We start from the raw sequence: 70,994 nt of genomic DNA on the forward strand, positions 1-70,994 counted from the left end.
CATCTATACACACATCTGTTAAAACCTGAACTAGCATCACGTGCTGGCTGCTGTCGGTGATGTAATCACTGCTGGGACTGCATTGCGAACGGCAGACTGCGTGATCATGCGCAATATTATCCACACCCCTACTGCGTCTGTCGCAAGGACGTCTGGGATTGGAACTGTTTTGCGAGGATCTGAATCACACACAGGCGGCCTAGAAATTAGTCATTTTCTACATTGCAGTTACTTACTGTGATTATTGATTAGCCCACGTTTTTGGAATGAATATTAATATTTTTAGGCATATTCTAAAGACGGAGAACTGTTCGTTTCCGTCATTCATGACTGCGTACAGGACGCACGGACGTTTTGTTTCACAATTGGGAAGCTAATTTAGTTAGCCAACCGTGGCTACATCTAATTCCTAAGGCATTATTGTGGGCGGCTCGCTAAGCAGGCAATGTGGCTAGCCTACGTGTGGACTCGAAGAACATCTGCCATCTGAATACCACAAACGGAAAACGTCCAGGGGGGAACAAAATCGGGACTGTCTTAACATTTTAGAGAAGGCGATCGGAAATCGCGAGTGCGGTCGGATTTTCTTATTCCTTTTATGTGTTTACCAGCTAGCTGACCTAGCTATCCACTAATGCACAAACATGGACGATAGTACGGAGCAAGTAGAATCGGACGATGCCGTTATCATCGTGGAAAATGAGGCAGAGAGCATGCCAGTTCAAGAGAAGAGTGCAAAACCCCAAAATACACCCAATTTGCTGGACACTTGCGCCGTATGTAGTTTGAATTTCAACAGCCGCGAGCCTAAACTGCTGCCATGTCTCCATTCTTTTTGCAAGAAGTGTCTGCCGTCACCGTCCAGGAGTTTGGTCCTGCACGATCAAACCGGGACCCCGCAACTTCAGGGTGACAACGCCAGTAAGCCACGTGAGTTGCATTTGTTTATATTCTGTCAAGATGTCAAGTCGAAAGACTTAACTGTTTGGAATTTTTTTGTTGTGGTAAAATATTATTTATGGTATGGAGTTAAGAAAGGTCGATGCGCATGACAGGTTATTTCAATTGCCAATTTTAAGTTTCTGGAGCGTAGCCTACCTGCTTATAATGGGAGCAAAAGAGGAAGAAGAAAATATGATGTTAAAGTAGTGGAGTGGCGTTTTTTTGTGGGGTAAAGTCAAATCATGAAGTGATCACGGTAAAATCAAATAAATCGGTTATTATTGCCTATACTCGGCTCCCCTCCAATGTGAGCTACCGGGAAATCGCCCACGAATGCTCACAGCTGACCCATATGGGAAAACGGAAAGAAAGTCCCAATTGCTGAAAAGATTCAAGTCTAAATATCGCACCGAGTCTACATACGTAAAGTGATACTACATGCACGTGAGATGCGATTGCTGTAGCCAGATGGTAGGCTACACAAATTCAGTTTTGTAGTCCAAATTCAAGGCTTTGTTTCTGACAATGGCCCAGTATGGTACACCTCCCCGTCAGCACGATTTACAGCTGTCAGGTACTGTCCTGGAAACATCTTGCTGTGGGGGAGCTTATCAACACCATAGACTTACGGTGAATCGTAAGGGGAAAACAGTACGTAGAACTCTTTTGAAAATCCACAGTGCTGGGAGAGAACAGAATAACTCCAAATCCTAGACACAGCCGCACTGATCAGTGTCAATGAGCAACCCTGTCCTACTTTAATCTGTTAGAAATACATTTCACAACAATCCCCTAATGATCTTGTCACAGATAGAGCAACATGTCCCTGAAGATTTGGCAGAAATTACTCTTGTGCAGAGCTAGTATGGAATGACCTTGAAATGCCCAAAGAAATAGGCAAGTAGTTGCCAAAGTTGCTTTCATCAAGAATTGACTAATGGGACTGAATACTTGAGTAATGTGTAGAATTTGGCTACACTTTCTTGTTTAAGATTGCTTCACTTACAGCAGTCTTTGGCTTAATCACAAGGGAAAATGAAAGGGAAGAAAGCAAAATCAATGAATCATTAAATGAAATAATTTCGTTTTAAATTACATTTAGATTCATCTGCAATATTTAAGATCTACTATATTTTTCAGGGCACTGCAGTATGTGTTTATAGTCTGTATCACAGTGTGTGGAGAAGCATGTTATTGTGTGTGCACCAGGGAGATGGACAGTCGTTTTGTTTGGAGATGGTGTCTTTGTTCCTGGTCCCTGAGGACTGTTGAGATGTTTTAGGAGGCTGTTCTGCTGTGACTTAGTTTCTTCCCTGTGATTCTCTGCAGTCAACGTGATCCGGTGCCCGGTGTGCAGACAGGAGTGTATGGAGGTGGACGTGATGGACAACTTCTTTGTGAAGGACTCCATGGAGGTTCCCAGCAGCACCGTTGAGAAGACCAGCCAGGTCAGTGCCGCTGGAACACAAACATTGCGGTTCGCTGTAAAGACCCACACATGGAGAGACAGGGGTTCTCCAGTCCTGGTCCTGGGGAGCCACAGGGTTCTTGCTGGTTTTTGCTTTTACCTTAAAATCATGATGTGATTTAGACCCGGGAAACTGGGAGAGGTCTGTGTATCTGTGTGATCTGTGTAATTAACTGCTTTACTTGATGTGCTGAGTAGCAGGGGGGGAATCCCCTGATCCTGTGGCTCTCCAGAGTTGAGACAAAGATGACATTTAGCGCAAACAAACTGGTGTCTTTTATGTTTTGCTTTGAAAGGGCCTCATGGCTTTATTCATCTCCCCGCCACACCCATGGTAAGGCAGGACTGTTTTCAGGAGGCGTGGCCTCAGCCCTGTGAGGTGCTTCTGTAAAGCTTCAGTGATTACAGGGCACGTGCGAGGGGTGACGCCCGATTGCTTGATTCCCCCACCCTTCCCCCCCCCCCCTCTCAGCAGCTGTGCACGAGCTGCGAGGACAACACGGAGGCGTCGGGCTTTTGCGTGGAGTGCGTGGAGTTCCTGTGCGTCACCTGCATCGAAGCCCACCAGAGGGTGAAGTTCACCAAGGACCACATCATCCGGCAGAAGGAGGAGGTTTCTCCAGGTGAGGCCCTCTGACAGGGTAGCGTAACGGTTAGGGCCCTGGGCTTGTGCCGCGCTGGGTGTAGGCCCCTGTGGTTGTACCCATGTCTGCTGTTGTGCGAGCAAGGTGCTTAACCTGAATTTCCAGCTGTATAAACAAATTGTATATAAAAAAGTCATTTGGATAGGTTATTTTGGGTACAGATGTCTTCTGAATGAAAATGTAATTTGAATGCTCAATAAAAGGATGCTGGATGGAAATTTTATTTGATGCCTTTGAAGGTGAACATGACTGGGAAACCTGGCTCTCTGGATTCATGTCTCTCTTAACCTTGCAGGGAATATGCTGTGTGTGTTTTGTCTTGTGTGTGTTGTGTGAGTATGTGTATGTGTTGTGTCCATGTGTTGCATTGTGTGCATGCGTGAATTTGTGTGCACAAAGCTGACTATCGTCTGCCTGTTTTCCAGACGCGATGAGCGTTTCTAGCCAGAAGCCCGTGTTCTGCGACATTCACAAGCAGGAGCCCCTGAAGCTGTTCTGCGAAACCTGTGACCGTTTGACCTGCAGGGACTGTCAGCTCCTCAAGCATAAAGACCACAAGTACGGCTAATCAACTGCTAATCCAAAGCTGAATTTAAACAGTGAGCCTACTGGTCACCCTAAGTGAAATTGTGAATGAGGACAGAATCAGAGTGCTTGTTCCTGGGGGTGCAAAGCACAGGTACTGAATCCCGACTTCTCTCATTAGTGTTTTTCTGTTCTTCCTCCAGTTACCAGTTTTTAGAAGATGCCTATAAAAACCACAGAGAGCACATGGTCAACATGACACTTCAGCTGCAGGAGAAGAAGAAGGCCATTGAAGAAGTGTCCAATTCCATTAACAATGGGTGCGGTATCATGTTGCTTTTGGCTTAGTGCCATAGCAATGTACCAATCCAGTGGGTATTTGTGTTATTTAATATGATATTCAAAACATAAAATTTAATGATTATCTGTTTTTTTTACTACAATTTTCCCACAGACTCCTGCAGGTGGATGAAAACCGCAAGTCTGTACATAATGAAATCAAGAAGTCCATCTGTGCTTTAATTTTGGAGATTAACAGGAAAGGGAAGATCCTGGTCAATCAGCTGGAGGTGAGACTGACTTTGCACTTTGATCTTACGTGCTTGTGCTGAGTTCAGCAGGTTCTGGTAGTTGTGTTCTAGGTCACTCCAGATAAGAGCGTCTGCTATGTAAATACATAGAGAAAAGAAATTGTCCTATGTGAAGTCAATTCTACGGCCTAATTGGAAAGATGCTTGTTGTGGTTGATTTGTCCATTTGGTAAGATGTGCCGGCTTGGTGAGTTGCTACGGTTGAATGTTGTTTTGTTTTCAGTAAAATGCTCTTTGCAGCTTAATTGTTGGCTTGTTAAATTGCTTGTTGCAGTAGAATTGTTGGCATGGAAAGATGCTCATTGCAGTTAAATTGTTGGCATGGTAAGATGCTCATTGTGGTTGAATTGTCGGATTGGTAAACTGCTTGTGGTTGAATTGTTGGCTCAGTAATATGCTTATTGTGGTTGAATTGTCAGCTTGATAAGATGCTTGCTGCGGTTGAACTGTCGGCTCTGTAAGATATGTTGCAGATGAATTGTTGTCTTGATAAGATGCTCATTGTGGTTGAGTTGTCGGCTTGGAAAGATGCTTGTTGTAGTGTAACTGTTGGCTGTGAAAGATGCTCGTTGTGTTGGAGCTGTCTGCTCAGTAAGATGCTTGTTGTGTCCCCTCCCCCCCTTCCCCAGGGCCTGATGAAGGACCACGAGAGCGGCCTGAGGAAGCAGCAGGAGGACGTCAGCTCGCTCTCCCGTCACCTCAATCACGTCATCAACTTCACCAAGTGGGCGACGGCCAGCAGCAGCGGGACCGCCCTCCTGTACTCCAAACGGCTGGTGAGGCCTGGTCTCTCCCCAGCAGCGTGTCCCGAATGCTTCAGTGCTTTAGATCCCAATGAAATCTGGTAACACTCCTGCGGATGTCCGAGAAACTGTCAGTGGATCATACATTTGGCATTTGTCATGTGACTGAAGAATTTAGTTAAGATTAGGTGGAAAATAAATGTTAAAGAAATATTTTTCACCTAATTTTAACTGAAGTTAATTTGCAGAAATGTAACCTAGTTGCACCTAAAGGGTTAATAATTTCTGGTAATTATTTGACCCAGATTTGTCTTGGATCTGGTCTCTTCTATCACCAAACCCTCTCAAGGGCTTGTGAAAATGAGTTGAGTGTTTGGGTTTTTAGGATGCAGTTTATTTTTGTATTTTATGGTTACGGTTTGTTTTCTTTGCAGAATGATGTTTTATTCATGCCGCTTCTGTTCCAGATTCTGTTTCAGATTCAGAACCTCCTGAGGGCTCGCTGCAATCCCTCTTTCGTTCCCCAGAGCATGGTGCGTTTCCAGTGCCGCTCGGGATTCTGGGCCTCCAACGTCGATCTGGGTGAGAGCCTGACGCACTTCTGTATTACCCCCTGTAGTTGTGCTTCTGCACTTGATTTCTGAACTGTGCCCATTGTGTCCTGTAAGCTGCACAGGATGCATGTATCTGCCCTATTGTAATAATACTGAAGGGAATGTAAATTAGCACAGCAGATTTTATTGGCTGTGTTTTTGCGTTTTGCTGTGATGGCTGCTACCGGAAGATTGTTCACGGGTGTCCGTTTGTGTGGCCAGGCTCTCTGGTGGTGGAGAACGTGCCGGCCCGCCAACAGGTGGGGATCCAGAACTTTCCGTATCAGCTGAACCAGCCGTTGCAGAGACCGGGGGACCCCAGCATCGGAGGCGGAGGGGGTGGCGGCGGCTTTCCCCCGGGCCCCCCCCAGCAGCGCATGGGGTCTCACAGCACCCTGGCCCAGCTGCAGATGCAGGTGGAGAAGCTGGCCCACCAGCCCAACCGCCAGCCGCCCCCGCCCTCCTCCCACTGGGCCTGGTACCAGAACGTGCGTCTCCAGAGGCCGCCGCCCACCCGGCCCATCCAGGGGGGGTCCCCCTCGCAGAGCCTGTCGGGCCCCTCCCAGCAGGTCCGCCGGTTCATGGCCCCCCACCCCCACCCCAACCCCCAGAGCCCCAACGGAACCATGCAGAACCCCAACGGAACCATGCAGAACCCCAACGGAACCCTGCAGAACCTCGGATTCCCTCCTCAGGTGAACACTGTCCCAGGGTTGCCAGGGAAACTCTGAAAACCATCAATTTCTTTGCACCAGGCAGATTTTTTTAAAATGCATGTAAATTAAATTTTATATTATACATGTTGCATGTATCCTTAATATTGTCCATTGTAAGGTCACGTGCTCTTGTTGTGAAAAAACCTCCATTGAAAATTGCCCTTGATGGTGCCTCTGCAAGGTCAGTTTGGTATCAGAACAGTGGAAGCACAGTATGCTGATGGACAGGGGAATGTGACGGGCAATGTCCCGGGACAGCTATGACCCGAATCGACCCCATGGGTCTCAGAATGTCAGCATCAAAGGCCTTCATTTGTCACCTGCAAATCACCATCACGACAATTTTTTTTGAACATTGGTGAAAATATAAATAGACTTCTATCAGCAGTTTATTCCCCTGGTGTGCAATTAAAGTGTTTGCCTCAGTGTGCTCTGTTTCTGCATGGTCTCAGCTGTCGTCGGGTTGAATGATGTCATTGTTTTGACTTGTCCCCGCCCCTCTTCTCCAATTGTCTGTGCAGACTCTGAGGGGACTCGTTAGCAGTTCCAGTATTCCGCCGAAACCCTTGGACACCTTCCAGAACGCTTCGCGCTACTCCCACAATGCATCTCTCTCCAGCGCGGCTAGCCACAACCCCCAGCATTCCCTGCAGCAGGTGAGCGCTTGGCCCTCTGCGCTGATTCACGTGCTGCTGGAGCCGGTGTTTGCCGAACGGCCTGTCAACCGCTCGACCGTGCGCTCGGTCTGAATCTGCTGCAGGTTAAAGGACCACAGCAGGCGTCATAAAAACTCCTGCACATTAGTTAGCTATTGTTAGTTTGGGCTGATAGTTTTTAGTGAAAAACATAAAGTTAAAAACTTAAACTTAACCTTAGCTGGTGGGATATTTCTGGTGGATCTTGACCGGACAAACCTTAGCTTGGACAATGTCAAATTTGCGATTGGTTGCAGAATTCATTTTTCGTTGCGATTTTATTTCAGCTGAATTTGATGGAGTCGGCATACCTGAACAAGAGGAACGAAGCCAGTGCCTCGTTATCGATGCTGCGGCCCAACTTCCCTCAGACCCTGGCGCCATCTGTGGCAGAACGCAGCGGTAAGTCTTACAGTCCACAGCCGTGGAAGCATCCTAAAACCATGGAGTCACACCAAAAACCACAAAACAAAGGAGTCCTCTCTCTCTCTTTTTTCTTTTCCTGTCTCTCTCTCTCCCTTTCTTCAAGCCATGGGGTCCATCGCTCACTTGTTTGCTGAGTGTTCTAGGTTTGGGGGGTGTTTGGTTTAGTTGAACTTTTGCTTCTTGGCTTGCAGGTGTTCTTTTTTTCTGTTTCATTTTTGGACCTAAATATTCCAAAAAAGAGGCCTGCACACACACCTTGGTCAGTTTTTTTTCTGGAGTGGCAAAGTTGGTGATTTAGAAGACTAGGTGCGACAAGAACCCCAGGGTCTGGAGACTGTGGATGCTGTTTTGATGATGAATGGGATGCTAGCAGCTAGCCTTGGGGTGGAGCTACCATATTATGGGCTGATGGGGAAGATGGAGGGCTTCATCCATATATGATGTGTAGGGGGCGCTCTATGTACAGTGAATGGTGATGGCACTGTATTGCTTGCATTTTAGGCTGTTTCTTTCTTTCTTTTTTCTGTTTCTTATGTTTATTTGTGCGTGTTTAATGTCAGGTCAAATTTTTATTGTCTTCTGTGTATTTTCTCAATGTAGTTGTACAGAGGCAGGAGTGTGTTTAATATTTGAACAATCACTTTTTCACTCTCTTCCTCTTTCTCTCTCTAGCTCTTGGAAGGCAGAACTCTCCGATGTCCACAGCTTCTGCTTCAGAGGGAAGACCTGGGTAAGACAAAACCTGTCATTATTATTATTATTATTATTATTATTATAATCCAGACAGAATCCTAGTTCTCTTCAGACAGTAAGAGGAGTTGTTACATACAGATCATGCTATTGCATTTGTGGCACAGAAGCCACGTTTGATTGGTGGAGCCCAGGAGGGCATTCCAGAGATGAAAATTTGAATCCCTGCGACTTCTGCTCCATTTCTGCAATTTATGACCTCACTTCCTGTTTTTCAGGGCTGTTTCCTGGAAGGCCCCGGAGACACAGGGCAGCGGGGCTCTGACCTCGGGGCCGCCCAAACGGAGGCGCCGGTCCTCTCCGGGACCCATCATCGTCATCAAGGACGAACCCGAGGACGACGACGATGTGCGCTTTGTAAGAACCGTGTGTGCACGCGTGTGTGTCTGCGTGTGTTTGTTAGTGTGTGAGCTTGTGCATGTGTGTCGGATACAGTACAGATTGCTTGTGCCTGCGCAGGTGCAGTCCAGCGTCCGGGCCAGCCTCCCGGACAGCACTGGTGACCGTGCGCAGACGCAGACGCGAGCCCCCTCCCCCAGGGCGGAGCCGACAGCAGAGAGCGAGCCAATCCAAGAGGACGACCCGAACGAGGACTGGTGTGCCGTGTGCCAGAACGGAGGGGAGCTGCTCTGCTGTGACAAGTGTCCCAAAGTCTTCCACCTGACCTGCCACATCCCCACTCTGCTGGGCTCCCCCAGGTACGCGCCTCTCCTGCCTCAGCTATAACCCCCACACCTGCCCCGTGTACAGCCCCCTAACCTGGGCCAGGTACAGCCCCACACCTGCCCCAGCTACAGCCCCCTCACCTGCCCCTCATCTCCTCCTTGGTCGGTTCGCTCACATAAAACATCTTTCTTGGCTCTGTAATGGCCTGTATAAGAGAGTGAGTGGTTTCTCTGACTGTGCAGTACAGTAAGTGGTTTCTCTGTGTCTGTACAGTAAAGCAAGCCGTTTCTCTTTGCCTCCGTGGTAAAGTGAGTGATTGATCTGTGTCTGTACAGTACAGCGAGCCGCTCCTCTTTGTCTACGCAGTAAAGTGAGCGATTTATCTGTTTTTTTTTTTACAGCGGGGAGTGGTTTTGCTCATTCTGCCGGGATCTGTCCTCCCCTGAGATGGAGTACGACTGTGACTGCGGCCCAGAATCCAAAGCGGTGAAGGAGGAGCCCAATTCAGAAGGGTTTCCCCCCGTGGACAAGAGAGTAAGTGCTCTACGTTAGAGATTTATTCACAGCTTCACAATTTCAAACGCAGTCTGTCCCAAACCAGTGTATTAGCTTTACTAATTTCACAGACGGGGTTCTTAAAGTACAGTAAAGTCAGCCGGATGGGGGTGTGTCCCCAAACTGGAGCCAAACCAGATGTTACCTAGCTGGGACATGTTTAGTTGTGCTTTGTTTCTGACAAGTGGACCTCAGGAGAAATCTTGAGACTGCAGTGCAGTCAAAGTTGTTGCGCCTTTTGCAGTCAAATGACAAATTCTAGACTTTTTTTGCATCTTTCAGTGATGACCCAGTCAGAATCCATGTTATCCAGGGTCCAGATTTTGCAGACAACGTTTAATGTACGTGGGACTAAGATTAGTAAACTTCCATAATGGTTCACATGAATTGGGTTTAAACAAATGACAGGTCAGAGCTCTACTGTGAGACAAATTCAGCAGACTACTAGCTAATCTTTGATTTTCAGGTTTTCTTTGTTTTTTTTCTTTTTCTACACTAAAAGTGCAAGATGTTATTTGCGGAATGATTAGTCATGCATAGAGAACTGTATATAAATAAATAGTGACAGCAGTCTGCCTCTGCAGTGTAATGGAGATGCTTTGATGGCTTCAGTGTAGAGTGTGATGCAGACCTGCTGTTCTCCAGTGATGTCACATCTAGACAAGAACACTGGACTGAGCTGTCAGACGCTCTCGCTGTTCAGTGCCCTTCAAACCAGAACAGCCGTCTGGGAGTTAATGAACTGATGCTGAAAGCTGAGTCGGTTGCCATTTTTTACTTTTTTTTTTTTTTTTTTTTTTTTTTTTGAAAGGACCCTAATTTTCAGACTGTTTCTCTCCAAGGTCTTTTTCTCTAGTGGATGTGAGTGATGTTGTTCTGCCTCCTTACCACTTCCAGGGAAGAGCCCTTATATTATAGGGAATGTTTTTAAAAAGGTTGTAAAAGACTTTGCACCAGTACACTCTCTCAGGACTGGTGTCTCATGGTGATGACATCATATGCAGGGACTGTATTAAAGCTTTGCGTATTGTGTTGTTTCCTCTGCAGAAATGCGAAAGGCTGTTACTGCGCATTTACTGCAACGAGCTGAGCACAGACTTCCAGGAGCCAGTGTCCTCTTCTGTACGTGAGACTCCACCCTCCCATCACGCTCTGACCAATCAGGTGCACCATCCAGACCAGAGTCTCATACCTTGTTTAATATGTTGTTACCTTTTGGACCCCAGTAAAATTCCTGTGGGTTACTGACCATTTTAAAAGAAAAGAGTTCCTAAGTGTTTTTAAATGGCTTTAATTCACAATCTACATTTGTATTTGACCTCAGATCTGACAGAATTTTTAAGTGAAACAGTCATACAGCACAAGAGGAAAAAATTCATATTGTTACAGAAGTTGTATTTTCATAATACCAGGTTAAATGAAGGTAAACTTCTCTTGCCTCTTGCAGTGACGACACAGAAATTCAATGGCTGGTGAAGGCAAGGAGATTGTGTAGCCAATCAGATGTTGAGGTTGATAGTACAGCCAATCAGAAGGTGTAGGGGATGATTGTTGAATGTGAAGCCAGTTTACAATGACAGTGGTGCACTGTGCATTGCTGATTACTGGGTGTTTTAGAGGTCGTTCCTGTGCTTATCCAGGTAATGCCGGAGTATTACGAAGTGATTAAGACCCCGATGGACCTGTCGATGGTGAAGGGGAAGCTGGAGTCCAAGCAGAGCGCGGGGTACGCCAGCCTGGAGGAGTTCGTGGACGACGTGCGACTCATCTTCAGGAACTGCGCCGAGTTCAACGAGGTGAGGGCGCCTTCTGCTCGAGGACACAAGGAGGCGACGTGGAACCTGACCGCTCGGCCAGGGACGTGGGGGCTGTCTTTTTTTTTTTTACAGTTTCCCCCTTTCAGGGGGATTTCGGGAAGACTTCTAGAATTTTCTCTCATCAGAGTAATTTTCTGAACCAAAGAACTGGCCAGCAAGCACTCGCCTTCCCGGCCTAGTGGTAAAATTGCTTTAGTGTGATTTATGGGCTTTGCGCAGTTCTGTAGAGTCTCTACTCTTACTGCTCTGTGAGTTGAGATCAACTCCATTTCAGTCAAGCCCTTTTAGAAATTGAAATTCAAGTAATTGGAATAAACCCCTCATAGAATGCTATGGGAATTTTTTAAAATTCATATTTCAGTTAATTTCCAGAATTGAAATGGATTTGGTCCTTAGCCCCCCCCCCCCCAGTGTGCTGTAGATGATGTGGTAAGAGGTTAAATTTCTCCCCACAGGCAGAGACTGAGGTCGCAGCCGCGGGTAAGAACCTGGAGACGTATTTTGAGGAGCAGCTGAAGATCATGTTCCCCGATCGCACCATTCCTGAGGTGAAAGCCGAGGTGGTGGGGCCTGCATTTCCCCCAGCGCCCGGCGAGGAGGAAGCCACGCCCGCCAAGAGGCCCCGTATGTCCTCCCCCGAGTCCCAGGACACCCCCACCCCGGCAGAAATGCCCACTGAAGACACGCCCACTGAAGACACACCTGTGGGAAAGGAATCCACTGAAGACACGCCCACTGAAGACACACCTGTGGGAAAGGAATCCACTGAAGACACGCCCGCTGAAGATGCACCTGTGGGAAAGGAATCCACTGAAGACAAGCCCACTGAAGACACACCTGTGGAAATGGAATCCACTGAAGACAAGCCCACTGAAGACACACCTGTGGAAATGGAATCCACTGAAGACAAGCCCACTGAAGACACACCTGTGGAAATGGAATCCACTGAAGACACGCCCGCTGAAGACACACCTGCTGGAGACACGCCCCCTGTAGACACACCCCCCAAAGACACGCCCCCTGAAGATGCGCTCGCTGAAGATGCGCTCGCTGAAGACATACCTGCTGGAGACATGGCCACTGAAGACACGCCCCCTGTAGCCACACCCCCCAAAGACACGCCCCCTGAAGACACGCCCCCTGAAGACACACCCCCTGAAGACGCGTCCATCGAAGCTGTATCCGTTGGGGACACTACTGCTGTTGACGCACCTGCAGAAGATACATCCACAGAAGACAAGTCAACCGGGGACACGCCTGTTGGTGACACACCCTCTGAGGACACGCCCTCAGTAGAGGATAGCAAAGAGTAGTGAGAAAGTAGTGAGAATTCCTCTGCTTGCTGAATACCACACAAGAAAGTACTTCCCTTTTTAAATACGTAAATAAGTAGAACACAGTGGCACACAGCAGGACCTCTTGTCCTGGAATTCAGAAACAAAAAAACCAGCAAGAACCGATGCAGCGGCCAGCCGAGCCTGCGCCGAGGTCCGGCCGTGGAGTCATTTTGCACAGGGTAACCCGGAGCCTTCTGGGGGGCGTTCTCCTGGGTCACCGCCTCCGAAACCCAGGTCCACAAATCAGCTGCCTGCGGGCTTTGGTTGCCGTGGTGATAACGGCAGTTTTGGCCAATCCCATGGCGAAAAAATGCGACCGCAGTTGCACGTGTCCATGAGCTGTCCATAGGGGAACCAGTCAGGTGGCTGTCATTAACACAGTGACAGTACTGTACTGTATGTATGTATATGTATGAATAATTCATGTAAGAATATGCATTTGGTTGCAAAATGTGGTGGAGTTAAAACAACAAATGTTAACGGAGCTAATCATGATTTATGCGATTTTAGTAAATGGTATGAGATTATCTTCATCTTTTTTGTGAAAACCTGCATGAAGCCTTTTTGCCGACTTCCTGTTTCTCCAATCACGTGAAAGAGAAAATTACCGAGCGACCCCACCTGGAACACCTTCTGTTCCCGTCCTTTGTGTTTACCATTTCCTTTTAAGTGGACCTTTTGTGAGAGGAGAGCAGAAGAATTTGGTGTGGATTCCCATCTGTACAGTGTGTCTTTTTCGGCATGTCGGTGTCTGCAGAAAGTTCTGTGAACTCCAGTGTAAACGTCACACGCGTGTGTTAAGTCACTCTCATCTGCGTGTATTGGTCACTCTCTCTCTCCCACACGCGTGTATCCGTCTCTCCCACGCACACCCGCAGGAGCGTAGACTAGAATTTATTAGATATCCATTTTTACTTCCCCGTGTGGATTGTACAGTACTTTTTACCTTAGTTACGCTGAGATATGAAACCTCATGTGTGTTTAAAAAAAATGTTCTGCATGCAAGTCTACTTGCAGCTGTCTACAGGGTAAAAATAAACTAATTCTGAGATCCAAAATTGAGAAGTCATGATTACCTGACTTATATATTTTTTTGCTGTTGTTGAAATGAGTTCCCTCTATACATTTCTCCACTTTATATGGGAATTTCCCCCAAAAAAATTACATTCTGTTGAGCAGCACTGTGAAGCTGTCAGTTGAAAACCGTCTTTCAAACCCAGCTATCCAAAAATAATAATAATAGTTCTGATTTTTGGTTTTATTTTAATTTTTTGGTCCGATTCCCATTACATCTGCACATTTAGTCGTGGCCTTTTAGCAAATGCTGTTACCCAGAGTGACTTGTGGAAGTGGAAAGCACTGGGAGGGCGGTGCCAAGTCACCAGGGTCATGACCAGTAGCAGCAGCCGGTGCTAAATCCAACATAAAGTTAAGTGCCGTAGTTGGTGCATGATGGGAGTTGAGGACCCTTAAGTTTCTAATGTCTTTCCGAGGATAGACTTACATGGTAGTGTAAGTAGGGTACTGAACCCGTGATAAATGTTTCGAGCTCTGGACCTCCCCTGGAAAGCGTAAGTGGGAAAGAAATGTATGATGTGCAGGTTGGTAATGGGACGTTTCTCCTGGTGCTTCTGATTTTTAACAGGAGTGAAAGGGCAGCAGGGAAAGGGCACGTGTTTATGACCTGGAAGAAGGGGGTCGGTTTCGGGACCCCTTGAAGTGCCCCTTCCAGATCCCCCCCGCTGTTAGCGGCCCGCCACTGGGAGTCGCGGATGTGGTGGGCCGGGGTCGGGCTTCAAAGGGAAATTATGGACCCCCTCTTGAAGAATACTGTCATTTAAGGATGACCTGAGCAGCCTTGGCTTCCACCCCCCCCCCCCCCCCACCGAGCTCCCTGCCCCGTCCCCCCGCTGGCCCTCGTTAAAGCCGTAATGGGGGAGGTCACGGCGGAAGGGGGTCGCGGTTTTCGCCGGAGAGAGGGGTCCACAGACATTAAGTGCCCCTCAGATCTTTCTGGTTAATTGCGGTTAACTACTGCTGTGGACCTGTTTCTCATTAGGGTGGTTTTTAGGAGCTTTTAGGAGCCATATATGGTGAAGTCTTGCATGCCCCCCACCCCCACCCCCACCCCCACTCCCACTCTACAGATGGAAGATTGGATTGGCTGGTTGTGTCCCAGTCAGCCTGTCCCAGTTTACAGTTTAATGTGTGCTCTGTTCCCCTATTACACATCACAATGTGCCTGATGGAAGCCAACTGCCAGGTTACATCACACTGCTTATACCTAAAAGCAGTGTGATGTATACCTAACAATAAAAGAAAATTGATTTCTTACCCACAAGTCCGGCAGGATTAAAACGACAGTTTGGGATCAAAATGTACTCAATTTGTTACAGGCACTCCATCAGAGTTCATTTTGGGCTGTTTTCTGTCTAGAGTTAAAAACTACCCGATGAACATGTTTGAGCTCGTCCTCAAAAGAAGGTGTGCCACAATACAAACCTGCGCCCCAATATTATATCCGTACTCAGATTCCCTTTATTTGGTGGGAACTGAGAATCCAGAACCAGAGCCTCTGATCCGAACAACATTTTTTGAAATCATAATTTTCTTGGAAATAATATTGCTTTCATAATAATAATAATAATAATAATAATAAATGAATCTTGGTGAGCCTCCAGAAGATCTGTTGCTAAACTGGTTCCACTCGTGGCTCCTGTAGTGGCCTGGTGGTGATGGCATGTGGTTCCTGTTATAATGGTTTTTAGTCTTGGCGCAGTCCCTTGTGCCCAGATTCCCATCACAGATTAAAACTGCTGAAGGGGAAAAAAGCTTTAGCTATTGTAATTTTGCCTGATTTTGAGTTGTGTCCATATGTATGTTTGTGAGATTTTTTAGAAGGCAATAATCAATGTTGCTTTACAAACCCTTGGTTAAATATATTGCCTAAGCCTCTGTCGCACTTGGTAACCTGTAATTGGACCAATGAAATGCCCTCCTGATAAATTTTCAAATGCAGAAGGACCTTTAAAAATAGATGTGCAGCATTCTTCATATAGATTTTAAATAATGAGTAATTATAATCGACTTAAATGACAATATCTTCAAAATTACACATGTAGTGGGTACAAGGAAAGGTCAGTATAAGTTTTACAGATCATGCTCGCGCTTTGATATTGCATCCCATGTTGCGCAAGATGCTGTGATCCCAGGTTTTATTTGGAGTGTGTGGGGGAGTTTAGTAAAACATTTCTAGTAAATGTGGTGTAAGTACAAAGCTCGGATGTAAACAAGTAGGGGGAGGGAATATAACCTAGTCTGATAATTTCGGTCGGAAAAGGCGTCAATGTGAATCACTATTGTGCAAGAATTATAGGCCTAAGGAAGGAAATAAATTTAAGTGAGAATGTAAAGTGATGGTTCGTGGGATATCACAATAGGCGCGTTGTTTCCAGATATACTGGCTCTCTTCTTCCCTGCCTGGTTGGGTTGAATTCAGCAGACCTGCTCCGCTTGTCTCCTCTCATCGTCTACACTAGTTTGCGGTCGAGTCTTCTATGAAACGTTCCAGGGGTTGTATCGCACAGGCTGGAATGCTTTCTGCCCCGTTTGCTTACCCTACTGTTCAACGAAAGCCAGATGCTGTCTGCGAGACAGAGTCGAGAGAGTTCTACCAGGTTTGCAGTCTACCGGGAAATATTACAGAAGGCAGTCAAAATGAAAGATTGCTGGCATAACATTGGGTATGCGCGTTGCTTTTCAGTTTTACACACGTAAAATAACGCACATATAAGCCGCATATATTTTTTTCCATGACAACAAAACCACCCTAGAGCTGACATGGCCGTGACGGGTCACGTACACCAGCAATTGTAATTGTAACCGGACAGTATATAACGAATAAATCACTCATTTGACAGATTTTTTGTAAGTATAAGCTCTTAGTCTTATCTAGATGTGATATATTTAACATTGCATACATAATTTATGAAAATGGCAAATAGTTTTGCTGCAACGTATGCCCATCAGTATAATTTTGATCTCTGAAATTATTGCGCGTTATAATCTGGCGACGAAATGTACATATCAGAAAAGGGTACTTTGAAACGTTGTGGCAGCAAGTTTTATGCGCATTTAGGATTGCTCCCCGCCCGCCCCCCTGGAGCGCGCAGGGCAGGACAAAATAATTAGAGTCCCAGTGTGAGTCGGTCGTTCTGTCCTTGCTCTTTACCTTTTGCGTGGAAAAGAAGACGCAGCACTAGTGGACAGATATCCGAAAACAATTGACGAGTTTAAAAAAACACTTTCGGGATCGAACAAACTTTTCTTTTTTAATAAATCGCTCATTTTTCCTCTCAATGGGACCTTCTATCGTGATCATCTTTGCTTTATGCGGCTTTCTAAGTGGACAACGTAAGTACCCACAAAGCATGTATACTGCGCTGTTTTAAGTACTTAAAAAAGCTTTCATGTCTGATTCCGCTGCCCTAATTTTTTAAGTAAGTATTAATGGTTATGCTTTTTTAAAATTTATTATTATTTTTTTTAATTATACATTAAAGTAGGCAACTTTTTCAACCGTACCCTACCAACCTTCCTTTGCATTCGGGCACTTCATATGGTGTTAATCTGCAAAACGTATATTGCTTGTTGTCTAACCAACGCGATATGTTTATAGATTAGAGTTATATTCGGTAAATACATTTATAACGTCGTGCGGATGAACAAAACAACGGTCTCTGATTTGAATCGGGATTGATGGCTTTGATCCTAGTCAGAAGTGTTACAGATACTCTTAGAATGTAAGAGGATCCTTGCTGGCCGGCTGCTAACAAAGCAGCGTGCCACAACCCTGTATCTGTTTGTCTTTTCTTGAGTTTATCTACATGAGTCTGTGTGCGTGCCTATGTGCATACATATTTCGCACGTGCCTAGTTCTGCGCGTGCGTGTCTACTGCATGTTTAAAAAAAAAAAATCCCCCACATGAGCAGTGTACCAAAGTGCAAGCAATCGTTTAATTCTTTGCCTTGCTTTTCCTGGCACTGGGTCGGGGCAGTGTGTGCTTGCAGAGTTTACTGTGGGTGAAGTCTAGCCAGTCCGCACAGCTGGCCAGAGTATCTATTTGAGGAGTGGAGCAGGTTACGTGCAGAGAGGGCTTGTGTCTGACTCCACGTGCCTGTATACAGTGGCTACTGCTGCTCTCCTGAGTGCTGTTGAGGGGGTGATTTATCCCTACTGTAACATCAGGCCTCTCTCTGAGACTCAGAAAGGCATGTGCAGGCACTCACCAAGGCCAAAGGTCGGAAGGTAATGTTCTCACAGCAGTGTAGCAGAACTCATGTCTCAGATCGTATCGACCAACCAGGTGCTTACCTGTCTATTCTCACTGATCCTGAAATGTTTCACTTTTGCACCTCTTCTTAATATTCTGGGAGGGACCGTTTGACACCCCCGGAACAGGGGCTGGGCCGTTCCTCGGCATGCCTGGTTGATGTGGTGGAGTGTGCTGTAATGTGCCCTGCCCCTCTTTTTTTTCCTGCACCCTGTTTCTCTTCTACCTGGAGCTCGTTTCCCTCCATTACCCAGCCTGACCAGCGTTGGCAGTGCCTCCCACCTGCCACCATCCTGGCTCTGTTTCAGGGTCATTCTCAGTGAGCTTCGTGGTTTTGACCATTTTGAGAGTACACTTACTGCCTTTGACCCAGTTAGGTGACGGTCACAGTCAAAGGTGATGGCACATTAGCTTCTGTGACTCCTGAGGGAAAGGGTGCTGAGTTTTGTTCTGTTCTCCATACCACTGATGTGTGTTTAATAACCAGCTGGCAGGCTTCAAATAAATCCTCACCTGAGTAGAACAGCATATGACTCTCAAGGATCACTATTGTTTTTACCAATTAAAAAATGCAAGTAGAATTTTTATGTATGTGATGGTGGCCCTTGGGTTTATGAGTTCGGTGTGTGTTCCCTGCAGTTGTCTTTTGTGTCTGACGGAGCCGGGACTTTTCCCTGTTTTTAACGGCGAGAGGGTTTGTGTCGGGTCACGCGTCAGCGCCAGCGAGTTAGTCTGACAAAGCGTCTGGCAGCGTTCCCTGTTTCGTCTTTGAGGAATTCGGGGTGAGGTGGTGTCAGAGCTGTTGCGGCGTGTTTGCGGCGAGGAGCAGACGCCGGGCGTCTGCCAGTTCCTCGGTGTCGCGGGAAAGCGGAACGTCGCTCCAAGACTGAAGCAGGAAGCAGAGATTGTATACACACGTACCCTTTTTGTACGTCGCTTTGGATAAAAGCGTCTGCCAAATGAATGTAATGTAATGTAATGTAATACCCACCAGGTGCTCGGCTCATAACACTGAAGATTCTGTCTCCTTTCCGCTGAATCTAGAACATTCAAGCATTTAATGCATCTTCTGATAATGAGTTAAGGGACATGGCCAAGTACTGTATTGTTACAATGCTTATTATGTAATGTGATACAGCACCAGAACCCCCTGTAGTTAAGCAACAGAGAGGATGGAAGGAATGCAGGAGATGAGTACCTGGTGAGTCTAAAGAATTTGTGAGGGCATATCTATATACGGTTCCCATGGTGACATCCCACTGACAGAAAGGTGACAGATCCTTTCCTCACCCTCCTGCTGCTTTAATGTGATATAATTGGAGAGAGAGGGAGAGGGGGGTAGAGAAAGGGAGAGGGGGAGAGAGAAGGTGTTTGCTTGATAGTCATGCAGAGGAAAAAAACCTCCAGAAGGCAGGTTTTATGACCGACCATTTTACAAGTCAGTTTCTCAGCTCTCTCTGTGGTATTTTTTTTTTCTTTAAGAGAAAGGGATTGTATAGTCAGGAGCCAGTAGTACAGTACCTCTGATCAGAGAATGATTTAGTCCTGGGAGACCAGGTGAGTGGAATCTCTGGCCAATCACTGACATCAATCAATCAGTTACCTGTCAGGAAGAGAAAAAAAACTGCAGGACTACTGGCCTGGAGGGAGGCATTTGAGTAGCACTGATTTATTGGTTTGTTGTCAGCTGGTTCTGGCAGTTGAATTTGAGAGTGTTTAAGTGATGATGTCACATATTTTGAAAAATGTATGTGTTTGGGGGATAAAACCCTCCAGGATACAGTGCCTCATTTTCAAATGGGCCTTGTGAGCGAGCAGCAGGGCAGTATGAGACACAAAAATTACTCAAACTATATGTGGTGTAAATGACATGAAGGTCTGTGGTTCCAAAGAGAGGCCCCTGGCCTGGGGTTCTGTCAGTTCTGCTGTCTTATAAATCAGACCATTTACAGTGTCCTAACATGGTGTCCATTTTACCTGCTGCTTTTATTATATTTCTCTCTCATTCCCTCTCTCTCCCTCTTTTTATTTTTATTTTTTAAATCTTTATTCTAGTGTAATGAATTGACAATGGCATTCTAATAAAGGGGCATCAAAGTCAAAGTCTGTCTCTGTCTGTCTCTCTCTCTGCTGTATTTTTATGGGATTTTTATAGGATAGAAGGGTGTGTGCCATGTGTCCAAATCATGCTGTATCTTTCACAGAAGTGTCTGATCATGTCTGTCAGACGTAGATATACTAGGGCTGGGGCTTATTGGACCAGTGGAAGGCATGCCTGCCGGTAAACACGCAGAGCCCACTACCAGCCCGCTACCGCTACAGCGGTCAGCTAGCTGAGGCCAAGCAGTCAACCGGTCAAGGCAGGGGTGGGCGATTCCTGTCCTGGAGGACCAGTGTGTGTGCAGGTTTTTGTACCACAAATTGCCCAGGCTACATGAGCTAATTGGCTGCGTGCACCAACGCTGTTTCACTTGTAGGTTAGATCGCAGTAATATGTGTAATGTAGGGAGACAAGAACAGTCATTGGTTGTCATTCATGTGCAAGAGATGCAGGTAAAATGTCAGATGGTGAAAATGCTAGGGCTAATTAAGTAATTAAGGCCAGAAGTTGGCATGAAAACCAGAAACAGAGATAGCCCTCCTTGCCCACCCCTGCGTTAAGACAAGACAAAACATGGCATTTGATGAACGGTCCTGCTGGTAGCGGACTGGTGCACTCCCAGTAAGTTCTGGTGGACCAACAGTAGCACCAGTGGTGGTCTGATAGGTGCTCACTGGAGCCTTTCTGAACAGGGCCCCCAAATGAGAGGAAGTTGCTGCCACACCCTTTATTCTCTGTGCTCACAAACTCACACGCAATCTCCCTGTTCTCTCAAAAAATAAATAACTTGCGTCTTTAGTGTTTCAAGTGTATGCATAGCTTAGAGTTAATCTCTAAACTGGGCCAATGAGAGATGGTTCCGGCAGTTTCCAACATGGACAATTTTTTCCTTTCCAGTAAAATCAACCCAAATTCTTAAAACATTGCAACATTGTGTTCTTGCAAGTGCGTACATTTTTATTATTTTTACTTGATGGTAAATGTGATTAATTGAAGGGCAAGCTTGTGCAGAGAGGTGGGAAATGCCCTGTGTGAGTCATGATGTTCCGGACCACAGATCATCTGTGTGATAGACCTTGAGATCAGTTGGAAAAGCCCAGACCAACCCTGCGGTCCACAACCACCTCTGGCTCATAGCTCAGTAATCTCTCATCCTGAGCCTGTTTTTTTAACTCAGTGGAATCAGAAAGTCTTTGGAATAATGCAGGCTCCGACTGCCAGCCTATAGTCTTACAGTCATGGGACCTTGTAGTCTTTTCTTGGTAGATGTCTGGATTGAAAGATTAGCTTCTCTTAGGCAGGCCTGGCATTGCCTCACTGGTAGAAAACAGAGAGGAACTCTGTCAAATACAGTGTACATTGGTAACTACCAATGTAACAGTGCTGATGGTGATTGGTGCATTCATAGGGAGCCAGGGGCTATATCCAAAGATATCCACCAATCAGTGTTGGTGATGTTGTATTAGTGGTTACTAAGGAACTTCATGATTGGTGGAACTCTTCTATAATTTCTAACAGTAAGGGAATGTCACAACTGTCAGGGCCCTATGGCGTTATGCCTTTCTTGGAGAGGACATGGGCTGGAACCCAGGATGGTGATGCTGGTTGGCCAGTAAGGGGCAGCCTTGGTGTAGAAGAGGGTGTAAATGTGTTTTGGCAGGAGTTCTGACTCAGCACAGCCATTAAAAATCCCTTGTGAATGAGGTCACCCAGTGACATAGATGTGCTATCTGGCTGTCTCTGTCTGGTCAATTAATCAACACCCCCTTGTTTAGTTTGGTTAGATAAACCCTTGCCTCTCCTTCTGCTAATGTATGGGGGGCCTGCTGTGTGTCACCGAGGTGACTGGGGCTGTTTGGCGGTGACTGTGGTGAGTCTTCTCCTCACACTGAATCCCTTTTGGATAATCCAAGGGAGTTGATAGGAGCTCTGTCAATCCCGTTCAGTATCTTTAAACCGTCAACCATTAAAGAAGTGTGGCATACAGTATTGGATTCATTTAATAGATTGATTCCCTTTAGTTGAAATGTACACGGATTGTCTCAGTCTGTCACTTTGATCAGTGTCTGTTTGATTACTCTGGCTGATGATTCACTAGACTTTGATGTTTACTGGCTTTTAATCAATACCTGCTAGCAGGGTTGCCGTGCATAGTGCCCAGGCCTGGAACAAAATCATCCCCATGGGCCACCTCACCTGACCTCCTCTGCTTCGCACGGGAACGACAATTGTGAATGAATGAGTTAGTTGTTACACAATAGATAAAGGCTACATCCAGTGTTGATCTTTAACAGCCTGATAATACATTATAAAATAAATATTGATGCTATTTACACGCAGCGCAAATGATTTCTGAAGTTTTTACTGAGATATAATTTCGATCAAATATTCCACTTGTCAGTGGACGACAGGAGGGTCCTCCTGCCCCCCACCCCCTAAGTCCAGGCCTGAGACAACGTGCCCGGCTGTCCCCCTTTATCGGTGGCCCTGCCTGTGAGCATCCACAAAGCATGTTCCACAGGATTGATCTTTCACCAGACGACACCATTTTCCCTTAATACCGTATAGCAGACCTGACTCAAATACGTATTTGTTTTGGATTCAAATACTGTTCTGTGCTTTATTGATCTTGCCTGCTGTATATGAGCCTGCCAATATGACCAGAAGGCAGCGTTTGTACTTTTTGAGAGTATTTCATTGGTTTCAGTACACCAGACAAGATCAGTAAAGCGTAGAAAAGTATTTGAATCCAAAGCAAATACGTATTTGACCCAGGTCTGTACAGTAGTGATACTCGTCTGAGGAAATCAGGACAGTTAAACACTAGGTAACACACATTTGCAAGGTGAGACTTATTTTTTAAGTGTCCTTTTCCTACCTCTTTGAGAATTAAACAAGCACTCACACGTTCTTACAAAGTTTTTTGTACGGGCCAGTTGCTGTAATGATCTTTAATCCAATTACAGGGATCTGGGAAAATCACATGATTTCATTTTGGCAGCATACTTTCAACATTGGCAGCACTCTTTAAGGAGAATTCAGACTTTCAGCTGCTCTGATCCCTGAGTGCTAATAAACAGCTAGCACATGCACACCAGAGCATTAATAAACTGTTCTCATATGCACACCAGAACACTAATAAACTGCTCTCATATGCACACCAGAACACTAATAAACTGCTCTCACAGGCACATCAGTACACTAATATACCGCCCTCACTTGCACATTTTTTCTTTCCTTTGCATATTTCCCAGCTATGTTTGAGGCATGAAATCACTCCTATCATATTTATGTACATAATTATATGCAGATATTTATAATCACTCATGTCCTGGTTCCTTGGTTCTGTTTGAAAATTAAACGTGCAACGAAATATATGATGTAGATACAAACATAGTTGTTTTGAACCTGTGAACACTAATTGAGTTCTGTCCCTCAGCTGTCGCTAAGCAATTGAAAACCTTATACTAATACACACACTCTGATAGATGTGTGTGTTTCTGGAGTGATGTAGCAGTCTGAGAGATGTGTGTGATTGGTACCTTGCATGGCAGGCTTTCACCATTGGTGTGTGTGTGTGTGTGAATGGGTGAATGAGAGGCATCAATTGTAAAGCGCTTTAGATAAAAGCGCTATATAATTGCAGTCCATTTACCATTTGTGTGTTTCTGCAGTGATTTAGCAACCTTGTCTGATAGATGTATGTGTGTTTCTGCTGTGATCTAACAGTCCTAAAGAAATGCGTGTTTCTGCAGCGATTTACCAGTCTGATAGATGCGATTGTTTCTCTCTTTTAGCGATCGAGCCGATATCGGTGGAGGATTGCTGTAAGGATGGGAAAGATCGGGGGCTGCAGAGGCAAGACTGCACAGCCTTGCCCCTCATTTCAGAATCTACCACCTGCAGGTAAGAGCAGTCTCTCTCTCAGGCAGGTGGATAAGAGTGGTCTCTCTCTCAGAGCAGTCTCTCACTGGTCTCTCATTGGTTTCTCCCAGAATGGGGTTTTGAAATTGGGCTCGATAAATTCCTGGTGATACTGAGATCATAGAATTATTATGTATATACATTGTCCTACACAACTACATATGCATAATGTCGTTACTATGTAATTACTATTTAGACATGCATCGAAGTACTGATGTATGCATTTGCTGCTGGTAGTTGGTGTTGATTAACAATCTGGAAGTGATGTGGAGGGGCCAGTAGGGTGCACAATTCCCTCTGGGACAAATATAATCCAGTGCCTTGGCACAGTGGTGGGGTCACCACTGTCCTTTGGGTGAGATGTTAAACCATGGTCCGTGGCCCACTGTGGCTGTTAAAGGTTGCATGGTGCTTTTGAAAAGAACGAGTCTAGGCAGTCGACAGTTTCCAGCCCTAACCCTGTTATCTGATAAAAGGCGGCAGGTATCAGCGAGTCTGGAAGCAGCCAGCATCAGAGTGAATTTTGATAATGGTGGCTCTAGCGGGGTTTTTCTTGTTAAAGGTTCCTGATTACAGGGAGTGGAGCCCCTGCTGGGGAACAGTCTTACCCTGCAGTTGTAATTCCAGAAGCGGGTTTTTCATTTGCCTCGAAAGCAGCAGGTCCAACAGCAGTAGCAGCAGTAATGACAGTGGTGGTAATAGCAGGGGATGTGTTGCCTGGTGTAAGTGGTGAAGTGTTCATGTCGGAGACCAGTAAAATCCAGAATCCAACATTTTATTTACAAAACGGGAGGCGTGGGTTAGGTGAGAGGGCAAATCAATGAAAAGGAGGCATGAAATAAAGAATAACAGCAGCTCTGAAGGATTATATCAGAGTTACAGAAGAAAGACAAGGAAAGAAAAAAAAGCAGAATCCTGCCAAGTCAGGTTGTGGTGACTGTGTCTAGATCTAGATAAAAAGGGGGATGATTCAGAGAGGAGGAGTGAAGTCATCTTTTCCATTGATCTCTGAACTGACCAGGGGCAGTACAGTATTAACCCTGGTTGTCCCCTCTCTCTGAGTGGCCAACCCAGGATCAGTGCTGTATTAACCCTGGTTATCTCCTGTCTCTGATAGGATAGCCCAGGAGCAGTGTTATATCAACCCTGGTTGTCCCCTCTCTCTGAGTGGCCAACCCATGATCAGTGCTATGTTAACCCTGGCTATCTTCTCTCTCTCATTGGCCAACCCAGGATCAGTGCTGTATTAACCCTGGTTATCTCCGGTCTCTGATAGGATAGCCCAGGAGCAGTGTTGTGCAGCGGTTCTGGAGGACACTGCCTGCACTAACGGCATAAACGCGGCCAAGGACCAGGGCGCTTGCGAGAGCCTCTTGTCTGAAAGCACCTGCGAGACCAAAACAGCCAAGGTGAGATATACAGTCAAAGTGACCACAGTATGATGGACTGGTTATGCTGTCAAAATGAATTTAATTAAACAATTAAGGTGGTTGGAGTAGTTTACTGGTCAAGGTGAAGGTGAGCCGTCGAAGTGAGCAGTTTGGTCAGAGTATAGTGAAACAGTTAAGGTACTGTGCATTTCACATGCAAACAGTGGTGAGACTGTGAATACAGTCATTGTCCTCAGACAACACTATGCGATCAGTTCACATGTTGCCTACAGACTGGTCTGCAGAAGGCTGCCAAGCTCTGAAAATAATGTGGCAGCAGGCTGTTCGGCCTGTTCATTCAGTGTCTGGTTGGGATCACGTTTCATTTGTGTAAAACGTAGCTGTCACCAATCCCGGGGAGCAGTATACCTCGGGGCAGTACTGTCTGAAACAGGCTCTGTTAAAGCCCCAGCCAGGAAGCACAGATGATTTGAAGTGAATCCTTAATCGATCACTTGTGTGGTGTCAGCAGTGCTTTTTACAGCAAGTGCAAACGTTCAGCACGAGAGTTTGGTTGTATTTTGGAAATGAAAGACAGGATGTGATGCGGTTTTTGGTTCGTTTCACAGACATTTACGGTAATGGTGCAGTACAGGCAAGATGTTGCTTTATTGGCTCTGTTTTGTTACCCTGCTCCCATATTTTCCCTCAACCTGCCACCTGCCCCTCCCCCTTGTCTCTCCTCTCATGTCTCCTCCCATTGGTCCCTCTCCTGTCCATGTCCTCACACTGGCCACTCGTTCTGAACCTGGTCCCTTCCATGGCCCCTCCCCCATGTCTTGCTTCCTCCTGGCCCCTCCCCTTCCCTGCCACTGACCCCTCCCTTCCTCCCCTGACCACCCTCCCTGGGCCCCTCCCCCTCCCTCTGGCCACTCCCCTGTCTCCTCCCATTCGGGCTGCAGAGTTGCTGTGACTGTTGCCTGCTGGGTAAAGCCGCGCAGGAGCAGGGCCTGGGCTGTGACGTCAGCCTGACCGTTGGGTACCAGTGTGGGCTGGTGTTCCGTGCCTGCTGCGTGGATGGCAACCCAGAGTCAGAGGCCACGGCCAATACAACTGCAGGTACAGGTAACACACGCATACTGTACACCCATACACACATACACACACACATACACACACACAAACACATGTACATGAATACACGTGGGTTTGCACACATACACACACACACGCATGCACACGCATGCACACGCACACACACACGCACACACACACACACACGCGCACACACACACACACACACACATGCACACACATACACGCATGCACACACACACATTTTCACAGACCCTGAGCTGTGGATATTGTACAGTTTACACACAGGGCTTCTGTATGGATCGATTTACTCTTTTTAACAAAGAATACATAAATGATTTAGACTTCACTTATTGCAAATTTGCATAAAGGTTATTAGAAGGAAGTGCTCCTTTTATGTCAACACACCGGTGCAGGACTCTTCTCTTCTTCTCTTACCGTTTACGTGCAATAAAGGCACTGTGTCACTACCCTCTGGTGGTTATAAAATGTAATGAGCAGTTTGTCCTCAGTACACTGCAGTTTTCATTCATTTGTAATAAAACAAGTTCATTTGCATTTGTAGTAATCCATTTTTTAACTGCATAGCCGAGATGTAACTCTGCAGAAGTGAGTTTTCGTGAGATCATAACTACAGAAAAACAAGACAAATCAAATACACAGCCTGATGCTGACACTGCAGCTCACTGCATGCTTTGATGTGATGCCTTCAGACAATACTTCTCACTATTCATTACCTCATCATCCTGCTTTAACGTGTATTCTTCTACAGTCAATCAAGGTCACAATTAAGGCAGACTTCAGCATTAGCCTATGATTATATGTACTATATGTACATATAAGCTATTACTAAGTGTGATATGATAGTGCAGATTAATGGTGAGTGAAGTTATGCCGAAGGGCGCTATGTACATATTTATTACAACCATTATTACTCTGTTTTATTCACAGTCCCAGCCAAAGGGAACCTGAATCCCAATGAAGGGGATGACCCTCTCCTCTCTGACCAGTGCAAAGGTCTGGAGACCCACATGGATATCTGTCCACTGTGATGTCATTCGTCAATCACATCTGTTTATGTCTGCGACAGGCAGCTTTGAGTGCTATTCTGGGATGCGTTTTTCTTAAGAAATAGCATATGTCTGCAGTGTGGCGAACAGTCTTCTGCGATTGGCGGCTTATTCGACTGGGGTTCTGTGATTGGCAGCTTATTTGACTGCATTTGCTGTAATTGGCTGGTTATTTCACTGCGTGTTCTGTGATTGGCAGGAGCTGAAACGTGCCAGCAAAGGTGTACGGGTAATGGCACTTGCAGTTGCTTCAAAGGGTACAGAATGAAACTGGACCAGAAGAACTGTGAGGGTGAGCGAGGCTTCCTGTTTGATAAAACGGGCCGCGTTTGACATCCTCACGGTGTGTTGGGTAGTGAGCGCTCTCTGTTACTGCCTCTCTCTCAGACATTAACGAGTGCCTGCTGGGGTCCCATCACTGTCGGGTCGGCGAGCGCTGTATCAACACCTTGGGCTCGTACCGCTGCCAGCGTGAGGTCAGCTGCGGGACCGGCTACGAGCTCACTGACTCCAACAACTGCAAAGGTAGGTCACAGCGCCCCCTGGGGGGACGGAGGCTGTCATTACTCAAGTAGCTGAGTCACTTTGGTGGTTTGTTTCTGTCAGCAATGATGCATTTCTCAAGGCCGTTCAGAATGCACATGCTGTAGACTGTGCACTTATGTGTATAATTCCATCTTTATTTAAACAGTTTTTACTGTTGAAATAAAATAACCTCTTTCACAAGAGAGAGCTGAGCCTATATTCATGAAGCGTTTCAGAGTAATAGTGCTGATCTCAGATCAGTTTTGCTTTTTAGCCCATAATAGATAAGGAAAGAATATGGAGAGTGGAAACCTGATCCTAGATCACCACTTCCGCCCTGAGATGCTTCATGAATTGGAGGTCCAGATGTGTAGCGCCAGATATAATGTGTTTGCCCGCTGAAGCTGTACCTTCACAAAGTGACGAAAATTTCTGTCCCGCGTTGGCAAGACATCGACGAGTGCGAGACGGGAACCCATAACTGCGTGGCGGAGTTTGAGTGCCAGAACACGCTGGGCTCGTTCCGGTGTCACCCGCGGGTGAAGTGTGGGGACGGATTCATCCAGGACGCTCTGGGCAGCTGCATCGGTGAGACATCATCGGCTGCCACCCTGACACAGACTCCTGGTCAACACCGTAACGCAGCCTTCTGGTCAACACTCACCCCCAAATCAGTCAGTCGTGCAGTGCATGAAAATGGTCTCATATATGCATTCTATCTCCCTCTCTGTTCTTCTCTGCCCATCTCTCCTCTGTCTCCTGTCTCTCTTCTGAATTCTGTCGGTCTCTCTCTGTTTCTCATCTGTCTCCTGTCTGTCTCCTCTCTTTCTCAATGATGTGTTCACTCTGCGTCCTGTCCCTTTGCCCTCTGCCTCCCGTCTCCCCTCCCAGACATAAACGAGTGTCTGAGCGACTCGGGGCCCTGTGCGTCGGGCCAGGTGTGCCTCAACACCGTGGGCTCCTACACCTGTCAGCGCAACACCATCAACTGCGGCAGGGGGTACCACCTGAACGAGGAGGCCATGCGCTGCACGGGTACGACCTTTGACCCCGTCTGCGGAATACAAGGAGGGTGTCGGGGGCGGGGGCGGGGGCGGGCGGGGGGGGGGGGGGGGGTACGCAGGGGAAGAAGTCAAACTAATAGAGCTCAGCACAGCGCCCCAAAGATCTGAGTGTACCTTTTATACATCATTTGGCAGGTGCTTTCATCCAAAGTGACTCACAAGGTCTTTGAACAGAAGACGAATATAAATATTTGTACATGTTTGAAACAATTGAACTCTTAAAATGCTGTTAGTAATTTTACATTTCCTGCGGAATCCCTGAGAATTTTCAAGGGACCATGTTACTAATCAAGACGCATAAGCAGTCATATGAAAGAAGAGTTTTTTGTTAAATTTTTGGGTGAAAAATTACATAGATGCTGATTCTTTTAAAAATTCACAATAATAATACATTTTTTGGTGGTGGTTTAAGAGTTAAAGTGTAGGTAACCCTATTAAAGTAAAATATTTGACCCAGGTCTGGTGGACATGGCCCTTTCAGTAACCTCCCTTTGATCCGCCAATCTTCCCACCCAGATGTGAACGAGTGCTCGGGGTCCGACACGCCCTGTGAGGGTCACACCTGCATTAACCTGGTGGGGACTTTCCGCTGTGACTGCAAGTCGGGGTTCAACTTCAACAGCCTGACCCGCACCTGCGAAGGTGAGCTGGGACCCCCATGCACACTGTCCCACATAGGCAGGGAAACATCCACAGTGAGGACCTTACTTACACACTGTCCCACGTGGACAGAGGAACATCCACAGTGAGGACCTTACTTACACACTGTCCCACATGGACAGGGAAACATCCACAGTGAGCACCTTACTTACACACTGTCCCACATGGACAGGGGAACGTCCACAGTGAGGACCTTACTTACACACTGTCCCACATGGACAGGGAAACATCCACAGTGAGCACTTTACTTACACACTGTCCCACATGGACAGGGGAACATTCACAGTGAGGACCTTATTTACACACTGTCCCACTGAGCAGGTGAACATCCACAGTGAGGACCTTACTTACACACTGCTCCACATGGACAGGGGAACATCCACAGTGAGGACCTTACTTACACACTGCTCCACATGGACAGGGAAACATCCACAGTGAGGACCTTACTTACACACTGTCCCACAATGACAGGGAAACATCCACAGTGAGGACCTTACTTACACACTGTCCCACTGAGTAGGTAAACATCCACAGTGAGGACCTTACTTACACACTGAGCAGGGAACTCCAAAACAGAGATGTGCTTTCCTGAAGAAGGCCAAAGGATCTTTTTATTTAAAACTTAATTTAAGAAAAGATTCTTAACTTTTGCTATTTTATGGAATCCAGAGATACACGTTAAAGCTGTGTACGATTTCCAGCAGCCTGTACTGTTTGGATCCTGAAGCCAATCTTTTATGTTCCTGTCTCTTAGATATAAATGAGTGCAGGCATTTTCCTGGACGGCTCTGTGCACATAAATGTGAAAATGTACAGGGGTCCTACGAATGCAGCTGCATGGTGGGATTCCAACTGGCAGCCGATGGCAGGAACTGTAACGGTGAGAGCGCCGATCCCCACAAACGTGTGTTTGAGTGTATGCGTGTGTGTGTATCTACAGTATAATGTGTGTGGTTGTGTGGTTGTGTGTGCAACTGTAGTGTGTATGGTTGTCTAATTGTGTGTGTAACCACAGTTAATGTGTTTGTGTAATTGTATGTGTGACTGTAGTGTGTGGTCGTATAACTGTGTGTGTAACTAGTGTCTGTGAGTGTGTAACTGTAGTGTATGTTTTGTGTAATTGTGTGCGTAACTGTAGTGTATGGTTGTGTAACTGTAGTGTGTGTCCTTGCACAGATCTCAACGAGTGTGAGAGTAACCCCTGCAGCCAGGAGTGCGCTAACGTGTACGGCTCCTACCAGTGCTACTGTCGCCGTGGCTACCAGCTTAGTGACATCGACGGGATCACCTGTGAAGGTGAGGGAACACCGGTAACAATGTTTTAAACTATGCAGTGGCGTCACACCAAGGCCACCTCCACAGGGAACACACACCTACTTTACATTATAACTGTTTTTCGGTTATAATTTAAATTACAATATGCTGATTTTAGTGTTTCGTTCTGTCTGCAGTGATCTGCATCTCCTTTCTTTTTCTTTTTTTTTTTATCCCTGCTCACCCACACATTTTGCCCTTCCTCCTTCCTCCTCTTCCTCAGACATCGACGAGTGCGCCCTGCCCACCGGCGGGCACATCTGCGCGTACCGCTGCGATAACACCCCCGGAAGCTTCCAGTGCACCTGCCCCTCCCCCGGCTACACTCTCGCCTCCAACGGGCGTAGCTGCCAGGGTAAGTCCGCACCCCGAAATCACGGAACCCCTGGAACAGATAAAGAGTTCACTTGCAGGTAGAACTAAAACCTCTCTTACAGCTGAGACCAGCTGAGATCATGTGTTGTTGCTGTGAGTAAAGAACTTCAAACTCAAATTCTCCTGATGTGCCCATAACACACCTGGTTCATATACTGTATTTGGAACGTCTTTACACACCACCAACGTTCCTGCAGATTAAAAGGAATTTGAAAAGAGACATCTGTTTTGATGTTCAGAGCAGTTAATAACATGTTTTGTTGAAAATTCTCTGGGATCTACAGGAGTTTTTTTTTTGTACCATTTAAAGTGTTAAAGAGTTTCCAATGTGTACTTCAAGCCAGGTCTGGTACATAAAAACTCAGAGGTTAACCCCATGATCTCCAGAGAGTTGATATTGCAGCCCATAGGTAAATATCCTGTGATGACCAAATGCTCCATCAAATGCCTTTTCCCTTGTTAGATTATATCTTTTCATTTGTTCAGCAGATACCCTGTAACACAGACCGCAGTTTGAATATCGAGACGTTGTAACAGTGCCACAGGAATGCAGCGTAAGGGCGTAACACGCGGACTCTCTCGCCCCTCTCTCTCTCTCTCTCGCGGCGCAGACATCGACGAGTGTGTGACGGGTTCGCACGGCTGCTCCGACGCGGAGACCTGCTTCAACGTGCAGGGGGGGTTCCGCTGCCTGTCCTTCGAGTGCCCGCCCAACTACCGCCGCGCCGGGGAAACGTGAGTACCCGCCGTTCAGCGCTGCGCGCACTGGCGCCCCCTATCTGCAGCCACTCTGAAATGCATTGCCCCCTGCCTATCCCAGCTCACCAGACCTGGGTCAAGTTATTATTTAAAATACCTTCAACCCTTCAGACACCAGTAACAACACTGACAGTTTACCGAAGTTATTTTCAGAAATATTAAAACCTTGAGCCAAAATGGTGGTTCACAACATTCTGCCGTGCTCCAGATTCCTTACCTCTGGTAGCACTGGCATCTTGTGTCTGATGATGGAGGAAAGTACTTGGAGCATCATGGACTTGACCTCTGAAATCACAAGGGGGAATTTTTCTACAATCTGGACAGGGTGTCATATAGCTTTAAGCTGTCACAGATACTGTACAAAGGGAAGCTACATTCTCTCTCTAGCCCCAGAAGAAAGAGGAATTAAACGATTCTGCGATGGTGTTTGACTGAGAGTCTCCTGGGAAGCTGCATTTTTGGGTATTTTTGTCAGTTTAGTCATTGGGATATTCCTGGTGGCAAAGTTACACATGATGATGGTGTTGATGATGATGATGATGATGATGATGATGACGACGATGATTATGATGATGATGATGAATGCTGCAGTCGTATCAGTCAAAAAGACCTGGGTTCAGTCAACATGTGTGCTTAAATTTGGCAGTGTTATTTTCTATCTGAAAGCACAAAAATGTTTCCAAACTGTTACTGAAGATAAATGCACACTTGCAAATAGCTGGAAGCCTGCACAGTGAAAGTTACATTTTAATTATGTCAATCAACACATAAAGGCCACAGTCTACATGGTTCTGTCAGGCTCAGGGGAAAGACCACAGCGGAAGCACTTTGATAGCACAGAAAATGCCCAATTTTGTTTTCTAATTCACTCTGCAAGTCTGCGTGTAGTCCTGTCCCATTGCCCTTGGTTTACTGTAGATGAACCCTACATAACCCCCCTCCCCACTGCCTGGAAGAAGGTTTTATAACATGCATGCACCACTCCTCTAGCCCCACAGATACTGTGCATGCACAGTACTGATATATGTGGCCTTGCTTAGGGCATGATATTCATACATAGACAATAGAACACAGGCTGTTGATGAGTATATATAAGATGCCTTGGTACTGTCCAAGCCGGATAAATGTGACTTTTGAATGACTGCAATTCTTGCACGATCCTGTAGGTGGAGACAAAATGAGCGTCTCTCCTCTCTCTAGCATGCCACACACTGCATCGATCTAACTTTCTCTCCCCTCTCTCTCTCTCTCTCCCTTACTCTTTCTGTTCTTCTTTTTCTCTATTTGTTCCTCTGTTGGTCTCCTGTGTGTGTCCGTTGTTCTTGTCACGTCTTGTCTTGCAGTCGTTGTGAACGTTTGGCTTGTAATCAGACTCTCGAGTGCCTGGCCTTGCCCCAGAGAATAACCTACTATCACCTCACATTCCCCACCAACGTGCCTGTGCCCACCAACATCTTTCGCATGGGGCCCTCCAATTCGGTACCCGGCGACCAGGTGCAGCTAACCATCGCCAACGGCAACGAGGACGGTTACTTCAGCACGCAGAAGATGAGCACCGGCGGCGTGATCGCCGTGCAACGGCCAATCATGCGACCCCGGGACTTCCTGCTCACCGTGGAGATGAAACTGCTGCGTTACGGGACGCCCAGCATCTACGTGGCCAGAATCCGGGTCTTTGTCACACAGGACCTGTCCAGCCACCAAAATAGCCTGTCCCAGGTTTAAGAGGACTGCAGTTTCGGCAGTCTGCCTTTACTGTGCCGTCTTTGTTCTACGTGAGCCTTATTTCATGCGTTAAATGTTTCGAGGATCATTTTCCAGATCAGAGCTCAGGCAAATGGAATGCTCTAGTTTGATGTTTATTTTTGACTCGGCCCCTAGATGGCGGCCTTGGGCAACGATAGAAACTCAGGTCAGAAGACCTGTGCCTGGTTTGGATGTGTAGGGCTGTTTTTTTTGCGGAACATTTTAGGGGTGTAGTTTTTACTGTTGGTCTTTTTTGTTTTGTTTTGTTTTTGTCTTTTAGGCTGACATACTGTTTAAATGTACTTTTTTCTATTAAAACAAAATCTCACCCATACAAATCGGTTGACCAAATTATGTTCTAATATTGTTCTGTGTATTCTTTTGCTTCTTGCCAGCATTTATCTTGTCTTAATGTGATATTGCAATATGAATAGCAAACAACTTTGTTTTTTTTTCCTTTTGAAGTGGTGAAAGACAATAGTTCTAAAACCCTGTTATAAATATGAGCATATAGACAAGCCTCCAACACTTTACTTTCATTCTTAGTTGACTCGATATAAAACCAGTTTTCCGGGAATTTTTTGCATTCATTATCATTCGTTATTATCATTCATTATCATTCCTTTACTTTATTCCCCATTCCCCTCCCTCAGTTTGGAATGCCCAATCGTATTCAGCAGCCACGCTCCTTGCTGCAACCTCCACTGCCAATTCAGCAGACAAGCCTGTGCTGTCCTCTGAGACACGCGATGAGCAGTAGGGGGGGGCACTGGTGAGAGATGTGGTACTTAAGTCCCGCTGGACAGAGTCGCTACACTACGGCTAATTATCCCCCGCCCACAGAGCCACAGAGCCACAGAGTCAGCACTGGCATAGCCCAGATTCAACACCAGGCCGTTATGGGCTTATTACTTTAAATAAATGAAATTACATTTTTTTTAATCATCCACAATTTCACCCTTGCCTTGTGCAAAATGCGAGAAAGAGGTACAAGGATGTGCTTGTTCAGTTAGCGTGTGGGGAGATCTCCTTAAAATAAAAATAAAAAAACATTCTGTTGAGCTTTGACAGCGAGTTAGGGGGTTCAGGGCTGCTGGCCTGTGGTTTTGGGCAGTTTGCGGTGGGGCGGTGTTGCCACTCCAGAATACGCCGGATGCCTGCCGGTGTGTTTGTGTTGGGACATTACCAGTGCGCTGGCTATAAATAAAGACCGTTAAAAAAAAAATCCCCACTTGACCAGAGGGCTTGCGTCCACCGCCATGTTTTTCTTTATGGTCTGAAATATTGGGGTTTGTGTGGGGTGAACCCGAGAGGGCCGTGTCAGCTGTTTTGTAATTAAACTTGGGGGGGGGGGGGGCAAGGGGGGTCCCAGTAAAAAAGTAAAGAAACGGCGGGATGGTCTGACTTTCACTTGCTGTGTGCACCCTGGAGAGAGGCGGTCTGGAGCGTGGCGGTATTTCCCCGCTTTGCGCTGCGGCGGCGGCGGCGGCGCGGTTCTGCCAGTCCTGATCTCCCGCGCTGGGTCTCCTGCGCCCTGCTGGGCCAGAGGAACCCTAAACCCGCGGAACGTCGTGTGGCTTTGGCCCGGGATGCAAGTACAACTCAAAGCAGCCCGCTAATCGCTAATTACAAGCCCCCTACCCAGCGGTGGCCAGCCTTCTTTTTTTGGGGGGTGCGCACCCCCCTTTTTTGCCCCAAAATTAGGAGTTCTGGGCCCTTACTCATACAGTCTCTCAGAGTAGGAATGCTGATCCAGGGTCAGTTTAGCCTATTTATCCCAGAGTGGATAAGTTGAGGATATGGACACAACAAAACTGACCCTGGATAATAGCGCAGCTACTCTGAGACGCATTGTGAATATTGGTACTGGACTGGTCTTGGTAAACTGCAGGCTTTGTGAAGTGTAACTGCTTTTTAATGCAGGCTCAGTCTTTGATTTGTATGTTTCGAGCTTTCCACAATGCAAAGCAAATTCGACTGTGCCTTATCTCTGAGAAAAGCACCGTTATGCAAACACTTGGACAACTAACTTCAGTCTTCACTGTAAGACTAAGTCAGAGACTTCTGGCTATGTTTATGCAACCTGAGCCGGGGCTGGAATTTTGCAGCAGCTTACTTGATCGAAAAAGAGACGTTCAAGATAACATCCTATATGACACCGCAAAGCAGTGCAGACCGTCCTACCCACTGTGACAAAGAAACGACGCTTGTACTAGTCCTATGTAGTCCAAAAGCATGTTTTCCTACGGTCTATGTAATATGATAACGTCTCATCATTTTCACGGCACGTTTACACCAGGCAACATCTGTCCAACGTCAGCGACGGACAGATTTTCCTGGGCCCCGAGGTTGCCAACAATAAGAGCGCGGGAAACCATGTCAGCGCGAGGCTTGTTTAGTCTCTGCTTATGGAAATGCTGATTTATGGAAGAACGTTAGGGTTTAAAGGACGGTTTCGAGATTCGCGGCGGATCATCACTTAATTATGCGGGTTCTTCAGAGTGCTCGATATGGCGAGAGAGGACGTGATGACGGGAAATAAAACTCGTATTTATATGGGTTCCTTAAGTCCACCGCCCCACCTCTTCGTCTCACCGCATTTCGATGAACTGACGATGTTATGCTCGCTGCATATTTGACGTGAAGCCTGGGAAACGGATCGCTGATTGATTGTTTCGGCGTTGTGGTGTAACCGCGTCCATTCTGGAGCGAATGCATAAGCAACACCCGTTTATCACTGCGCCACACCGATTTGCTGTATTATTCTTAAATGAACAAATAACCACAACAGTCTACAGATCAGCTTCGTACAAGGAGGGTATTCTCTGCCTTTCTTAAAACATCAGCATCAAGGCTTGTGCTGATGCTTCTACATATTCCGCATATAATTATGTAAATCAGTGGTAACCAACCCTTTTCCTGGAGATCTACAGTCCAGTAGGTTTTCACTCCAGCCCTAACAAAGCACACCTCATTTAACAGCTAGAGATCATTGTTGAGCTGCTAATTAGTCGAGTCAGGTGTGCCTAATTAGCTTTGAACTGAAAACCTACTGGACGGTAGATCTCCAGGAGCAGGAGATCTTTTCTCATTGACTGGAGAATCACCAAAGTTTTTGGGCCCCATGAAAGGATCTCACATTGGGCCCCACCACCCCTGGCCACCCCATCCCTGCACAATTACAGCGCAGTTATTTTTTTTGAGGGCCCCTGTCAGTCAGGCCCTTGGAATTATCCTAACTCCCCCCATAGGCACCCCTGCTCACTGGGGTACAGAAATCGGTGTTTCTGCTTTTTCAGCAGGTCCCAGATCAACCAGGCCGACACCGTGCGCTGCGTGAAGTCCTGCCAGCCGAACGACATCACCTGCATCTTGGACCCCATACATTCCATATCCCACACCTTCATCTCCCTGCCCACTTTCAGAGAGCAGCCTATGCTGGAAGGTAGGGGGCGCTGTCTTAACAGGTCGTGAACTACGAGTCCAAACCTCAACGGGGTGTGCACGACGGGTCCAAACCTCAACTTCACTCTTTGTTACGAGCTGGGGGTTGAGTTACCTCTTACCTCTTCCTGACACCCGAAAAGGAGGTGGCGCTTTCAGAACGTTTCTGGAATGTTCCTTCGGTTCTGCACCAACGTTCCTCAATTGAACGTTGCTGTGTGTTGAGGGTGGTTTTATTATTGCTTGCGTTCGACTTCTGTGTTTATTTGTTTTCCTCTTGCTTGCTTCCATCCTCTTGAGTCTGCCAAAGTAATGCTGTCAAATTTGATAGAACTGTTATAAATTTCAGACAAATTGAAGCAAACCCTATTTTCTTGCAGAGAATTGTTTGTGCTTTGCGTGTTGTATCGCTTTCCCTGCATTTTTAAAAATGTAAAATGATGTCCTCTAGTTTCCCACAAGTCTGTCTTGAGGTTGTTAAGAATTTATAGGCCTTCGAGAGTCACATTGTTTTAAACTTAATCCTGACGTGACCCCTTTTGCATACTCCGAAAGGAAGCCATTTTCAAATGAAATGGGAATGTCTGCCGCCTTGAGTTTTTTACAGTCGTTTTGCAGAAGTCCAGTAAAAGTCTAGCCAAGAAATCCGACCGGCTATTACAAGGTTATTTTTTATTTAAATTTTTTTTTTTTTTTTACTTTTTTGCTTCTCTAACGCTTATCTTCCCACAGAGATCGTTTTTCTGAGAACCATGTCGTTGGGCCAGTCCAGCACCTCTGACATCATCTTCAACATCCTTGAGGGGAACCTGCAGGACTCTTTTGACATCATCAAGCGCTTTGAGAATGGTCGAATCGTGGGTAAGCACCAGTCCCCATCACCCCCTTCCCTGAATCTTGGCTCTGTAGTAATATTTAATTCTGGCCCTGGCTCAGTATCAGCATCCACATTTCCCCACACAGCCACGCTGTAAGCTAATGGTTTTTGCTTTTCCACAACCATTTCTGGCCTCCATTGGCGCTTCAGTCACACCTTATCAATTAAATACAGACCGTTAGCTCCTGTCTTTCAATTACGTGATCAGCAGATCGGTGCTGTGTGTTGGAAGAGATTAAGGGTGACACCGGCGCCTCAGAGGCCTGGCAGTGGGCAAGAAAACGGGCCAGAATTCTGGGCCTTTGGTTTGAGGCTTTTGGGCATGACCTGGGTGACCTGATTGTGGAACTGTCCCCAGTGACCGCAGGTGAGGACAGGTCCTGGGTAAGCTCCAGGAAAGCGAGACTCTGAACCTTCTCTGGACACCAGGATCCCTCAAAAATAGAGACAAATTAAAGACAAAGAAGCTTTTGTAATTTTGACCTAATTTCGCAATCCAAACACGTGTGTCTTAGTGCGGGAGTTGACAGGAGGGAAAGAACAGCTGTTTTATAAAAGGACAAAACATTTTTTTAACATTGATGCGAAGATAAAGGTCGTGTGATGTCATCAGTACACATCATCTGGTTGTGTTTTGTTGTTTAATTGTGCTTAATTCAAATGTTCTGTTTTTGCTAGTGATTTGAACTTTTGGGACCAATGAGGAGTTTACCATCCCAGTTATTAGGAATTTTAGTGGGGGCAAACACAGTTAATTTACTGATTAATTTGCATGTTTCTTCAGATGAAGTGAACACTATATTCAACCGCAAAAAAGTGTTTTGTTCATACAACTCAAATTCATCTAGATGCTATATGTGTGTGTGTGTGTGTGTACGTGTGTTATTGTGTGTGTGCTTGTGTATGTGTGTATATGTGTGTGCGTGCGTGCCTGCACACGCAGGTGTGTGTGTGTTTGTAAGCAGGTAATACCCCCTTACCACTTCCAACAGCAAATATAGGCTTGCCCTACATTTTCACAAATTGTAGACATAAAACTTTATCAGATCTTCATCCAACATCCTTGCGTGGAGACCTAGTTCATTTATTGTATTAAAATCTTGTATTGAAATACGTGCCAATGAGGAATCAAGATGTGGAAGAGATCTAGCAATGGGAGACTGAAGGTTCATGTATACCATTATAGTTTGAGCTTCTGAATGAACAATTGGGAGGCTTCAGCAGAACTGTTGGGGCGCTCATTTACACTCCTTCCCTCTCTGCGGTTTGGGTGGAGTGTACTCACACTTGTACACTCCAGTCTCCAGAGACCTCTTTGTCTTTTCAACAAAAACAGTTTTTGCATTTATCAAAAAAAAGCACAAATATTTCTCGCATGACATTTGTCTGAGGACAGTCAGATTGACGACATTGGCCTGGTTTTGCGGAATTCTAGTCATTAAAACCTGGTGGTGCGATGCAGGGCTGGGGGTGGCCACTGTATCATGTGATGAACAGACAGAATCAGTGCAAACAGATAATTGGTGTACTGCTTTTTATTAGAGCAAGAACTGAAAACAGCAAAACTTTTTAAACTGTCTTTTTAAACCAAGAATGATGAAACTATTAACCAAAGAAACTTCACAGGCCAACACAGGTCAAAAAAGTCCAACAGAAACCTCCAGCAGCCATAGAGAAGAAGCCTCCTCAGAGCAAAGAGCAAAGCCCTTTTATGTGGCCCAATGATTAGGCAACAGTAAGGAGCTGGGCTAATTTCAGTAAGCCCCAGTTGCCTTCCCCGGCCTGTGTGTAGGGCTGGTGCTGTCCCCTGGTGGAGAAAGCACCATCTCCCTTCCTGGCAGCACAGTGGGTAATGGTGAACCTCTGTCCATCTCCTCTAGGTAAAGGTGAACCTCTGTCTACCACTTTTCACGAATGCCCAAAAAGCCTGTCTGTGACATCACAGTATCTGGTGAGCGTATAGAATCTGTGCTTCAGTCTTCCCAGTTCCATCAAGGTGTCTAGTCAGTGACATTCTTTGGCTGCGATGATGTCACGGTAGAATACTGCGAGACTGCCGCTGTCTTCACAGTGTTCCATTCCACCAGAGACCCGCAGTGGGCAATGAAGGAGGACCACAACTGTGAGTCATCGCCTGGCATCCTTAAAATAGCCAACCACTCGGCTGTGCTCTAAGGGTCCGAACAATGTTCATATCCCTCTGGTGTGGTGGAGAGCTGTTTTGAAAACCCAGCCAGCTGCATAAGCAAAGGGCATGTAGAAAGAGGAGGTCAGGTGATACACATACACAAGAAAGGGCACCGCCTGCCACCCCCAAAACCAATCCACAGAGGTCAACATGAAGTAGTTTTCTTACAGCGGACTAGAACACCACATGTTCCATGGCAAACCCATCCAGAGTTTGCTTTCGCTTAACTATGTAGCGCGGAATGGCCATGTCATTATGACATTGCGGTGAGGCCGATCAAAGATCACAGTTTGTTTCGGTGTGGAGCCAGGTCATTTCAGATTCTGTCACACGCTTTCCGTTCCCAGAGGGCATGGGCTGGATTAACCATGAAAACCTCTGGAAACAGATGTGCATCGTCTACTTGTAAGCCTTCAGTATTGCAGCCCTCCAGACCATAGCAGATGACAAATGGCCTGGTTGCCTTTTCTTTCTGTTTTGTTTCTGTGGTGATTCCCCTACTGTTAAACGTGTCATTTTAAAGCTATTTTCCGATGCGGGGTTGTGTGGAGCAGCTGTGTGTTTGATCCGAAGGTGGAGTATGCATTTCTAGCATTTGGCCATGAGAGGGCTCTGTTCATGTTGGCCATCTTCTGTTGATGCTTACCTTACCTTGGACCTTGAAGTTACTGGAAGTCAGTCAACCACAAGATAATGTACAGATTCACTGGACTGTAGACTAATTGCTTACTTACTTTGGTTCCTGTCAAAGCAAAAGTATCAAACTCCAACTAAAAACTGTAATACTGAGGTTAGAAACTGAACTTATATTATTGTCAAAGAAGTGTGTACGAAGCCTGTCTGATCACTTATTTTATATGTTGTTGTCCTTGTGACTTCTTTGGCCAGTTGCTCCTCTCTTATGATCTTTGGATTAATTTAGTATCAGCATGTGAATTTATTTCAAGGCCTCTATCATAACATAGAGCAGAGAAGAGCCAATGTCGGATAAGATACAATCAGCCTCTTGTTGGTTGTCTGCCATTTCCTCATACGTATCCTAAAACTGACTCACGTGGTTCACCTTCACTTCCAGGTCATCTCAGTGTTCTCTCAAATCAGCACGAGAGCCATTTATTTTCCCTTCTAAAATTCAGAACATCGCTGCAGCCCTCTCTGAGTCTTTGAACCAAGGTTCATGAAGAGTTTCCCCTTTAATTGGTGCTCGTAGTTCAGGAACAGTAAAACCTCCTTTAGTTTTTCTCTGCTCTTAAGAGTATCTCTACACAACAGAAATTCAGAACACAAAAAGAAGTTGCAATGCTGGTCTTACAGCAGACAGATGCTTATCCTTGCGATCAGTGCCATATTGATCAAGTCAAGGAAGCCCATTCGAAGCTCGCTCGATTTAAAGATGGATGGCGAATGGAAAGTCTAGGCAACGTTCGTTGCATGACTTCAGCCCCACTGCACCGGCCCCTCCCTGATTTACCCTCCTGTCCCAACGAGGCTGACTGGATGCTCATTGGCCGTATGCTGATTGGCTGGATGCAGACTGCAGCCCTGATGAGGATGAGAATGTAGCGGGACTGGCCTGTGTCTGTCTGTCAACAACCCCCTCTCCCCAGCAGATCCCCAACATGGCTTGGATTTTCACAAGCCGTCAAGTGATCCTCCCTGGCTTTTACAGGATGTGGGTGTGACGTAGCTCTGTCGGTTGTTTTTTTTTCCGTTTGCCGCATGATAGAATCACTTTTTCATAACGCCGCTTTTTAAAATCATGTAGTGTACTGGAGTGACAGAAGGCCAGTGCGTTCAATGCCTGTGTGGATTAAGAACGAGAACTGGCTGCCGCCTTCGTGCCATTTTATACACCTGACTGCATAGAGAAGTGGAGAGAGTGAGAGAGAGAGATGGAGGGAGGAAAGACGAGATAGACGGAGAGAAAAAGAGAGGGAGGATGGAGAAGTCAGAGCACCATGAAGTGACTCTGCTCTGGTGATGGCTGTTCAAACAGCACTAAGCTGAATTGTCACCAGCATGAGTCTCACAGAGAAAAGGGGCTGATGACAGACAGTATAAACATAAGAGTTTCTCTCTGTCTCTGTAATCGCATGTTCACTTAAAAAGGGCTTCCAGCAAATTCTTTGAGGGTTGTGTCATGCTCAAGTCTTGGTTGTGGTGTTTTGTTTTCACCACAGGGCCATGATGTGGAGGTGTGGGGGTCCCCGGGGTGGGGGGGAAGGGTCAAAACAGTGAGATGAAGAAACAAAAAGCAGATATCTGAAAAAGCATCAGTAATTCCTCATTTAACCTGATGATTACCCTTTGTCTAAACCAGTCACAACCAAGGCTGCCTGTCTGAATAATGGTAAACATGCATTTCTGAAACTTTCCTGTTTCAAAACAGTCTGTCATTTTAAAAGCCCCAGGAGATAAATAAATAAATGAACGAGGGCTGTTTTGGTATTTCATGCAAACTTTTGCTCTCAATTATTTAATTAGCCCAACTGTTTTTATTTTATCTGACTCTTTTGATAGCGTAACAAGCTACAGCTGTAGGCTGCACATGTGTCTGAGATGTTTTTACTAAGTGTGATACAGGAGTGAACCAGCATTGGCATGTTTTAAAAAGTTAGTTGGAACTTGAAAGTGTGTGTGGAATCAACATACACCCTGCCCTCAAGGTCTGGAGTTGTACAGCCCTGCTCTTATTGTGTGTGTGGTCATTACAGGAAGTCTTTCTGATCAATACAGGAAGTGTCTCTGGCCATCATAGGAAGAGCTTCTGGTCATTACAGGAAGTGTTTCTGATCAATACAGGAAATGTCTCTGGCCATCATAGGAAGTGCTTCTGGTCATCACAAGAAGTGTTTCTGGTCATTACAGGAAGTGTCTCTGGTCATTACAGGAGGTACTAGTGTCTCCTTGTGCTCATTTCCAGGTGTGGTGCGACAGGTGAAGCCCATCACCGGGCCGGTGGACATCGCCCTGAAGCTGGCCATGAACTACGTGACATCGGGTGCTGTCTCCCACCAAAACATCGTCAAAGTCAATGTCTTCATCTCAGAGTTCTGGTTCTGAGAGAAGGTCACCCACCCACTGCAGTTGTGCTCAATTCCAGGAAATTAATTGAAAATCTGTTCATTATTGGGGACAGGAAATAGAACGTTATGGACATTTCTTTTTTTTAGTGATAAATTAATTTCAAATAATTTTTTTTGGAATTGACTGAGACCACAATGCTGGCCACCACCCCTCTTAACCCTGCACCCCACCCCCCCATACTTATCCCACTGCACAAACTCTCCTCACAGGTAGTGTGCTACAGTAAAGTATGCTTCAGGGCCAGTGTAGACTTTGAATGCCGGCACGCTGTACTACAGCACACTTACCTCCTAGTGCCTCTCTATCTCAGAGGGGACCCAGGTTTGCGAGAGTTTGAAGAGTCTGTCACATTATGAAGAGGCCAGGCACTCTCACTGACAGCTTATTTACCACAGCACCGCTCTGTGTTTCTATGTGCCTGAGTAAAACGGGGTTTCCCCAGTCCTGGTCCAGGGGCACCCCTGCACATGCTGGTTTCCATTCCAAACTGAAATGTAAGTCCTAAAGGGGACTAGTCCAGGGTGAGGATTTGGGACCCCTGCAGTATATGACAGCTACCGAGTACACATATATATGTTTGACACGCTACATCCAGTTCTGCGCACTCTTTGCAACTGCCACTGCACGTTAAGCCTATAAAAAAGCCAATATGACTAGAAATCTGCGGTGCGAGATGCTTTTCCTGCCTTGGCTTTCATAATGTTTATGTTGATTGCAAACTTGAAGAGGAGGGGGGAGAAGGCGAAGAACAGAAAGAATAAGCTGTTAAATGTACATTATGTAGCATTATCCTCAGTGTGTGTGTCTGTATTTGTGTGTGTTTGTGTGTGTAACATTTAATTTCATATGGACCACAATTTATGCCTGTAATGATGTTATTAAATAGTGATTTGTACTTGCAGTTTTAAAAGTGTGGTATTTTACATAGGACTGGTCAGAAGGAAAAATGAGCAGCACGTTGAAATTAAAAAACACAAAATATCAGCCAAGTTTGGTTTTTGGCTGACGCTGATACGCCAAAAAAATTTCCCCTGGATTCAGTGGGATCATTTTCTGTCCAATTAGTTTATAAACTTGAGTTAAATTAAACTAGAGAAGAAACAGAGGAGTGGGTTTGTGGGGCTTTTAATGATGATATAAAATGACCTAAAATAACCGAAGTCTCTGGAAGCAAAGATTTCATTCATTCATGACATTATTTGTTAAAATGAACACCCTCCTGAAAGTGACCCTTCTACTCTCCCTGAATGCGCCAGGCCCCATGACCCTCTCTACCCCACCAAAGGCAGAGAGACCCTGAGGAGTGGGTGTGACTGTGAAGCGAGCGGAAAGCCAGAATGCCTGCATGCCGTCAAGTGGAGCATGCTGGGTAAAATTAGCCACAGAGAAGGATCCTGTCTAACTGGCAGCAGTGTGGTGGTACATGACGGTAAAGCTTGGCGGTCTCAGCCCCTCACTGCACCTGTGCCACGCTGGGGTGTTGGGGCGTGGCCCAGGTCTCCTGGGGCCTGTGTCAGAGGGAACAACTGAATGAATGAATGAATGAATCATTGTATTTATATAGCACTTTTCCAAAATGCCCGAATTTGCAGAGGCATGCGAAGCCCTGACTCTCTCGTGCACTCCTTGGCACGCTTAGTTTATCCTGGCTGCCTTCCGGAGACTTCACCACAACACATGTCAGCGAATATAAGTGAACTTTCAGATGAACATAAAAGCAAAAGAATACATAATGAAGAGAACAGGCCATTCTGCCCAACTAGAACATAAGAACATTTAAAAAAAAACAAAAAAAAAAACATAATGAGGAGAACAGGTCATCCAGTTCATCTAGAACTTAAAAACATAAGAATACATAATGAGGAGAACAGGCTATTCAGCAGCTCTAGAACATACAGTGAGAACATAAAAAAACATAATGAGGAGAACAGGTCATTCAGCCCACCTAGAACATAAGAACATAAGAATACATAATGAGGAGAACAGCCTCCTTAGGCTTCCCATTTACCTACAGACTAAAGAGTATCCAGAACTTTGTCAAACCTAGACTTGAACACCTCAAGGGCCTCTGCCTCTACTACATAGTCTGGCCAGCTGATCCACATGTGGACAACTCTGTGAAAAGACATCCTGATATTTATGTGGATTCATGAACCTCAGTTAAATTCCCTCCAATTTAAATACTAAAGGTAAACCTGAAGAGACTGGCTAGCTGGAGTCATTTCTTGTAACCTCTGCATTTCATACCAGGAACCAATGTTGTTGCACTTCTGTGTTTTTAGTGGCATCTGTGGTACCCAGAATGACACACAATACTCTTAAGTACGGTCTAACAAGGGCATTGTATAACATCAACATAACCTCCTTTGATTTATACTGTGTACTTTTTCAAAAATAAGCTCTGGTATATTTAATTTTAGATATATATATTTCAAAACCACTGTTTCTTATTACTAGACACACAAACACATGCAAAATGTTGTTTTCAGAAGTCTATGACAGAAGACAGTTGCTTTAACCTCTTCTGTTTCTTCTCTGTCCTTAAGGTTTTCTCTGCATGGTAGATGTCATGTTCTGTTATTAGACGTTTTTTTCTCACTCTGTGAGCGTGTGGATTCCTAGTGTTCAGTTATGACCTTTGTCTATGAACTGTTTTGACCTCCTGGGATGGCTCATTACTGTGAAAGTTTGCGACCACAGAAGAAGGTGTATTAACTGTACTCTTATCCATCCTCTCTGGGAAAACAGCGAAGACTAAAGAAGTTTAAAGTAGGTCTTTTACTGCCTGAAAATCAGCAAATTTATTCAAAATTAAAAGTAAATAGACCATTTGAAGTGGCTTCAGCAGAATAATCTTTTCCGCAGGCCTGCCCTGTTTCTTGTCTGTCTGATTTTGACTGCTGCCTGGCGTTCCCGCTGCTGTTTTGTCGCTGCTCCATTAGATGGCAGGCGCGGAGCGGAGTTCCTCTCTTCATGAATAATTATGACAAGAGCTTCATTTTGGGGGCAGTGAACAGGGAACAACAAGCCCCAGAGTAAGAATAAAAAAAACATATACATGAAAAATGAAACTGGCATCAATTTGGAATTTATAAGAAATCCGCAGAAAATCACATTTCCAATTTCAGCTCCCGGGCGGATCGACGGCTCTCGCAAAGGTTTCGGGTTCGAGATGTTCACTCCACTAGCCAGGAGGCTCCACCTCAGCCAAGGGGGGAAACGCACGATAAACCCCAAGTGTGACCATCCATAACTTAGGGTTGGGGACCTAGCTGGCCTTCCGCAGGTCCCAGCTCAGCCCCAACGCCAGAGTACACAGCGAGCGTTTCGGGATGGAGGGTCGGGGGCTCAAAATGCCCGCCGAGCTCATGCATATTCAGAGCGGGGGCTTTAATGCTGTTGTTTCCACTCCATGTGTCGTGGTGCGCAGCAGCGCGGTCACCTGCCCTTGGGTTTGTCATCAAAGAGCAGCCAGTGATCTCCTCTCGCTGCAGCCAGCCAGTATTTTAGTCCTTTATCCATTATTCTGATTATATATTATATTCAGATCATTTTCTACTTCTCAATTTTTCATCACTTGTGAAGTGTTTTGAATAGGAGAAAATGACTATAAGATATTATTATTATTATGATTATTATCAAACCTCATCATCATCATCATTATTATTATTATTATTATTATCAGTGGAGTTGTCCTATTCATGTGCCATTGTTGAATAAAGTTTATGGTAGCAGGCTTGACTGGTCACAGGTATATCTCAGTCATTATTCACATCTGCCTATAAGGAATACTTCCAAATTCTACACAAAATGCTTGTGTCTGCTCACATCATTCCCATCATCCTTTGCACTGACAACCATCCCTAAGTAACACTGTAGCATGGTGGTTAGGAAGCTGGGCTTGTAAATCAGGAGGTGTAGATTCAACTCCCAGTGCCTTTGAGCTTGACGCTTGCTTGAATTATTTCTTTAAGTTATCCAGCTGTGTATACTGAAAGTATATAAAAATGTAACATCTGTATGTCAGTCTAGATAAAGGTGTCTGAAAATAAATCAGTACTTATGGCACAGAACAGCAGTCTGCAGGGAAACATTGGAGTCAAAAAAGGTAGTGACACCAAAAAAGTTGCTTTTTTAATGTGGTGTGACACCAATTGCTTTAACATTATTTAATTACCAAACAATATATGGCTTAAACAAACTTAATAACTGTCATATGTCATATTACACAAATGTTTTCTTCATAAGAGTACATTGTTTAAAGTATTTGATAGATGACAGGCTAACAGATGCTTTGAATGACACAATAATGCAGAATACCACTAGAAAAAAAGAAACTACAGACTTTCTAGTAAAATGTAATTTGAAACATTAAAACACTTCTGCAGTAGGCCTGTTACTCCACAGATGATTTTGTTGGCTAACACATTTGCCTTTTGGGTTCTGAAATTGAATATATGTGTTTTAACCACAAAAAAAGACTTTATATTGCAGACTTTTAACTACAAACTTCAAAGTAAATGTCAATCACATACCCTGCATCAAAAAACCAGAATAAGATTTAAAACCTGGATACATGTGACCTTTGAACTCTGTAGCATGCTTGTCTACCTGGGAGATAATAATCTTGCCACCACTGCTGCTCCACGGGTCCACCCTTGGGCAAAGACCCAGCATTCGTCGAAATGACTGATAGAATCGACGGTGTTCCAAAACAACGCCAAACCGACGTGTCTCCTGCTGCGACTCCGAGCCCAGCTCCGGGGGGCTTGTTGCGTCTTTCGGCCGGGGTTGTTTTGTCTTTGGTGGTGCTCACACCCCGTCGTCCCCCGTCCCCGAAGACCGGACTGTTCGGCCTCGGCTGTTCCTCCTATCTCCAAGTGACCACCACAGGGGAACGGAGCCTGACGTGAGAAACTCCCCCACACCAGTACGAGTCAAGGATTCCGTCCTGTTTTGAGTTTCAGCCTGCCATTACACACCGATGTTATGACGTGAGGTGGCACCTGTCCAGAACACTTCACACGTAAAATTAAAGCACAATGTAAAATGCATAAAATTGCGGCATACGCATTCAAAGCATACACATCTTTATGTTGTCTATACCAGTGGTTCTCAGCCTTGGCCCTGGGGCCACCCTGTGTATGCTGGTTTCTGTTCCAACCACATTTGCAATCACAGGGTTTTAACAAGCTGTTCATTTTTGTTAATTAGGTGCTTTTCATGTTTCGGGGGATTATTTACTCTCTTAAGCCACTTTATATCAGAAGTAGCCATGCATGCCATGAAGAAAAAAGATCACATGCTCACATTGTGCTTACTCTGCTATTTTGCGAACAATTGCAGAAAAAGAGATATAAGAATAATTTTACAGATCAAATTAAAGACTGAGGCGAAACAATAAGGTGATTAGGTTGTTGAACATGTGTTTAAGTTCTTTCATGCACCGAAAAGCACCTAATTAAAAATTTTTTTTCCATCTTATTTAAATTCTGGGATTGCAATTGTTGTTGGAATAAAAACCAGGGTGCACAGGAGGGCCCCACGACTAAGGTTGGGAACCACCGGTCAATACCGCTACTAACAAGAATGTCATTTTAAAGTTGATTTATTTACTCTTTATTCACAATTTAATGTTTATAAACGGCGGTGTCGTTGGTCTTATTACCAAACCCCCTTCACCCTAAACATGCGTAGGCTTATGCAACGCAGAAACCGGACTAATGCCACTGCTGTGTAAGATGAAAGATCCAAATAGGGCTAGATCTATAGTGGGTATAGCAACAGGAAAACTGAAACAAAAATGGGACAACAAGCTACACAATGCATGAAAGTCAATAAAACGGACCCTGGGAATAAAACTGCCTCTTTAGGAGGCAACTGCTATCGTACCACAGCTCGTGCCAAGGACCTGGCGCCCTGTTCTCCATTTGTAGCCTATTCATTTAATTTATGGACAAACAAAACATGAAAACACTATGGGTTGGCGTCAGGAAATGAAAGGGAAAAAATGCAATTTATTAGGCCTATTTGAAAATATCCCCTTAGAACATTAGGGGCATTCCAAGATTTTATCAACATAATTCAAGTGTTATGTCATACAACCTGTACTATTATTAATATTATTTTCATATGTATTTTTGTTGCTTTCAAATTTATAAATACTTTTGGTTTTTTAATAGTTTTGGTGGACCTATATGGATGCTATGAAAGACTTCCACACTTTCGCGCAACTCGTTAAAAATCATATCTGCCTTTTCTGTCCAGCCCTCTCTCTGGCGATGTCCAACATAAACCCAGAGAATAGAGCGGAAGTTGTTAACGTAAATATGAATTGACGACGGCTGAGTACTAGGAAGCGTACCTACCTAAAGCGCAATGAAGTAATTACAGATAGTGCTGCATACCGGACACGTTTCAAGAACAAGACTTCAGGTACAAATGGCTTTTTTGTACCCTACACAGTGCTTTACACATCAAGGACAGAGAACTTGCCTGATAATGATTGACTGTTTGGCTGCCTCAAAGATTTGTCTAAGTGGTAACAGTGGTTAATAAGCTGCAGAAAAACGCAGCATGTTGGCTAGTTAGATAGATAGTTACCAGCCAGGAACACGTGTAGCCTGAGAGTTGCTTTGACCAGTGATGACAGTTTTGCTAATTCAGCCAATATTTAATGAATGCGGCTAGCTTGCGAGCTACAGTTCCGCGATATTTATCTAGTAGGCTCCCTACTTATGTGGCATATTCAGGGAAGAAGTTCCTAACAAACTGAGTAGCTCTGGCTGTCTCTCTAACTCGCAAGAACCCAGGACGGTGTCCAAGAACCGTGAAGTGGTGTGTCACTATCAGAGCCGAACTGACGAAAGCTGTCGCCAAGATTTTTATTAAAGTTTTATCAAAGTCTGATGAAATTCTTGACCTGAACTTCAAAAGGGTTCTGACTTAACGGTTGTGTGCCTGCAGTCGGCGAAGGAGTGTTTCAAGCACCGGATGAATGCCCGTGTGCCGCCTGTCCGCTAACAGCGATTGAGGTAGTATCCTACTTTTTATTAAGGAATACTATGTCCAAAAGTATCTGGACAACCCTTAGTCTGGGGCTGTTTTTCAAGGTTTGGGGAAGGCCCCTTAGTTCCACTGAAGGCAAATTCTAATTCTACAGCATACAACCACATTATAGACAATTATGTTAATCCCCAACAGTTTGGGGAAGGCCCTTTCCTATTTCAGCATGGCAGTGCCTCTGGGCACTAGTTCAAGGGTTCTTTGTTAGGCAACATGGTTCGATCAAGGAGCTTTCATGCTTTTCACACCTACCAGTGGAGGGCGCCCCTATGGAGAAAAGCAAAAGAATCATTTTTTTTCTGAAGAGGGTTCCATATATTTCCTACAACAATGCTGTGTTGTATGCAGGTGACATTATCACTGAATGTTCTTCACCCAAGAAGAACTATCATCTCTTTTTAGTGCTGCTTTGTGAGTGTGTGTGCACATGCATGTTTGTGCTTGTGTTTTGACTTGTGTTCATTCCCATGGAATGATGTAAAACATCAAGAACCTCATATACATGCAATTCTTCAGTATATTAAGTAACACTGAATGCTGTGGCAATCTTTTGACTGTTGTACATTGGACTCATGGTTAAGTTTCCATAGGTTAATCTCATCTGCAGCTAGTTTTAACATGGCAAATGGGAGGACTAATGTTATGCCAGTCTTCTCCTTTTGGTCACCAGTTTAAAATAGAATTTTATGATTTTACATTTTGACTATATTAAAAAATACAACTTAGGCTAAAGGAGTAGCATTGAAGTTGTTCATAATTTAGGACAGTGAATGCCCCTTCGTTTGAGTTGACGCTGTTTTCGCAGTGTCTTTTTGTATACTCTCAGTACAAGTCCACTTGCTAGGTGCCAATTTTGTAGTTCAATTAAAATGCAAATGAATTTCTGTGTACTGGGGTTTAAGTTGTAACCAGGTTGTTCGGGAACAGTATAGCCTACTTTCTGCAAGTCCTGCTGTAGTTATGGGAAATCCCTGCACGGTTTATTCATAAGAATTTAAGTCGTTAAGTCTTCTTGCCCTCCTTTGTCTGAGCTTCGGCACCGAATATCAGGATGAGTGGTGGTTTGGCCTGGCTAGAACTGTTAGATCCTGTGTGATGATTTGAGAGAAAACAACAAAATATAAAAACACACGGCTCATTTGCAACTTAGTTCTGGCCGTCTTCTAACAAAAAAGGACAAGGAAGGGAAATGTTTGACCAATTGTTCCAAACCACCGTCTCTGTAATGCAACCCAATGGGAGAGTTCAGATTGCTCCAGTTTGTCTAACAGTTCAGATGTTATGGAAAGCAGGAACGCCCAAGCACCACCCCGACTAGAAGAGACAAAATACTGGGCATTAGTTGCAGTCAGAGTCTCTCTTCAGAATTGGCAGAGCTTGCCTGTTTTGCATCTAGCTTTCTTTTGTACACCAGCATGTCTTTGTTTAACTTTCTAATATCCACTGAAACACGCAAGACATTGTGCCTCTGCTCTGATATTAATGAACACGCGAGTCTTTGAAGCTGGCAAATAAGGCTGAATGATTGCAGGGAGAAAAAACAAACGTTGCAACAGCGTCGCCAGGCAATAATTGATGCCTGGAGATTTGCTTTTCAGAAACGCGCGGCGGGTCTCTCCTCAGTTTTCAAAGAGCCGCGGCGAAATATGTCAGTATGTTTTTGTTTTGGACCTGGTTTTTTGTGCAGCCAGGGCAGTTAATATTTAACCTTTTTTTGTGGAGTTGGGTTGCGTTTACCGTGGACCGTATGGCTGTTGACCATGCCGTATTCGGCCCCCTTTGTAACCGACGCCACTCCATCACTCGTGCCCCGTTTGTTCCTGCGGAATTCCGCCGTCTGTCGGTTGATTTAGAACCCCTTTGAACGAGCGCATTCCACTCCGGCGCTCCCGACAAAAGAACAAAGCCTTCCCGTCTCGAGTGCGGCCGGGCTCTCCCCGCTCCTCCTCCACTCGGCCACCGATGAAAAATAACGTCACAGAATGTGGAACTGTTTGTTCACATTGTGTAAAAATAAAGGGAGTTCTTTTCATCTTTTCATCATTTGGAGTGGAAGGAAAGAAAGCTTTGAATGCGATGTTACTATGTGTATTATACAGTGAACATGGTATACCTTGCGGTGGACCATTTTCAAGCATTGTAGCTTATCCTCTGATACAGACTGTGGGTCTGGCATTGTGTGAAACAAGTTATGAGAATAACACTATCGTTTTCATTGAAGTAGATATGTCCTTTAAAATAAAAATGGAACCCTTTACTTTAAAGGGCTGGGTCAGTACACTACAGTGCAGCAGGAATATGGATGAACTGCCGAGGTCTGAGGTCTGACTCCAAAGCCCAGAATTCTAAGTGAAGGATGACCGTTAGTCCTGACTGGCTGTAACAATTTGCAATTTACAGTTGTGGTATTTAGCAGACACTTTGTCCTGAGCGAATTGAAAAGTAACTGGACCCCCCTCCCCTAACTCTGAAGGAAATCTGGCCAATCATATATAGCACTGTACCTTTGGGATTCTAGCAATTCTACATCAGATCCAAGTCAGGCAGGGTGTGGACAGCCAAAAATCTTGTTCTTACAACCCTGGACCAGAGGTCCGCCCTGCATGGGTGCTGTTTAAAATCAGTTTGAATTTGAAAGTGCTTGTTTTGTACAGCTGGATAAACCGCTGATTAGTCTTCATGCGACTACATGTGGTTTCTCCTGTTTGCTGGTGAGCCCACAGTTGTTGGATGTCTTGCTCAGACGTCTTGGATGGTCTTTCCCAAGGATTTATGGCTATGTTGACTCATTTAGCCCAGTGGGTACACAAAAAAGGTTACTGCCAGAGAGATGGATAGGTTTGGCGTTGATGGGGATATAACTGTGTTGGACAGGGGACTGTGTGTGACTCTGTGATCGGGAAAGGGGCGAGGTAAAAGGATTTAAGCCAAAAGTGATTTGTCCCATTTGGGACACCTTGTCCCACATGTCCCTGTGTTCTGTGAATTTCTACCAGCCAGAGATTAATGACTATGAAACACATTTACATAAAAAACACACCTCTCAATGTCACTCTTGTGAATAACCTAAGATTACATGATGTGGAAATGTAATTTGTCAGATAAATAATTTGACATTCACTTCCCTGTGTGTGTGTGCATGTGTGTGTGTGTGTGCATGTGTGCGTGTTTGTGTTTTGGCAATGTCACAAATGTTCAAATGCAACTGACCCCAACCCTGAAATAATTTTTTGAAAGGATCTTTGTGCTGTGCTGTGACTATTAATATCCTTTGTCGTGGGTAAGAGTTCCACTGTGCGTGATGTGTTTCCCTGGGAGGAAGTGTGGTCGGTGCTTTTTTCCAGTAAACAAGTCAATCTCGCGCTGTCACTGTGTTATTCATATGCATGCTCATATCATACGACTGTACAGTAATGAGAGAGAGGGAGAGAGAGAGAGAGAGAAACAGAAACACTGCCCTTGGGTTATAAAACTGTTAGCAGGCTTGGGTTAGCTAGCTGTAAACACGTGGAGCAGTGATGCACTGTGTTGTGTGCCTAATTGTGCGGTGATTTTGAATGGTTATAAATAAAATTCAGGGGAAGACCTCACAGTTTGATCCTAAAAGCCATAGAAAAGAAGTCTCCTCTCAGCAGTGTTACTGTTGCTTTAGTTTGATAATTTAAGTGAACATGCTCTGTTTTCTGGAGTATTAAAATCAGTGCTCATGAGAGAAGCTTACAGTCAGCCCCTTATAGGCTACCTGTATTGCCGTAACCAACCAGCTGCAGCCTTTTCTGTGACCTACAGAGGTTAAACCCACTTCCTGTATGTGGCACCGAGGTAAGGTGCTAAACCTGAAAATGTCCACCTGTATGAGCTGACGGTATGTAAAACAAGCAATTTAAGTAAATAGCAAGTATGCATTTTATTAATATAAACACTTTAAGAAGATGTAGAAGAGAAATAGCAGTAACAGGGAGTTCTTCTAAAAGGTACAAAAGTTATGAAAACACATATGTAACTGCATGTATGGGGTTGGCGGGTTGGGGGGGGGGGGGGGGTGGTAGGGGGTGTAGGGTGTAGTCAGTGAGGGAAATAGTGTGGTTCTGAGGTAAAAAACAGAGAGTCACTGGTGGGTGGGTAGGTTAAGGAAGATTTATGAGGTGATAACTACAGAGGTCACCCAGAATGGTAAAAGCCCCACACTGCTACCCTCGGAATCTTTCAGCGACTGCAGTCAACAACAAAATAATGGAGCCGACGTCTTCAGGAATCTGTGGCTTCCTAAAGCCTTTGCCTGTCCAAGCTCAGATCCTTAGACCCCCCCCCCCAAACCCCACTCCCCTCACCCTCTTCTAATGACACGTTCAAATTAGCCGTGGTCAGAGTCTTCAAATACATGGGCAGTGGCACGCAAATACTTCTCCCCACCTCACCTCTCCCCAGTCGAACCCGGGACTAACCGCACCGTGGGGTCAGCCTGTTGTCAGAGCCACGTTCCAGACCAGTAATTTAGCCTTTGTTTCACATGTAGCCTCAATGGTTCAAATATATTTATAAAAAAAAGATACATTTTCTATATATGTAAAAGTCAGATGGCTCTCTGAGGGTCATTGAAATAAGAGACAACATAAAATGAGGTTTTTTTCCATTTGAAGTTGTCTTTGTTGAACGTAAACAGTTGTGTGTGAGTATGTGTGCGTGTGTGAGAGAGGGCAAGAGAAAAAGAGAGGGACAGAGAGAACCACGTTTTAATGAGGACACAACCGAGAAACAAGAAAAACCCCTTGGCCGCCCAATGCCGAACTCTTATTTTTAGTGTAGGTTGAGTTGTGGCAGAGGTCTTTGTTAATGGAAAGAATGGAGGGGAGGACATGTACATTTCTCTCTCTCTGCTACTGTAATTCATTCCACGCTGGTTTTTTTCCCCCTCTGATTCTAATGTGAGCAAGGTTTTCCTTGACTGAGGCTCTCTCTTTAGTGAATGGATAAATTTGGAAAAGTAAACCAGAGAAATGACTTCTGTGTGACTTTGTGAGATGATGAGACTACTCAAAAAATTAGGCCTCGGATGTCTGTGTGTAATTCATCATTTCTTTCCGTGATCTTTGTTTATAAAAAAACAAAGACGAAAATTGCTCATTTTTAGGTCGTTTTGAGTTTAATCATTGCTGCTCCTTATTTAGTTTACCAGTACTAATTTAGGGGGATATATTGAACCTCTTTGCAGAATGCCAATGTTTGTGCAAGTGAGAGACATACCCATTCTTGGAAATTTATCCTGGTTATTTTGTACATTACAGTCAGTCTTTTAAAAACAGAACACATCTGGAAAAATTCTGATTGTCCCAGTAATGCCAAATGCTAGATAATGTGCATCTTTGCAGGGCCGACTGTTTAAAGCAGTGTTATTCAACTGCTTGGGTCATTCCTTTTCCACATGCTGTTCTAAACAAAGCATGGTCAATGTGTACATGTGTAGGCTTAAACTCAGTAGAAGCTTTCTTCAGGTGCACACGGAGCTATTGTAATTATTCTGTCACCAGTGGGAGGTGTTCTTACAGTGCAGACACAGTAAACAGCGCAGACACAGTAAATATTTTGATGCTTCTAAATAATACTTATTTAAAAACCTTTAATACTTTTTTTCTTCTCTGTATGGTAAAGAGCCAAAATACACTGGCCATGTTCAGCCCTCCAGTCTACCAGTTCAGTAGCCCTGGTTTATAGGTTTGAAGTCGGGGGTAGGTGAAGGTTTAAACCCCAGGGGGGGTAACTGAATGCTCTGGTGCTTCCCTTGTTCTGTCACAGAAGCTGCTGCTGCTGCTGCATGAACCTGACTCTGTCTCGGTTCTGCATTTTGATTGGCTAAAAGCCTCTCAGTTTCCCCCTCCTTCCTGTGTTTCCGCTGAGGCCCTTGGTGTGAGAGAGTGCAATGCACGAACCCATAACTTCCCTGGCAAAAAAATAAGCCATTTTCTTTGGGCACAGTGCTGAAAATGTTAGTCCCAAGCTGAAGAATTTTTTTTTTCCCTTGGCTGTCCAGCAGTGAGGAGAGAGGCGAGATTTGGGGTTCTTCCTGGCGGTCTTTTCTACATTGTGTCCTTGTGTCACAAAATGACTGTCCTGTTTCGGTGATGGACAGCAACCTCTCGCCATTTCACTCCCATATCGGTGATTCATGCGAACTCTGTTACAACGTCCCCTCATTTGAAAGCTCAGAATGACAGATTTGTCTCTGCATGGACTCGTTTTCCTGTAGTGGGCTTGTGTTACCTTGCTTCTGTGTGTGATATGGGTTTACACACCACACCTGTTTACACACCACACCTGGATTAAAAACCTTATTTCAAATACTTTAGACAGCAAATTTCTGCAGAGAACAGTTTTAAAAAAACCAAAAAAAACATGTATTTTAACAAATACTGTTTTGACCAGTAACTTGTTTCTTTGAAAGCCATGGATACAAGGTATTGTTTTCTAATTTTACCAGCATCTAAGGAGTTACAGCATTTCAAATGCATATTTTGAGCCAGAGCCTGTTACACACCTTTTCTGTTGGACACTGTAGAGATGTCTGTCTTCTGACAGACAAATGGATTACTGTCTCTCACTGTCAGTTTTGTCAGTTTTGGTTTCACTTCCTGGTCCAAGCTGCGGGGATGCAGTTTCCAGGGAAACCGAGCTACTGGGAGTCAGGTTTGCAAAGATCACATCTGGAAGCAGAGTTTTCCAAACGGCTTCTTGCAAGTGTTTATGCCCGCGACCACTTTCATTTCTGATCTTGTTTTCATTCTAGCAATGTTTTGCTGAGGTTTTTCCCTCGAAGGGTTGGTCTCGAGGTATAAATAGGCTATGCCGTTTTTAGATTAATTAAATTGATGATCTGAATTTAAGGGGGCAGTTTGATTTTTGTCTCAAGCATTCTGACACTTTCTGGGCTTCCAGTATAACCTCTCCATTCATACGGCCACACCAGTTCTCCATTCACGTTTTTCTCTCTAAACACGATACTGGCTATTTTAATACCGCATTTCATCACATTTTTTCAATGTTTGCTCAATTGTTTTATCCACATGAAATAACGTGATGGCGGTAGACTATACAAAGCATGCCTAAGTAAACAGTATTTGCTCTACCGATGTAAAACAACGCATTATGCCCAACAAGCGTGCTGTTTCTCCTACCTCACAGAAAGTGTTTGTTTATAGGAAGATTACAGTGTAGGGTTCCATCCTTACGTGCCATATGGAAAGCAGTACAGGAAAGCAATTGTGCGCTTTTAAGTTTGGACGAAAAATGCTAATTTTCCTGCGTTTGTGAATTTGTTTGTCTGCTAGAGGCATGAGCCAGAGGATTCTCACTCTACAAACAAATGAAAACCCAGCATCTGAAAACAATTACAGGTTTTTATACAGCATATTGCATTTCATAAATTTGAAAAAAGTGGCTGTGTTGTACTCATCGACGCAGGCCTTAGCGATGAGCTAGGCAGCACTAATACTGATCATGTGCATGGTCATTATTATATAAGGGAGTAGATACTGAGCAGATTTATTAATCATTAATAAATCCCTAATTGAGATTCATGGACAGTTGGAAATTACAAAGAGGGGACAGAAAAAAATTGTCGTTTCAAGATTTTTTTTTTTCCTGGAACTGACAGCTGATGAAGTCAGTTATCAGCACGTAGCCTACATGTAAAGGTCTGATGACAGAATATAAAACAGATTGATTGGAGAATTCAAAGAATGATGGTGTATCAGATGCTGTAATTATGTTTTAAAGAATTCTTTAGCAAAGGGGAAATATTGCTAAAAGGCATTAAGCATGATTCATATTTACAACCAGAGATGGTGTAGTGCCAGCGTTGGGGGCTTTCCTCTAAATCCTGCTCAACGCCCCACCCTCCATTAATCATGGCGCATTGGTGTTTCAAGACAATAGTCAAGTGTAATAAATTTAAAGATTTTTTAAGTCAAATTTCACATTTATTACACAGAACTTCTGCCCTGAAAAGTTCTCATCTATGGTCATGGAGTCATTGTGGTTGTTTTTGAGCATGCCATCAATTAGTAAAACACAGTCACTTCAGAGAAGTTTGGAACAACTGAGACAAGTCACATGTGCTCCACAGCTGCTTAGCGACAACCGACCTTAAAAACAAATAAATTTGCTTGGGTGTTAAAGACAGATTTATTGGGCAGTTCTTTGTGCTAATCCTTTTGAACGTAATTGTGTTTCAAGTGAGATAATTTTTTATATGGAGGACTCTGGCATATAGGCACAGTGCATTTAAAGTACATTCTTCTTCAGTCCCTAATGCGGAAGTCTTATAGAGTATTTTCACTGAGGCTGCTAGGGTCCCCAACCCTGATCTCGGAGAGCCATGGAGTCCACTGGGGTCCCAAACCCTGGTCCTGGAGATCCACAGGGTTTGCTGGGGTCTACTCACTTCTTAATTGATCAGTTAAAGAAAATAATAATGTATTATCTCACATCAAGTTGTTTCTTGGGTCTCAGTTGGTTGTTGATTTTAAGGTGTTATCAAAATCCAGCAGGTTTTGTTTAAATTGGTTCAGGGGCCCCATCAGACACCATGGCTCTCCAGGGCCAGGGTTGGAGACCCGAGCAGACCCTGCGACTCTCCAAGACCAGGAGAGGGGACCCCTGACAAAAGGCAGCAGACATTCATTGACTTGTTTTCCAGGCATTGTGTGAAAGACTGCTCAACCAATTATACTGTCTGCCATTCGCAGTAAAAATTGAAAGTGTAGATTTCACTTTCATATATTACAAGTGGCCCCAGTTCAACTCATATAAACTCCCGTATAGTAGAAAACTGAACATTTTTCCTTGGGTCTTTATGGACAGCACTCTGTTTTTCAGATCAACTGTAGGGTCAGATGGGTGGGCTGGAGGGCCTCATAAAGCAGAACCAGATCAGATTAGGCTCCCCCTCCCATTTTGCTGGTCGGTGTGGGTGATATTTGCCGGCTCAGCTGATTTTTTGTGGTAATGGAGGTATGGTTAACCTGGATAACAGGGCTGGTGTACAGTTTCCTGTTTCTGTCTTTGGCCTCCTTCCTTCCTGTCTCCTGGCTTCCTCTCAGCCTGAAACGTGCACCGGTTAACCTGTCCCTGACTGCTGGCGGAGTTGAGAGATCACAGTTCCTTTTAAATTCAGGAAATGAATTTAAATTGAATTCACGAACGTAAAAAATACCGTAATTCACGCTAGCCTATGGTATGTATATATGACCCTGTCTGGGGTAGTAAATGGGTACTTGCAGTATTACAAAATCCAGTCTTGCAATGTGGTTCCTAATCCAGCTCTTGCAGTATAATTATTGGTAATCAGGAAATAAGCCTGTTTTTAATGTACTGGCTGACATGTGAGCCAGCCGTTTCTGCGAAATCATTAACGCAAGTTAAACAACCATAAATAAATGAAATGCCTTTTTTGCCATGCCACATACTGTATGCCACCCCAGACCAAAGGTGTCTGCCAAAGAAAGAAAATCATATTGGAAGGCCCAACTGTTTCAATGTGGTGCAAAACAACCTTTTTGGGTGAACTCTTGACGTTTTATTCCCAGTAAACTGAAAACACTGGAATCACTGTGCTCTGTTGTGAGCAGTGCCCAATATTATTTCCCTGGTAGTGTACACTGTATTTACACAACCCAGGTAAGGGCAAATCTCCTAGTATACCACTCAGATTTTTTCATCTGTTTTTCTCCTAAATTGGCTGTGATCCCCAGTGCTGGTTCTCACCTATGTCAGACTGCAGTAATATTTTTTTACTGCAGCTTTAGCTCATATTCAACAATGTTAGATCAAATAAATGATTTGGGCTAATTAAATAAACAAGTCATTAAATGATTGGCATGTGCAGCTTTGGGTAATATACTTCACAGGCCGCACTGGTGTCCTGCTATCTGCAGTCTTATGACCCTTTTCCACCTGGTTGTAGGAACTAAAATCAGGCAGGAACTATCCACTATGGGACTACATGGTTCCTGGAGAGCATTTGTGTTTGCTTTCCCATCACACATTGAGAACTGTGAAGATTAGGCAAAGTTGGAGGAAGTCATAGAAAAAAAGCGGTGATTACATTTAAGATGTCAAATTTTTTGTAATTTTGCTACAATTTGGTCTGCTTGGTGATCCTCATGAATATTGCTTGACCAATCAGTGATGTTCAGGACTGCAGTCTTCACCCCAGTAGTTTGTGCGCCATTGAAAAGTACTGCCTCACAAGCAGGGACTACAAAGGGGGACAGGAAGTTAAGAACTATGCCCTAGGAACTAAAACCAGCCAGGTTCCTTTTGGTGGAAAACCTGAGTTCCTGAGTTCCGGAAACGGTTCCTCTGGTGGAAAAGGGCTGTTAGAATGTGTGCAACATCTATCTAAAGAGCATGCTGACCTGCTACTGTCTAGCACTCAGGGGGGAATGATGCTTATATTTGGAAAAGTTACATTTAAAAAGAGGCCCCCTTTGAAATGTGGGGATGGACCCTTTGAGCATAACAAACAATCAAGGCGGCCCACAAAGCCAGATAAAATATCTGTTCAAGGAAAGTGCCTGTCTGTCTCTCCATCTCCCGTTCAGTCTGCCCAAACAGACTTATCCCCATGGTAGGATTCCAGTCTGATTGCCGATTCGAAACTGTGAGAAATCTCAGCTCTGGAAATGCTGACAGTGGCAAGGTTTGTTTTTTCCCCCAAGAATCCGATGGATCGGCTACTGTGGACACAGTCCTTCAGCAGCATGGAGCTATTATCGGTTTGGATTGACTGTGTTTAAGATCGAACGTAAACAGGAGGAATAGAACGATAAGATTTCCGCTGCACGCTGACAAATCTGACAAATCCAATCTGCTTCATAACAGCGCTTCGTTATTCATTTCTGATGCCCTCATGGGCACCCGGGATAGTCCTGCACCCCTCCGCAAGGCTGTTGGGCATGGTCGGCGCCTGTACGGTCAGGGACGAAACTCGGACCATGGAGTGAGTCATTGGCAGTGAAAAGTAGCAGCTGCTGGCAGTGCACTTGGCGGGGAAGACAGCAGACAGTAGCACTGGGTCAGGCTTGCCAAAGCGACTGGTGTTCCAAATTAGGAGTGAGGGAAAAAATTGTGCATAAAGTTGGATTCAAAAGATTTGAAATGGAAAATGACGGGAGAGAGGAGAGACGAACTGGACATGGCAGTCGTTCAGCTCGCCAGGATGCCCTTATTGTGTTGCGGTTATTTTGACCTTAAATAACAGAATGACTTCCCACCACAGGAAGCCCATGATCCTCTGGGATAACCCCAAGCTGCCCCAGACTGCTGTTGGTAAATAAATTCAGCGCAAACAGGTTTACCGCCGTTACAATAACTTCCCATCTGCGGTAACCTCGATGAAAGTCTGTTTTTTATTATCGAAAATGTGCGTTGGCCCCCCAGAATGCGATGTTAAATGACAGCGGGTCCACATCACATCAGGGTCCATTTCATGCGTTGCTCTCAGTGGACAAGTTCTGTAAGCTTTTGCCTCTGAACTTTGTTGAAAAAGGTTGAATTTTCCCGTGGAATCCTTCGAGATCCTTCATGGAGATATGAGTGAAAGGGGATTGTGGGTAAATTCCAGGGTGAAGTGACTGTGAAGCAGGAGAGGGTTTCCCCTGAACTTTGTCCTCTGGGCTCCACTGCGGGTCCTCGCTCGAGAGAGTGCCGACGCCGACCCGTACCGCGAGCGCACGCTCTGCTTTCACAGCCATTGAGGTGCGCTCGTCTGAAACTGCAGGTACAGCTGCATCTCTCACCAGCCCCGCCCCCCGATCGCCTGGGGGTATCATCTGCCACAAGGTAACTGTGCTGAAAGGGGGACGAGGGGCAATTAATCATTTGCCTCCATGCCTCTCTGCTTCTCGAACGCTAATGTGTGTCCTTTATTCTCCTCCTCCTGCCTGCGCCCCTGAACTTAAGCACAGGCTCTTCTCTGAATACACGTGATGAGTCGGAGGAAGTTCATGTGCGGTTTTAGAAAGCAGGCTCTGAGTGCCTGGTTGACCTGCAGGGGCCGGTGTTGAGAGATGATACAAGGTCATCACTGCCAAACCCAGTCCCTCCCTCCCTCCCTGGTGGAGGCTGTGTTTCCCGTGGGGCTCCTGGCCACAGTTGACACTGAGAAGGTCTGGATTCAATACCAGACCATAGCTCTGCGAAACCTTTGAAAGACATCTGACATTTAACATCTCATGTTTGAGGCAATATGCTTGTACATTTTCTGGTCTGTCACTTTTCCAGGGTTTATTTTTAAACAAAATAATTTTTTTAGAAGAGAAAATACTTTGGGCCAAATAAAAACCAAGATAAAATCAGTCTTTCCCGGAAACCTTGAGTGAAAGTTAGGGTTGTCCAATGTATATGTTATCCACGGCAAAGCAGCACTTTAAACAATGACTTCTGTATGTCTTGTTTTTTGATGGACATTTCTCTCTCTCTGTCTTTCTATGCCTCCTACATCTTTCACTGAAGACTTCACTGTCTCTGGAACTCTCAGCCTCTCTCTGGAGCTCTCAGCCCCTCTTGGCAACTCTCAGCCCCTCTCTGGAACTCCCAGCCCCTCTCTGGAACTCTCAGTCCCTCTCTGGAGCTCTCAGCCCCTCTCTGGAACTCTCAGACCTTCTCTGGAACTCCCAGCCCCTCTCTGAAACTCTCAGTCCTTGTCTGGAACTCTCAGCCCCTTTCTGAAACTCACAGTCCTTGTCTAGAACTCTCAGCCCCTCTCTGGAACTCTCAGCCCCTCTCGGGAACTCTCAATCCCTCTCTGGAACTCTCAGCCCCTCTCTGGAACTCGCAGCCCCACTCTGGAACTCTCAGTCCCTCTCTGGAGCTCTCAGACCTTCACTGGCATGGGCTGCATGATAAGTATTTCATTTTAATGTGAAAAGGTATGTGAAATGTTATTCATTACGTGCCTGTGGCAGTCACCAGGGGCACCGAGCCCAGTGAAGGGGCAAAGCTGGCTACGGCTCCAAACCAGCATCCATACTGAGAGCTGGTGTGTGAGAGCGCTACAATAAACAGCAGGCCTTTTTCGGCCATTATGATTGTCATAATGAAGATAAATAACAATAAGAAGAAGAAGCAGGATGATGATAAAGTTCATGAAAGTTTGTAATGTAACGTTAAAATTAGGGTGATATTTCTGTGTTCTACCTTCATCTGTGGAGTGGTGAAACGGTGACCTCATGTACCCTGATTCCAAAACGGCAATGAAGTTAAATATATCCGCCCACAATCAGTCATCTCTGGAAGTGCAAGGCATGTGCATAAACAAACACCAGACACAAGACAGCTCGTGTTAGCGGATTATGGAGACGTGGTGACGGGATGCTGGGTGCCTTCCGTCTCTGGAATGTGGCCAAGTGTCGCAGGGTGTGTCATTTCCAGGACTACAGGTTTTCCATAATCAAACAAAATAAAAACATGGCTAATGGCTTTGACTGTGGTGACTGACAAAATGCCTGTCAACATAATCATAATGTGTACGGTAGAGTTTGTATGCCTCTCTTGTTTATGAAGTGACCACATTGAGTCATTGTTTTATTGTTAATATAAATTTCCACTCTTTTCTGGACGTTTCTGCGGGAGCAATATGCCAAAGTTGTCATAAAGAAGTGTACTTTCCTACTGAATGAAAAATGGCACTTTGTTTTTCATATTGCTCCACTGAGCACGCTCCAGCGCCCTTACTGTATATTAACTCCCAAGCAAACTGGAAATGTATTTCAGGGGAAGACATCCTGTATCTAACTTATGTTTGAATAGAAATGTTCACTGTATATTAGATCCAGTTAAAATTAAATCTACTGGTCATAGAGTTAACTCCAGTTTCCTGGTTACTGGGTTCAGAACAGGTTGCTGATTTTCACCTTAAATATTTCTCCAGGACCAGGGTTGGGAAGGTCTGGTCTACTGTTGACCTTTTTAAAGAGCTTATGAACAAATTGGGATGGCAGGTTCAGTTCTGTGTGATGTGGTTTGGTATGGCCTGGCTTGGAGTGGTGTGGTTCTGCATGGATGGCCTGGTTTGATATGGTTCACATCTGCATGGTTTGGTTTGGTATGGCCTGGTATTATGTGGTTCAGTTCTGCATGGTGTGGTTTAGTTATGGACTGATTTGGTGTGGTTGAGTTCTGCGTGGTGTGGTTTGATATCGCCTGCTGTTGTGTGGTGGTTTGGTTTGGTATGGCCTGGTTTGATGTAGTGGTGTGGTTTGGTGAGGCCCGGTTTGATGTGGTTCAGTTCTGCATGAGGTGGTTTGCCTGGTTTGCCTGGCCTGGTTTGATGTAGTGATGTGGTTTGGTATGGCCTAGTTTGGTATGGCATGGTTTGGTGTGGTTCAGTTCTGCATGGTGTGGTTTGGTTATGGCCCGGTTTGGTGTGGTTGAGTTCTGCATGGTGTGGTTTGGTTATGGCCCGGTTTGGTGTGGTTGAGTTCTGCATGGTGTGGTTTGGTTATGGCCTGCTGTGATGTGGCGGTTTGGTTTGGGATGGCTGGTTTGATGTGGTGACCTGGTTAGATACGGAGGGCTACGACGAGCAGCGTTTTAGCACATGGTCGCGGTCGCCCCGGCACCGCCCCCAGGCCCTTGGAGCGCGCGCCCGTCCCGCGGTTTCAGCGGCGCTCTGAGGTGTCCGCCGCGCTCGGGTTGCTCGCCCGCGGTCGTCTCGTGTTTTGTTTTCGCCGCGCGCTCAGATTAAGGGGATCTCCTCCGGGCCGTGGGATCTCTCGCTCGGGGCCGCTGTGCGCTCGTTTGGGGCCGTTACTCGCGTTTCGGTCCGATCCGCCTCAGCGCCCGCGCCTCGCTCTCCTTCCAGAGGGACTCGTCTGCGAAGCGCCTTTTCCCCCTCCTGTCTGACTCCTGTCTGTTCGCTGTGAGCAGGGCTGTTTGTTCCACGAAGCTTTGGTTCTTCAGCCCTTGTCAGTCCTCTATTTCAAGTTTATGAGAGGGGGGTTGCAATCTCGCTTCTGGGGAGATTTCTCAAGTTTCGTGTTTTCTTCAAACAATTTAACCAATGTTTTAAAACAATGTGTCTCATGTTCTAGGTATAGCCTATATATATTGATGTATTGATAAACACATGAATGACAGATGAGAACTGTTTGCCTCATTATATGAAACGTTCTCTGTGTTATAAACTATGATTGATCTTGAATTGGTGCACACATTACATTACACCACTGGCATTTAGCAGGCAATCATATCCAGTGTGCGTATGTGTGGATGTGTGGGTGGGAGTTTGTGTGTGTGGTGTGTGGATGTATTTATGGGCGTGTGTGTGTGTATGTGTGTGTGTGTGTGTGTTTATATGTTTGTAGGCTTATGTGTGTGAATGAGCCAGCTGCTGCTGGAGAATTATTTCTGCATGTGCTCAGCTAGACGTGGGTAAGACATGCGCAGCGGTCATTACACTACATTCCATCTGTTTCACAGACTCTTTGTGCGGAGTGACTGAGGAAAACATAAAAGTGTTATGATGGCTTAATAAGTGCCGTTGTTCAGAAAAGGCATTTCGGAGAGAGTGGTCCACACTACTGTGTGGGACCCTTACAATATATGGCTGTGGAAGCCATCGGGTCCCAACACTAAGATGCATACGGCACACAGATAAGTGTGCTGCAAAATTTTACGATTTTAACGTATTATGGATTAGTTGCATAAATTCACACATACAGCCATGACTGAAGAGCAGAACAGATGAATAACACATATTTTTTGTTTTTTGATTGAAATGATTAAGGGTTCATATCCTTGTTTGCAGTTATACCGATCCCCACCAGGTGTCACTGTTGTGTCTGGCTCATGTGGGAATGATGCGTCCGTCAAATTGTTTCATCTTAATGTCACCCAGCCAAGGTCGTGACTCATGACCTCACCTGTTTGCTTGCTTTGTTATGACTGGTTCTTTGGTCAGCCAGTAATATGTGTTTATGTATGGCTGCAATATCTTATGTAGGTTTACCTTACAACAGTTAGGAATTACAAGAATGCAGTCAAAATTATATATCTTTCCTTCTGCATTGGTAGAATGTGTAAACTGTGTACAGTTTAAAACCCTTACGACATGACGCTACAACATTTATTATTTGCTGAGCGGTCAGAGATTAACTGTGCAGCATATTTAAACAGGTGATTTATGTTGTGTTTTTGGAAGTGAACCAAAATGGTGCCAGACAAGTGGAGTGGGAATGAGCTGATTTACTCTTCAGTGGCTTTGAAGTGCAGTGCTGCCCTGATAGGTAATTAATCAGGTGTTTCCCTCTCTGGGCCATCTTTGTTTGCTTGGTTACTTTTATTAAAAAGATGAAGTTATGTGGTTTGGATTTTAGATGCTTCTAAAAAAAGGCTGTCTTAATGCACACGTCCTGCTCTTGGGCACTCCGTGTTCCCTGGCTGAATTTAGCAGCGACCCGTATTTGCATACGTCCCTGCACTTTGAGAATGAAGTGGTTTTGGTAGTGCAGCACGTGTGCACGTCATTTACATTCCAGGCTTCGTTGTCTTCCCTGCAGTGATCCAGTTTCGCTTTAGATGCGATCACATTTCACGGGTTGAACTCTGAAGTGTCTGGGTTCAATAATCAGTTTCCCCCCCCTCTATCCAGTTGTAGACTTGGCCTATATGACGTTTGCACCATGAGTAAACTCAGTGGGTTGAGTGTAAATTTCCCCAACCCGATTGCCCCGTCTGTGTGCGTGTTCTGTACCAACAGGCGCCATTTTCCGTGGCGGCGGTTACTTTCCTCCGGTGTGATTGACGGCTAACCGCGCGAATGAGCGGCGGTGGCGCGGGAGACGGGCCCGGTAATTTCGGTGTCCCGGGTTGGCCGGAACGTCAGCTCGTCGGACGTCAGGCTCGCCTTTCGGACGGCGGCGGGAACATTCTCGTTCTGCCTTCGTCAGGCGGCGGCGTGAAACGAGCGAAGTTGCGCAGCGTTACGTCTCAGGGAGGAAATGACAAGATTACACGTTGGTTTTTTGGCGGTAACAATTACCGAACAAGCGGCCTGTAATCTGTGGTATTTCCATGATGTGTGTATACCTCAGTGTTACCGACTGTGTCTCAGAGGACTGGGGAAATGTTGCGCATATTTGTACTTTCTTACATTACTCACATCCAGATGACACGCATTTATAATATAATACGCACATTTATAATAAGTCTCTGGAGAGGCCACGTTTATATTTGCTAAGGAGTAGGAGAATAATTCTCCAGTCCTTTCCCAACAAAAAAAACAATTTTTGATTCCAGCTGAAATGCTGAGTGAACATAATGAGCTTTAATATAAATGGAGCTATACAAAAAAAGAAGTTGTTTGATTGGTTAATATGCTGTAAATACAAGAGGTGGTGAAGAGTGAAAGATCGGTAATGACATCATTTGGGGGTGGGGGGAGGTGTTGCGTAGTGGTGACAGGACCCCCCCTCCTGCTCCGTCAGCCAGACTTCCTGGCTGCTCCCCCCCCATGGATAGCCTTGCTCCAGGCACCAGGCTGTGGCGTTCCGCCTTTAATCAGGAGAGATCAATGGCCCCCCTCTCTGACATTAATTAGATTTTTTCTTTTTTTCTTCTTTTCCTCTTGCCCATTGGTTGTCATCCCCCCACGGCATATTTTCCTCCCTTTTGATGTGTCATCTCTGGCACGCTAAGGTTTTCAGTTTTGAATTAAATTAGTCATTAATTTACAAAGAAATGGTCAAAACTGCGTTTTCTGGTATTAACTGGGAAGAAACAACTGTTTTACCAGACTGGTACGGATGTATGCCCTTAGCTGTATAAATGCATGCACATGCACGCACACACACACACACACACACACACACACACACACACACACACAAACGAGTGTGGAGAGGAAAAATGAGGGGGAAGTGAGGACTCGTTCATGGCGTATTTTTGAGGAGGTCCCAATCCCTCAGGCCAGATTCTCTGGAGCCATGCTGCGTTCCCCTGATATTTATCTCATCCCTGTTGCTATGATACAGCAGCGCAGGTAGGCCTATTCCACCTGAGACAGGGCCTGTGATTGGTTAAATGTCAGTCTCAGTTTGTGCTTGTATTTGCACTTGCCATGACAGTGTTTAACACTGATAATTAGGTGCTCTTGTTTTTTAAATCAAACCATCTTAAGTAGCAGGGTGATGCCGTATCATCTAATTTTTTTTGCAGCATATATGTTTATTTTATTAAAGAATTAGTAATAAAAGCAATTGCTTGACATAAACGTGGAGGTCAGGAGGCAGGGGAAGTGTAGACTCATTTGCTGTGTCACTTCCTGCCTTGGTGAAGATGGTCGGGAGACAGAGTGATCCTGGCTAAGCACTCACACCCTAGCTGGAGGTTCCATCCGTGTCTATCTGTGAAGATTAATGTTCCTGCCGCTGACTGCTAAAGCAGAAGAACCATGATAAGTGGAGAGTTATAAAAGGTTTTGGACAGGCTGCGTAAACGAGCCTAGAGAGGGGTTTTTTTTTCTTCAGTAATGTACGTGTGAGTTCCTCTCTCAGACAGCCGTTCACAGCGAAGACGAACGGCTCCCTCAGAACGCTCTTCTAGGGTGGAGAGCACAGAATGAAAAAAGGCGACGCCATTAACAGGAAGTCTGCTCAGTCCCGTCTGTTTAGACAACAGGTGTTTTATGGCTTCTCATCCACGTAAGAGGGCCACTCAGATCCGCTGAGTCCCTACTTCTGTAACCCTAAATTATTGCAGGTGTTCCCCTGTGTGCAGCATCTGTAATCCAAATTACTACAGCTGTACCCCTGTGTGCTGCACCTATAACCCTAAATAACTGCAGCTGTACCCCTGTGTGCTGCACCTATAACCCAAATTACTGCAGCTGTACTGCTGTTTGAATCCTGAGCTCATATGGGATGTATTTGCGCCCAGCCATTGATAATGCAGCAGGTTTATAAAGCTCACTTCTGACCCACATATACTGTATATATATTCTGCCTCAAAATGGCTCCCGTGCTTAACTTATTTAACAGAGCACGCTGAGGCCGGTCTTCACCAAAAAAGATTTATGCGTGAAGTGAAATGTAAAATCGAACACTTTGATACGAATGTTAAGGGCGAATCTAGGTTGGTTCCTTGCGCCGTTCTTTTGGAAAGCGTTTAAATGCCTTGTACCTGGCCCTGTGAGCTCCTCGCCGGAAATCTTTTCAATGTTTAACCAGTAAATTCCACGGCATTCTTATAAAAACCCCGTGAAAGTGGGCTGGTGTGTTTTAGGGATTTAGAAACGTTTCAGAATGATGTTCACTCTCTGAAGGAGAGCCTCCGCAAGACTTAAGTGATTATCTGTCATTTCTTGGAACAGGTCCTGGTCTCCGGGATACGCACGGATGAGCAGCCATCTTTTAAATTGCCTAGTGCCCCCTCCCCCCGTTTCACACTCTATGGAACTTGTTTCCATTTGACATAAAATTAAGGATCTTACTGGAAATAATAAGGTTTTAATATCCTTTGCAAGTGGGGGGAGGTCACTGTTGGGTTGTGCGGAGCTTTTTGTTGTGAACGTTAACATATAGTTTTTATTTATATCATTATATTTTGCCCAGAATTCTTCCTGGGCTAGCACCAGCTGCTGGGTCATATTTGTCCTTTATGTTGATCTGAAGCAAACAGGTGTTGGTGGTACCGTTGCGGTAACCATGGTAACTATGGCAAGGCCGGAGCCCCTATTCAGGAGATGGTTAATGTGCAATAAAACATGTTTAAAGTGGTCGGTAGGATTAGGCCCCTCTTGTGCATGTGCAGGTTCACCTCTATGGAATTTAGGCCAATGTTATCTCACAGATCAGTTCAGGCACAGCGGGCTCATTGGGTGGAGGTCGGGGGTGGGATATTTGGCTTGTTTGAGCTCATAAGAAAGGGGGCGTGATGCAGTTTTCACCACCCTCTTTCTGTATGTCCCTGTATACACTGTATATACAGCAAACACACACACACACACAAATCTAAAACCAGATTTTTACATTCTTTAATAAGATGTTTTGTGATGTTTGGTTTTCCGAAAAATGGCATCTCCTCAGCAGAGCTTAGCTGAGTCTCCATTTCTCCCCATTGTGTCCAGATGTTACTTGTTTTTAAATTGCATGCGAGTTTGTTCATCCTCTACGAGCTCACATTTCCATCCGTAAAGCGATTTTTAGATGGTTTCATTCCTTGTTCCCCAAGCGTGCGACTCCTTAACCCCCAAATAATGTTCCCCGGCTCGAAGCATTGGACCAGGCCTCTGCCATCCCCCCATCTCATGTGTCTGAGCTCTGTCTCCTGGCGCTAATGAAATGGAACCAACCGGAGAATGACTGCCACTGCAGTGTCTCCGCCAACGGTTTCTCCATTTTCTTTAGCGCACAGACGTGCAGAAGCTAACTGAATCTGGGTGTGGAAAGTTGGGGTCGTGACTGTGTCTGTTTTGCTCCCCACCCTTACTGCGACCGTACAGTGTGCTTGTGTGACATACCGTACCGTGCTTTTA

The 70,994-nt window shown here is 45.2% G+C and overlaps 2 protein-coding genes across 7 annotated transcripts; both read left to right on the plus strand.

Annotated features, from left to right (window-relative positions):
• The first annotated feature begins 113 nt into the window (after positions 1-113).
• On the plus strand, positions 114-13,529 carry trim24 (tripartite motif containing 24). 5 transcript variants are annotated; one of them, XM_035426821.1, is made up of 19 exons: positions 114-930; positions 2,272-2,390; positions 2,883-3,033; positions 3,480-3,612; positions 3,783-3,899; positions 4,034-4,148; positions 4,799-4,945; positions 5,380-5,494; positions 5,728-6,200; positions 6,743-6,877; positions 7,204-7,318; positions 8,015-8,072; positions 8,311-8,449; positions 8,552-8,790; positions 9,160-9,292; positions 10,361-10,477; positions 10,954-11,109; positions 11,586-12,137; positions 12,258-13,529. In XM_035426821.1, exons 1-19 carry the CDS (start codon positions 645-647, stop codon positions 12,441-12,443), a joined length of 3,486 nt encoding a protein of 1,161 aa, XP_035282712.1. In that variant the 5' UTR covers positions 114-644; the 3' UTR covers positions 12,444-13,529. The 5 variants fall into 5 exon arrangements, with proteins under 5 accessions (XP_035282712.1, XP_035282709.1, XP_035282711.1 ...); XM_035426818.1 differs by having other exon boundaries at positions 11,586-13,529; XM_035426820.1 differs by having other exon boundaries at positions 10,361-10,435; positions 11,586-13,529.
• A 2,239-nt stretch (positions 13,530-15,768) lies between these two features.
• fbln1 (fibulin 1) lies at positions 15,769-44,294 on the plus strand. 2 transcript variants are annotated; one of them, XM_035424664.1, is made up of 17 exons: positions 15,769-16,880; positions 23,699-23,807; positions 25,102-25,234; positions 26,158-26,314; positions 27,242-27,307; positions 27,560-27,652; positions 27,748-27,885; positions 28,336-28,473; positions 28,777-28,920; positions 29,466-29,591; positions 30,364-30,489; positions 30,786-30,905; positions 31,147-31,278; positions 31,910-32,033; positions 37,106-37,248; positions 37,980-38,108; positions 43,236-44,294. In XM_035424664.1, the coding sequence occupies exons 1-17, from the start codon at positions 16,826-16,828 to the stop codon at positions 43,373-43,375; spliced, it is 2,073 nt and encodes a 690-aa protein (XP_035280555.1). In that variant the 5' UTR covers positions 15,769-16,825; the 3' UTR covers positions 43,376-44,294. The 2 variants fall into 2 exon arrangements, with proteins under 2 accessions (XP_035280555.1, XP_035280556.1); XM_035424665.1 differs by lacking the exons at positions 37,106-37,248; positions 37,980-38,108; positions 43,236-44,294 and adding an exon at positions 33,401-35,078 and having other exon boundaries at positions 15,787-16,880.
• The last annotated feature ends 26,700 nt before the right edge of the window (positions 44,295-70,994 follow it).

Source organism: Anguilla anguilla, chromosome 7, assembly GCF_013347855.1.
Source record: "Anguilla anguilla isolate fAngAng1 chromosome 7, fAngAng1.pri, whole genome shotgun sequence".
Classification (NCBI taxonomy): Eukaryota; Metazoa; Chordata; class Actinopteri; order Anguilliformes; family Anguillidae; genus Anguilla; species Anguilla anguilla.

Coding starts and splice junctions, on each gene's coding strand:
- trim24 (XM_035426818.1), top strand. CDS start 645: ATGGACGATAGTACGGAGCAAGTAGAATCGGACGATGCCGTTATCATC. Junction 4,149..4,798: donor TCCTGGTCAATCAGCTGGAG/GTGAGACTGACT, acceptor CCCCTTCCCCAG/GGCCTGATGAAGGACCACGA. Junction 7,319..8,014: donor ATCTGTGGCAGAACGCAGCG/GTAAGTCTTACA, acceptor TTCTCTCTCTAG/CTCTTGGAAGGCAGAACTCT.
- fbln1 (XM_035424664.1), top strand. CDS start 16,826: ATGGGACCTTCTATCGTGATCATCTTTGCTTTATGCGGCTTTCTAAGT. Junction 25,235..26,157: donor GCGAGACCAAAACAGCCAAG/GTGAGATATACA, acceptor TTCGGGCTGCAG/AGTTGCTGTGACTGTTGCCT. Junction 31,279..31,909: donor CAACGGGCGTAGCTGCCAGG/GTAAGTCCGCAC, acceptor CTCGCGGCGCAG/ACATCGACGAGTGTGTGACG.